Source organism: Semicossyphus pulcher, unplaced genomic scaffold (assembly GCF_022749685.1).
Source record: "Semicossyphus pulcher isolate SPU_LCO1_2020_fin unplaced genomic scaffold, fSemPul1.0.p SCAF_14, whole genome shotgun sequence".
Lineage (NCBI taxonomy): Eukaryota > Metazoa > Chordata > Actinopteri > Labriformes > Labridae > Semicossyphus > Semicossyphus pulcher.
The window spans coordinates 20,228,040-20,288,987 of record NW_027211648.1 but is presented as its reverse complement, the minus strand read 5'-3'; the positions used below and the strand labels follow the sequence as shown (position 1 = coordinate 20,288,987).

The 60,948-nt window shown below is 40.6% G+C and overlaps 1 protein-coding gene across 2 annotated transcripts; it reads left to right on the top strand.

Moving 5' to 3' along the window:
- Positions 1-19,691: 19,691 nt before the first annotated feature.
- On the top strand, positions 19,692-43,901 carry kiz (kizuna centrosomal protein). Of its 2 annotated transcripts, none has more exons than XM_069662077.1 (15): positions 19,692-19,802; positions 20,301-20,363; positions 20,913-21,075; positions 22,374-22,448; positions 23,748-24,357; positions 24,500-24,758; positions 27,648-27,767; positions 28,479-28,643; positions 29,690-29,840; positions 31,773-31,929; positions 32,412-32,474; positions 33,812-33,904; positions 34,348-34,417; positions 40,975-41,021; positions 42,323-43,901. In XM_069662077.1, exons 1-15 carry the CDS (start codon positions 19,729-19,731, stop codon positions 42,424-42,426), a joined length of 2,214 nt encoding a protein of 737 aa, XP_069518178.1. In that variant the 5' UTR covers positions 19,692-19,728; the 3' UTR covers positions 42,427-43,901. The 2 variants fall into 2 exon arrangements, with proteins under 2 accessions (XP_069518178.1, XP_069518177.1); XM_069662076.1 differs by having other exon boundaries at positions 29,642-29,840.
- Positions 43,902-60,948: the final 17,047 nt, after the last annotated feature.

Here is a 60,948-nt window from a genome sequence, read left to right as displayed (position 1 = left end):
GTCTCCCATGCAGGCGCAGCTGTTCCTTGGAATCAGTAGGATTTCACACTTCATGCCTGCTTTGGAGTCATTAGATTTCTGTGTTCCCAGCTTTCCTCCTGTGGTTTAAGACTGGATCTTCAGAGAGGATTTTTTTCAGGTCAGGGCTTTTGTTGTATTTACTGGATTAGTTCAGCTCTGAGCTCTCTAACACAGCGTAGTGTACACTTGTCCATTTGATTGACAGCCTGCGGGGACCGAGTGAGCGAGTTATTTACTGCTCGTTTGTTTGCTCCCTCAGAGATATACGGAGATACTAGATTGTGAGGTAAAGTCGATGGTGAGTTACACGGGCCTTTGTCAATCACAAATAGTTGTGGCGAAGGCACAATCATTGGAGCATGTCGTCTCCTGAGTCGAGCAGTGCTTGCTGTGAGTGCATATTGTTTGCAGCACTTGATGCCAGAACTGGAAGCCTCACGTTGTAGTGTCAAGCTCGCTGGCCCTCAGAAGCGAGACGTTGTCTTGTGTGCAGAGAGACGATCCTGTCGACTAGGATGCTACTCAACATAATTGCCACCAGTGTATAGCAATTTGTTTTATTTCTTCTGTGACATTGTGGCAAGAGTTTCACTACAGCTAGTGTTTTTTCCTGCTGTGTGGAGTGGTGCTTTAATGCTTCGTATTCGCACAATCTGAAAAGGAACATTGTGGTAGAAGTCAATGGTTGTCTTTTAAATAGTTTAACCCCCGTGGCACTGTAAAAGCTGTGTGCAGTTTGAACTTTCAGCTCTTCTGGATGAATGCTTTCATGGATCAATTTAGCAAATGGAACGTTCTATTAATTTACTGCAGTATATGGTATTGTCTGCAGTCAATCAAACTATCAATGCAGTTATACAGTTGTCGGAGATTTCAATGTCTTGTTCAGAGCATGAATGCAATAGAGTAGATACACTATTTTAATCACACATCCTCAGCAGCCATAATGAAATGGACAAATTACTAAGTGTGCAATTTTCCATTTGTTCGTACAGAATTGCACTAATAGAGGCTTTAAAGCTGGATATAATTATTTGCTTGTCATTTTGCATGGTTACATTATCCCTCTCTATTTTGAGCCTCTCTCAGAGTTGAATGGTAGCCAAGCCACGGTAGGCTTTTCTAATTCTACCAATTCAATATTCAATAAAAAACAGTGTCTCGCTTAATAAGTAGGTATTTCTTTTCTGATGCTCGGCATAGTTACACCGTGGTCACTATGTTTAATCTCAAAGTTACTGTCTTTTAATTTAAGCTACGGTTTGCACTGTGTTTATTGTATAGAGAATATATGATGGGGGCACATGCAAACAGAATTTTTTTTTAAATAGTTCTGTATATTTTAATTTCTGAATATATTTTTCTTTCATTCAAAGGTCCCCCATAATTAAGTTGAAAGTGTTTCACCTGCTATGCTCATGTAAAATCATTTGCAATAACCATGCAAGTAAAACAAACCCATTCAACTCCCAGTAAAAACACATGATCTAAGCTGAGCAAAATGTTGTTTTAAATGTTTTAAAGATATTCAATAATCAATAAGAAATATATTAATTTCTTGATGAAATCGGGAACTCATGGGGACAAGAACTGAAGGTTGAAATAACCGATTTAAATAGATTTTTAAGAAAGCTCACGACCATATTTGTTTGCCTTATTAAAGTTTTTTTTAAAGAGACTACTGATGTGAAGAGAAGAGGTAGTAGTACACTACCACAATGAGAATATTCTAGATCATTATTAGAGCCCGATCAATATATCAGTCAGCCAATATTTGCATGTCGCAGATATGTCAATATCGGCGAATATATCTTTCGATATGCTCCAATGTTAATATATGAATTTTTGCAGAATATAAAACACAAAAAAGATGCCTTGACAAGTGTAAGGCAGTGTCATTATATCTATTAACAAGCAGAGAGCACTATAACTATTTTTCAACACATGGGCCAGACAAATGGCCTGTCTTCACAACAAAAAAACAAAAAAATACAGCTAGAGTCAAGAAATGTAACAGCCTCCTCACTCGTGGTTACAACTATAAACCAGCACAAACTTGACAGTTATCAACATATTCCATATGCAGATAATGTGTTCTCAACAGACGCATTACAAACACTAACAAAAATTATTTGCTTTTTGGAAAACAAAACAGCAAACTTAACTTAACAAACCACTCAGTCAGCACTAGGCAGCAGGCATGATGGGAAATGAGGGCCGTCCCTATCGCTGGCAGAGTGCGCATCACAGCTGAGCTGAGCAGCAGACGCAGGTGCGAAGGACAGCATTCTTCATGGTGTATAAAATCGGCCAATATATCGATATCGGAATTTTTTTTACTCCCTAACAACGGAATCGGCACCACCCCCAAAAATCCACTATTGGTCAGGCTCCAATTATTATTGGGTTATAGAAAAAAAAAACGTGCTAAATAAAACTTGAAACAAAAGATATTGCAGATAATATGATTGACTTTATATACTAGCAACCAGTGTACAAGCTGGAAGCAGCTGTAGTATGTTGCTGCCTCTGTCAGCAGCCTGTCTGTCAGTCTGCCATGCTGTGATTGAGACATCAACCTAATCCATGTTTACACTGTCCTGCACGTGTCACGCCTAGCCGTTAACCACACAGAATTAGGCCGTGTTTGACACCTCCTGCATCCCGCCACTTGAACCCATCATTGACTTCAGGCTCAAAGAGCAGTTCCAGTGCTCCGTAAGCAGTAACTGCATTGTCGAGGGCCGAGAAGGCAAAAATAAAGCAGGAGGCTATAAGGGGATCGGGGGGGTGGGGGGGTGGAGGTGGTGGAAGGAGAAACGATGGATGGCTGTGGGTAAGTGCCACTCCTTGAATATCCTCTCCGGCTCCCTTCCCACTCTGCCTCTCTCCCTCTGTCCTTCATTCTCCTCATGTCTCTCCTCCTCCCATCTCTCTCCCTCATTCTCTCTATCTTCCTCTGCTTCCCTCTCTCTGTTGCTTACTCAGAGAAGCTGCCAGTGTTTGCTTCTCCTTATCCAGGTTTCTAATCCGCCGCCAGTGAAAGAGGGGGAGAGGGACCGGCAGAGCCATTAGAGGAGAGTTTATCAGAGTCGCTCAATCTGTTATCTCTCCTGTCCCTCTGTCCCTCCTGCTAGCCACCACCTCCCGCCGTTGTCACAGAGCTACTGATTGTAGCCCCTACCGGTCCACACACAAATGCACACACACACACACACACACACACACACACACACACACACACACACACACACACAGAGCCCACCTTTGCGTATTTGCGCATGTCTGTTCGACAGCTTTGTTGCTGCGCCTCGCCATAAGTGAGCGCATATGTTACTGTGTACTCCTGCCCATCAGTTTCTGCACACCTGAAAACGGCAGCATCCGAGAATAAATAAGCCCCCCACTTTTCATCAAGTGTGTACTCTAAGTTAACTTCCTGTACCTGATCACAAAGGGCCCAAGAAATAACATCAAATGTGGAGTATTTCACTAGAAACCGTAGAGGAGACTCTGAGTATCCCTGAGGGCACTTTAAGGTATAAAGCAGGTGCTCTAAAATATGCCTGCGCCGTTTTGTTGGCACGGGTGCCACTGGGACCGAGAGGGGAGGGCTAGAGTTTACCTAAAGGATAAATGTCAGAGGATCAGCTAAATTAGATCCTGCCTGTATTAAGACATCAACTGCGGCGGAATTGTGTATGGTGTGTGTGCTCCGTGTGTGTGTGTGTGTGTGTGTGTGTGTGTGTGTCCGCTCCGGAGTGCGAACCCCTGCTCTCAGCTAAACTGCAGTCTTGGCTAATACAGAGCTCAAAATGGAAGTGGCAGAATAAGCTGTTTCCTAGAGTTCCTTCTAGTGCTGAACAAACCAGTGAAGAGGGCTGGTCTGTCTCTTTTAAGTCACACTGTGCTGCACATTGTCTATGGCCAAATTAACTACACTGACAGTACGCTGTATTAAATAAGGGACAGTGTTGAATTAAATGTTCTCTAAAATTTTCACACCTTCAGGAAAGTAACACACATGGTAAGAAGCTGATGGGAGGGAAATATTTAATCCGTGACTTTGTGTAAGAAAGACTCTTCAGGCCACTGATATTAAGTGCATCAGAGCTCCTTGACCACCATAGCTGCAGGCTTCCTGAGCCTATCTTTGATTACCATAAGGGTTACACAGGTGGACACAGTGTAAGTAGTGCTGTGGCCCTAAAGTGTGAGACAGGGAATAGAATAATATTTATTTTTCTAGCAAAGGTAAAGTGTAGTATGTTGTCTATAGTCACTGAGAGCACTGCTGCAGGGCTTAGGCAGCCATCACACTTACGACCACATTTGTTCTTACCCGGGCATACTGATGCTACCCAGAGCACAGCCTGAGAAACATGCTGCCTATCAATTTTATGTGAAAATACAGACGGGAAATGACTGCATTTGGATACTTTGTGCGGGTAATTTGCTGTGAAAACATTACTGCAGGCTTTATTAGAATTTGTGTTTTTCAAATTTTGATGTCTCCATCTTGGTTTATAGGGGAAGCACAGCACAGCACTGCGCAGTGCAAGGCAACAACAGGAAAATGGCTGTTGCAAAGTGACATTTTCTGCCACTTCGTCCATGTTCCGTCATTTAGAAGTAATGGCCGTGACCACTGCCTTCATGTTTACATAGCAGTGGGCTCCCAGCACCCAGCCTGTGACAAATTATAAAAGCCGGGCCTCTGTAGCCGGGCTGCATTTCATTAAACTTTAACTTCCCTTATCTGCAGCGACAGAGGACAGAATAATAAAGGCTGACAGGTATCTAAAGATGTATGTTTGGACTAGGGGACAGGAACAGCATGAGAGCCTTACACAGCTTTGTCACCAAAGAAGGGACATATGTTGTGAGCCATAAAAACTGAAGGCAGATGTTGCTGTTTTACTGAAGCTGGGAGAGGTTGTAGCCGCTGATGGTGCTTCACACATATGTCCAGCATGAATAGCTGTCTGTTTCACTAACAACACTTCCTGCTGCACATGACCAAAAAATATAAATAAGAAAAAAATACTGATATTATTTGTTATCTTATCAAATGTGATGAAAACATCATTTTCACAAACAGATTTGTCTTTTTCTCAGCCCATCACAGGATACATGTTTGTCCTATCAAACACATGTAACAGTGGTATCACTATGTATGTCAGTTCTTAGTAAATGGTCAGTGTTATATTTTGTTTGACTTCCTGTCAAATCACAAATATTTAATAATGGATTAAAAGCAGGAATTTTGTATATTATCCACACGCTCATACTGCACAGATATTGATTGTGTTCACACTTGTGAACTGAAGTTGCCTGATTCAAAATGTTTCTTTGACTGTGGTGAATGAAATGAGTCACAAAAAATACTTGAGGTATGCTGTCATTCATTATTAGTGTGAACAATATGCCTCAGCCTTGCTTGTCTCTCTCTGGTTGTGTTTTTTCCCCACACTGAGGCCTCTCTGAAATCCACTCTACACAAAAAGACCCCTCAGAAAAGAAACTTGGATCTCAGGCGTAAGTTGGATGAGGTTTATATCTCAAAAGGACAATGTGGCAAGGCCAACATTAAACCATGTTAAGATCTTCTAAGAGAAGCAGTTGATTGATTCCATAGACCTTGTTCATCAAGGCCACCAGGTTTGAACCAAAGATATTTGAAATGTGAGGAAGAAAGAGGTAGTTACTGCAACAAAAAGCTGCTGAAGCGGCCTTTGTAAGAATTTGAAAGGACCTATCTACAGCTAGCTAGGCTCTCCCGTTGAGCAGACGAAAGACTACCATGTAAATAAAAGCCAAGGGTGAGCTCACAACTTTGCCTGCATGAATAAAAATGCCCACAATAACATTACAGATGCGTACACAAATAAAGCCACCCATTCATTTCCTTCCAGTACTCAGCAGGCACATTCTCTTTCTTCACTGCTGCAAAAATATATTAATTTCTTATGCTGTTTAATTCCAAGTATAAATTAATAAATGAATGTCCAATTTTGTTCAGCATGTTCAGTGTAAGCACTGACCAATGATTGTCCAATACAATTTTCTCACTGGGTAATATCCGTTTTAAGACGGGCAGAGCTGTGTACACATTTAAGTGCTGCCAATTTTGTGATTTTCCTACTCTGTCCAAGAAAGGTTGTTTTCTGTGGCTCTGCCGGTGTGTGTTGCTAGACATCTGCGCCCATGCTGAGATAAGGTCAGATATGGCCTTCCCCGTGGGTGGTGGTGGTGGTGGAGGGTATCGGCCAGCCTGAGGAGTGGACGAGGTGGCTGAGATAGCCTCCTCCTGCAGGCGAGCAGGTCTGGAGTGCTGCTGCTGCTCTCTCCCCCCAGCAGCCATGTCCTGTTGGAGTGAGCCCCTTCACCAAAGCTTTGTCTGAGAAGAGAGTAGCCGAAAGGGCCCTCTGACACACTGGACAAGACCCTTCAATATACAAGCGCCACCTCCACAGCCTCGTAACCAACATCAACTACACACACACACACACACACGTGTGCACACATTCTGCATGCACGCATGTGTGGCACCAGATGAGTGCCGATGTTGTTTTATCTGTTTTTTGTGTGATTTTTAGAGCTAAGCTCAAACACAAACATTGGGAGCTGGAGGCGAGAGCAGAGCGCCATCTGCCCCGTTCACGGCCATCAGGATTTCACTGTCCATTTCCAACTAGAGAACCTCTGCATTCATTGCAAACCAGGGGAAAGAAAGGAAACAAGATATAGCTATACACTGCCTGAATAAGTTTTTAAATAGTTCTTTATCTACCCTGTTTTTGACTGTGTCTCTGGAGGGAGAAACAGAGATGTAATCAATAATGAACAACCTTGAAAATAGCTGTAAACAGATGGCCCACTGAAAAGATGCTTTCACCTTCTTTGTTTGTCCCCCATATTTGTGTTTTCTAATTTACAATCAAAAAAGAACTTTCTCCTTTGCCGAGCGTCTAGCTGCATCTGCTAGTGAAAAAAGATTGCTAATCTCCCAGTCAATACTAGCACACAATTGTGTTTCATGTTATCATAAATAAAAACCCACCTTTGCTTGTCTCTTAGCAGACATTTCCCAAGTCTTCACAGATAACTCACACCATGTGTCACAAGGCGTGACAAAGCCCCCAGTGTGACATATCTAGACCACCAGGAGAACTCTGAGACGGCGAGGGAAGAAAGAAGAATGGAGAAGAGAGCGGTGGTGGAAGCAGTGTTAAAGAGGAATGCAGTATAATGTATAGTGTTTTTGTCCAGGTAACTGTTGGCTCTAATGCGGCTGTGACACATTTGAAATTGGCCCTGGCTGGCCCACAAAGACAGACAGAGGCGCTGCAAGCACTAGCCAATCCATACTCTCCAGACGCCCGCTCGGCTTGGAGAATCCTCAGATATTGACCTTCAATTCAGTCGGCATTCAGAGTTGATGAAAGGAGATAAGCACTCTAATCTGTCCGTCGTCTTCGCGCTTCCATTTATTGACTAACTGACACAGACTTATTTTAGCTCTGGCTGCTGCTGTCGCCACACGCCAATATGATACATAAACCTAATAGATGTTTATTTGAAAGAGGCTAATATGAAAATTGCCGCTAAAGACACATGAATCAATTTTCAAAAGCAAACATAATTGGATATTCCGGGACACTTATTAAATGTGAATTGGCCCGGGTCTTCTTGTCTGTCAGAGGAGTCTGCTTCTCTCCCCCTCTTTGCTATGTTTCCTTGTGTGACATGTTATTATGCTCCATTTCCCTCTGTCAGTCGTAGCCATTTTACAGATTGCTTGCCATGGAGAAACTACTTTAAAATCTCAATGGAGTGTGTGTGTAAACTGAATGTGTGTATCTAACCACATGCTTTTATGCGCGTGTGTCTGCATGTATGGATGCTTTCACACATTATACACGGGTAGGTCTTTTTTCTTACTCCTCCTGCCATGGTCCTACTTTTTCACATGACGGTTGTAGGCTGAATGTTAGAGGCACTTGACAATGAGTAGGGGAGTAGGAGGAAGTGCTTACTGTGAGCCTCTGTGGAGGAGAGTGTTGCCCACATACTGTCTGTGTCGCAAACCTGCCGTGAGGGTGACCATGTGGACAGATACACACACAACAAATCAAGCATGCACCAACATGCAGATTACTGAAAAGATTCACACACAACCAACCACACAAAGTCATGCAACCCGTATCAGAGAGCCATCCGGTCATTTTCATATTCATATTTACATGTATATGAGAGCCAGCGCATCCCTGGAATACAGATCTATTTAAATTCAGACAGAATCCGTAAATACCCACCTCCGGAGATCCAGGAGAGGGGGAGAGACCGAGAAAGAGGCCAGTATATTTATTTGAGTGACATTGTCTAAATTGAAGTTTGACACTCTTCACCACTCTAACCTTTATGCAAATGTGAAAACATCTATATGTGATGGACAGAATTCAATTAACTGAGATGACAGAAAATAATCTAGTGAACTGAATACATCATGCAGTTGAAAGTAACATAATCATCCTGGTAGGAAAGGGTTGGGGGGGGGGGGTCAGTGGGAGAGAGACAGAGAGAGAAAGAGAAGGAGAGAGAGAAGAGGGGGGTGGAGGAATGGGGGGGAGGGCACAAAGGAAGTAGAAGATAGAGCCCATTTCTCCGCCGCCTTATCGAATGGCACAAGCTCTATTTCTCCAAAGCGGAGTCTTCAGTCCACTAAACTCTTGATCTCAAATGAGAGACCCTGGAACACTGTTGCTAAGCAATTAGGGGGGCTTATTGAGCAGCTGATTCCCGCCGCTCAGTGTCCATCATTACAATTTTTCCTCACCTCATAGACTTCCGTGCTGATGAACAGCAGCCAGCGCCCAGTGACCACGCACACGAAAATGGGCTCCTCCGGCTATGCTGCAAATTACACCGCCGCACACCTCCATCCTTTTTTCGCCCAATACAGTAAGACTCCCCAAAACAACTGTTGCTGCACGGACCCTGAGGGTGCCAGAGAGAGAGAGAGAAATGGAGAGAAGGATAAAAATAAATCCTCAAAATTCTGGTGCAAAAAAAAAAAATCTTCCACAACTCCTGAGTAGTTCCTGTTCTCTTAAATTCCACACAATGGACACTTACTAGCACACGTCTGAAATAATTATAATCAACCTTATTCTAATGCTAAATAAGTGTAGGTAGTTTACACACAATCCATATTATCTAACAATTAGCCCTTATAATAGGAATCAGTGGAGAGAACGAACAGTAGGGAGGAGGAGGAACCAAAGAAGCTACTGAGCTGCCTCACACACTCTGAGAACACACTAGTGAGCTGTTGGCCAGATGGGGGCACCCTTAACCAAGATATGAGAAACCATGCTGGAGCAGCTTGCCACAATGAAACAAGGAGGTGTGTACGATTGGTAGTTCATGTTGTTGTGCTGAAAACTAATCAAAAGTTGAAATAGTACACTAAAACGTAAAGAGCAACAACATTATATGCAAATACATTTGGTTAAATTCACTGCATTATTTCCTGCTTGTTGTTAAAGATGCTGTTACATCAACCTAAAATGGATATTTTTTTAAAGCTGTCACACAACTTTGCTCATATGTACACTTTATATGTGTTTTAGAGACAACAGGGTACCTTAGGTTACAAGAGGAGTCCACTGTGTGATAGTGCCAACACTAGGTGGCTCTGTGCTCTTGATTTAACATAATTTATTTTCTGAAAATAAATTATGTTAAATCATTATCATAGATCCTGATCACATAATGTACTATAGACAGTACACAATGGTACAATGTAGCAAAAAAAAAAAAAGTCATCAATGAAATCTAGCTCACTAGTTTGCAAAACTCTCACTTCACACATCTCATACCTGCAGCTAAATTGTATTAGAATGCTGATTTAATCCCCGTCATTTACATGTGGCTGGGAAACGGTGCTGCAGAACTGAAACCGCAGCCGTAATGGATGGTTAAGTGACTCCTCACCAGATCTCTTACATATAATATAAGTTCCATTAGCCTCGAAATGGCTACTGTATGGCATTTAATTAAATATAGCCTTTCAAAGAAACCCACGGCAAGCAATTTAGAGTGTGGTTACATTTGAAGCCTGTGTGAGGTTACTAGTGCTTTTAACTACAGCACCCACTGCGTAGCGTGTTAATTAACATATTTAGAATGAAGTAGATTTGCCATGCACTAATCATCCTCTAATTCACTAAGAACTGCAGCCTTTCAAACACTGGACAGTAATCAACATGCCAGGCCTTAACATTACATAATCTGTAATTATGTTTCACTGAAGGAAAGCAAGAAATATATAAATAAATAGAAGTAAATTAACAAAGCCTATTGATGTGATTGGTTCATGGATGCCTTTACGTGTTGTGAAGGCTTGCTCTATTTGCCACCCATACACTGCAATACACTTTGTGACCTACAACAGACACGCTCACAAGAATGTTAGAGTGTAAATGCGTATTCTCAAGTGCGCTTATAAGTTTAAATATTGAAAACTAATTTCAAACATAGTGCTTCCTGCTCTCTGGAATTATTTCTCAACAGCACGCACGTTTGTTCTCATATGTATGTACGTACTAGAAATATCTCCTTCTGCCCTATCGCTGATATGGAAGTGAGTCCACCCCGCCCTGTATGGGGCATGGGGTGGGCCTGTCCCAGAGGCCCCAGTGCACCATGGGTATTGTTTTGACTCCTCAGGTATAATGAGGGAGCTGTGGCTCGGCTGCTGAGAGGGAGAGTGGCAGCACTCCAGCCCTGACCCCCTCATAATCCTGGGAAACCCATCCTGGGCCGACTCCAGCCTCACTCACAGCTTTGGGTGGAGGAGAGAAACAGACTGCAGTCGCTCAGTCTCAGAGAGGACCAGGAGACTCAGTACCTGTGCCCATCAACAGGTTAAACATTTACTCTTGACAACTCTCTTTCTGCTGTCATTCTCTTAACAGCTCTTACAGGATCACCTCTATCAACATTAGATATGACTGACTTCTGAGATATAAGTACCGGGGAATAAGTGAAATCTTTGGTAAAAATTGCATAGTACATGCCTGTTTCATTACTTATATGAAATGTTCGTCTTCGTTTATAGATGCACATAATAAACCGCTGCACCAAAATGCAACAGTGATAAAGTTAATCCCATTCCAATTTTCTAGGCTGATTTTTTCACCGAAATCAAGAGAAATGAAACATGCATGTGGACTGTTAAATCAGAAAATGTGTACATGAGCGTGAAACCTCATGGCAGGGAGGTAATCACTGGATGTCTTGCTCATGACATGGCCAAACAGGAGCTAAAGCAAAGATCAAAGCTGCTGTGATTCAACAGTTTTGTATTATTAATTACTTGTGCAAAAGTAGTCACTTTTTATCTTTAGTTTGGTTGCACCCTACTTAGGTACTGTGGGGATCAAGCACACAAATATTCTGATTGAAAGAGGACCAACTTGGTGGGAGATCAGATATGTATTTTTTTTCCACATCCCATTACTTCCATCCCAGAGGCCTACGGTTCAGTCGCACAGACATTAGGAGAAGATCACACAGCAGGCAGGCAGGCCTCTGCTGTACGGGCTGTTGTCAGGTGACCCTCTCTACGGCTTCAACGGCGTCAGTTCTCAGCAGGGGACGTTGCTGATTGCTGACCACGCACACAACAATGACGCCTGTGAACCCCCCGCTTTATGGCTGCCCTGGCTTTGATGCAACATCTAATTGGCCGAGATGAACTGTTGCTGTGGCAGCTTGGGGCCCGGCTCCACTGTACGCCAGTCCACACAGTCACTGTCTGCATTTAATTAGGTCCCCTCTGCCTCTTGTGTGTGTACACTGTATTTGTGTGTCCACAAGCAGAATATCGATATGTTTATCCAACGACTTTTGTTTATCTGGTCACATTTTTCTATAAGATCAATATTAAAAAACACAATTTGTTTTTATGAAGAATAATCAGAAAAGTAAAACAATGATGTCACATGTAGAAAGGAAGGCAGGGAGGTAAACTTTATAGGTTATCTGTGACATGATGAGGTGCACGGTAGAATTAAGATGGAGAGGTTTGTGGCTTTGTTGCCTGGGGGTTTGTTTTCTCAGTTCTTAACGTAGCTCGAGGTACTACTGATTGGCTTGGACGGTGACGGGGTGCGGTCGAGTAGAAGAAAGAGTGAAGGGTGTCATAGTGGTTTGTTTTCGCAGGCCCTTCACTTCGCAGCGTTTGGCGATGGGTCTGGAGCCTGTTGTCGCCACGGAGGGGCTGTGTGTGAGTGGCGCTTTGTTTAACTTCCTCTCAGTGCAGGAGAAACCAGCAGGGCCTGGTAATGAGTCTGCAAACAGGACTCACGAGGAAGACAACCGCGTTCCTCATCACTAATTGCAGTGAGTGATGGCAATGTGTTGCTTGGTATTTAGCAGGAGGTTTGGTTTAAAAGGATAAAGTGATATACACAATCAGTTGTTTGTTCAAAAACAACTTCATGACAAAAGCTTAACAAACAACTCATTGAAAGAGAACAGCAAAGCGTAGCTTATAAATCACTGCTATCGCACAGCTACATGAAAGTTATGTTGCCATCAGACATTTTCATGTCAGAAATGAAGGGCAATTTCAGAAGCAGCGCTGCTTTGTTTATTTGCATAAAATTGAAGAAATACCACAATGTATCATATGTCTCAGCTTGTGCTGAACTCACCAGTGCACAATGACTGATTATGGCAAATTACTATCCCTGTACGAGCTGCCGAGAATCCGCTCACTGGCTGTATGCAGCCCTGAAGCAGGGGAAGAGAAATTGTTCCGCCCAAGTACCATAAAAACAGATTGGAAGCTCTGCACTGTGAATTAGCTGCACAGGAAGCCCCCTAAACCCCCTGTTTTATTCATGAGCATGAAGGCTATCGCAGTCTAAGAAACCCCTGTGGTCTCGCCCGCTACATCAAGGTTGCATGCCGCGTCCATGGAAGGTTGCGGTTTTTTTTACATGCTACATTGATGCCACATTAAAAAGCATCAGAGATTAACTGCTGCTGCCATTCAAAAGTGTATAAACAAATGTGTTACCCAGAGAGATCCTAGCAAACATGTTGGAAGACTGTAATGAGCAAATGATCAGTCAACTCATGGAATCCTGCTTAAATGTCTATAGTTTATATTTTGGGGTTGAGGGCTTTGTTTGGGCATCATGAGTGTGTGAAGAAGGGGAGTGGAGGAACTTTACACAACTGCTGAGGAAATGCATTGTTGTTGGTAATCCTTTGGAAATTGAAATAGGGAGACATTGTAGCTCCTAAAGGAGAGTGATGCAGCGGACACACACATTGCAGCGCTACACAGGACCATTGCAGAGCCTGAGAAGTTTGTGGTAGCCACAGGGGGTACAGTGGATTGAGGCCAAGTAAGAGGAAGGCGAAGAGGCCAGATCTGCCAAAATTACAGAGGATTTTATAAGAAAAAAAAATCAGCTTTCAAGTGTCACCAATGTCTCATCAAGTCTGTTTTTTTTACACTGCTCACTGCTGTTCCTCCAGCCCAGCATGACAATACTACACACATATCATGGAAAATGCTCGGCTCTTAAAAATGAATGGAGGGAGAGAAACAGTAATGGCACACTGAATTTCCCACGCAGTATTCATTATACAGAAGTGAAACCCAGATTTTTTTCTTGGTTGTATTAAATCTAAATCTGAATACAAACTGCATGATGATCCCCTTTAATAAGCATTGAATCCACCATAGAGAAATTACTCTACCCGTGCAAGGAGAATTATTCTATTTCCAAATATGCTAATAAACAAGCAATTAGAAAGAAGCAAGCATCCAGCAGGATCCTATGCTATTTTTTTTCCCTTTTAAACCTATCTTGAAAGCTATTAGATGTATCTCACGATGTAAAGCCACAGTATATGTAGGATTCAGAGCCACGTGTCCTTGTTTATTCGGTTTGTCTGGGCGCCAGCATTTCCTAATTGTCCTCTCTGAATTTAGCAACTTGGTCTCTCGTCATTACGGTGGCACTGAAGTCCTAATGAGTGGAATTGTTATCTGAAAGATGGCCCCCTTTTTTCCCTGCTGCGAAAGCACATTAGATCCAGACAGCTCATTTCCATTCCCCCTGTCATCTCTCTAGAAATGACGTGCAGTGCTTGAAACTGTTTATTTCCAAATTCAGACCTCCTCCGCGGCAGCCATCGGCTTCAATTACCAGTTTTTCCTGAGCGGAGCCATCAGGCAGCCTGACACTGAGGTCCAACCTAATTCCCACCTTCTCCAAAGTCAAGAGCATAATGTGCAGATAAAAAAGGTGGAAAATAGCCTGCCACTCATTAGCATGCAGCGCCTGCCTGTTCATTTGCTTGCTGCGAATGAAAGTTCTTACACTCAGCGCCTTGTGCAATATGAGAATAGTCCTCTTCAGACTGCCTCGTGTCCTTACTGCCATGGAAAGGTCATCGGCAGAGGTGTGCGATCACCAACCTGGCTCGCTGCTCTTCACTGGCCCACCTGGGAGAGGGGTTAGCCGGGGGTATTGATTCAGGGAGAACCTCATTACCTGCTGAATCAACATATTATTGCCATGTTTCACCCAGCCGAATTGTTTACAAGTGTCTTTAGCGCGGGCAAAAGCCTGCTCTGGTGGGCCACGACCGCATTCATTAGTCCCTGACCCCAGTGATTATGTGTTATCTGATACGCTGCTATCTGGCTTGGCCACATGACCAGGGCCACCGGCCTGCATCGGCCTGGGCCCATTACAACCCCTCTCTTTTTCTCTCTCTCCCCCCCCTCGATCCCTCTTTCTCTCTGTCTGTGCTCCCTATGAATGTATCCATTAGCCTGCCGATGTGTAAATTGTTTTCACCTGCACTGCGGGCAGATGGGGAGCAGTGTCTCTGTCGTGATTTCCTATGCATGAGCTTTCTAATCAGTCAGAGAGTAACACGATTCCCTTGCTCCTTGCTAGAAAAAGGTGAGCCTGCGCGAGCATGCACACATACATTACATGAATGCATGCACACGCACACATGTTCTCGCACTCACAATCTGCAATCAATATGCACGCTGTGTTGTGGGGATATTGGTGCAGTGGTAGCGGTGACAGGGTTCATTATGTGAGCTTGCCTTACAACACTGTGATGGCTTAATACAGCGGAGAGGGCCGGGGCCTGAACTGATCCCTGCCTCTGCCATTCCCAATTCCAGTTCAAATCGAAGGATAATTTGACCAGGAAGACTAAACCCACATAAGCGCAGTGACATCCTGTAGCAGTGTCAACTGACTGTGACCCACGGACGACCAGAGATGATGCCCCTCATGCAAGCAAATAATGCATTCCCTAATACCTTAATGTTGATGTAACATGTGCCCTTTGGGCCTCTTCTAGAGAAGGAGGTCAAATGGACCATCCAGGACTGGATTGGCTCTTTGGATGTCGGAAGAGGTGCTCATATAATGAGCTGTCTATTCCTGGCTGCTGACCTATTCTAGCTCTGACAAACAGTTACGATATAGGTATTATACTTGTAAAAAAACACACATACTTTTAAAAATAGAAATAATATCATATCACTATTACTGCAATTTGTATGTATACACAATATTTTTGCAGCTATACTGTAAGGTACTGTTACAACAGATCCAACACTTTAAAATGATATAGGGGAAACATTGCTGTAATGTATTAAAACCTCTGTATGTTAGTTCAACACACAGGATACTGATACTCACTGAGACAAGTCTGAAATAAACACAAGCTACCCTATAGTTCTGCACCAGTAATAGGTTCACTTAAGTGCAAGTCACCCGCTGCACAACACTCAGTTGACTTCCATAGAGCCTGAGCTGGTAAACTTGGATGTGAATGGGAACTGTTTTAACAAGGCCAGGGATCAGCGCAACCGACCAGGTCCAACACAGGAGCAAAAATCAAGCCCTGGCTGTCAGCTGCCTGACCCAAACAGCCCAGCCCCACACATTGCCTTTTTTTGCTGCTGTGTACCACGCCGACCCTGCTAGCTGTCTGTCAAACTCCAGGCCCACAGAACCTTGTCAAACTGATCCTTTCCATTCTGTCTCTCTCGCCCACTGACAGGATCTGCCTGTGGATGGGACAAGCAGTGAATGCCAAAGGAAAGAATAAACAAATGAAAGAAAATAGAGAATGAATCCACTCTGAAAACTACGACATCACAAGGCGTGCATGCTCTAACAACGGGCCACTGTCATTAGACCTGGGGGTCTTTGTTCAAAACCACACTGAAGCATTGTGCTCTCAGACAGCACTCGAGACTGCCCTGATGTTTATTCAAATAACCAACAAGTGCAGCATCATGGTGAATCTGATCTCCACACTCACCCTTTGTGAAAGAGGAGACAACATCTACAGAAGAAATTTTAAGTGTAAAGACACAAACAAAAGAAAATCCTTAAAATGTCTTAACACAGCTGATTGAAGCATTTCTGCTTAAGTTGCAAATGAAAAAGAAACATCGGAAACTAGTTCCCGTCCTTCCCATTCTGTTTTGTCAGCTTTCTTTTCCATGAAATTATGAAGGGGATTTGTTGCAGCTTTTCATCCACTTGATAGCACTTAACTAATTGCTGCTCTCCCATCAACAAAATCGTACTCACAAAACATAGACACACAAATACACCAAATGCAGGCAGACGTGTTCGCACACACAAACACATAAAGATTAGGCTGTGATATTTTGAATCCTTTTTAAAATTTCATCAGACCTGGTGTTGAACAGATACTACTAATATCATCATCTGGACACATTTAATCTTTTTAATATAACTTTGTGAAAATCAAACTATACCTGTGCCAACTACAAGTGCCTACTTTTTGAAACGATTATAAAAGCCCGGTCAAATCTCTTTCGCTAGAGGTATCAGCCAATTATAGAAACAAGTGACCATTGAATTAACACATGGAACTTGAAAGCTTTTGCACTCTGATGTAGAATGCTCTCCCGGAAAATATGTCAGACCTTAATTTGCAATTTCACAGGGAGTCACCTGAGTTCCGGGCAAACAATGGGCTTTAACTCAATAGAAACACAATGGCATTGTAAATGTAAAAATGTGTTGTTAAATGTCACAGTTCTCCACTCTGAACGAATAACAAATGTTCAGACCAAGTTCATTTTAAACTTGCCACAATAGGCAACTCCTATGCCTTTTTTCTTCATAGATGAGGATTGAGGATTTGCATTAACCCCAAACACTGCTTCAGTATCTAAGTGATAGTGAAAAGAGTGAAGGGAGGGCCATGAAAACCAATGCTGTGGAAGAACAGCCACAAAAGACAGATAAACCCAACACCACAGAGAGGTGAGCCAACTGTTCCAAGTCTCTCACAAGGGGAGGAAGAAAAAGGGAGGGGGCGGAGAAGATAATTTAGCATTTGTGTAAGCTGTTTATCAAATTATTAACTGCACAGATGTTTCTGACTAGCTAGGGGCTGAACATGGGCTCTGCCAGGCAGGGGAACAAAGGTCTGACGGATTCTACGGCGATGTGCACTGAATATCAATTTAATTTACTAGCTGTTAATTCTCATGCAAATTGTGACCTCTGTTAGGGCATATCAATGGCCATACACATTGTATGTCTTCAGAGGAGCAGCAGGCAGAAACAGTGCAGAAACACTGTATGAAACTTGCAAAAGGGAAAATAATATTTTCAGTGCTGCCATTCATGTGTAAGATTTGAAAAATGTATGCATGGCACTTTTTTGTTTTTACTGATAAACACTTGGAAAGACTATACCTACTCTATCATCAAACCGGTTTTTATTATGCACCGTTTGGGCTATATACATTTTTTAACAAGGAAGAAAATACCCTTTAAAGTGAAATGCTGTTTAAAAGATAGTGAGATAAAAAAAAACAGTGTGAAGAAGCAAATAGTTTATGGAGCCAGTAGTTTTTAGGCATTTGTCTATGCAAACTTAAAACATACTCACCAATACACCAGGTATGAAGACCCAAGTTGAGCCCAGGCTTTTCAGATATATTTGTGCAGCTTTACTTTGGATGAAATCTCACTCATAGTTCCAGTACATCCTGATGAGTTTTCTCCCTGATAAACAAAGCAGGGCAGAGCAACACAAGCATATCAAACAGCGGTTATGAATTCTCTCTATATTGTGAATCATAATCTGCTGAAAGTAATCATGAGTGCGTTGCATGACGTGGGGCAAAGGTTGATCACTGGCATCAACCCCTGCTGAGCTCAGCTGGAACAGCAATATTACAAGTCCCAATTTTCTTCATCACCTCCAAAGTACCGCCTTTCAGCTCTCTGCAGCACAAACAAAAAGCCTGGCAACAATATCAATTATACATGCAGGAGGCAAACAAGGGGATTTATTTCACAACAAATAGCCTCATAAAGAGATGCTGAATAGGGCAGATTAGCATTAGAAAAGGACAACAAAACTCCCCAGTTCAGCCGCAAAAGAGCAAAATGATGGTACTGGAATTGGGAAAATTGTTTGATTAGGACATGAATTTGATGGGACTGTCAATTTCAGAGGATCCCAGCAAGGATATGTAGTGTTGTCACTTTGACAAAATGGCATGCTGCTGCAGTCAAAACATGACATTATGAGAACTGTCAGTGGTGAACTTTGATAATGCAAGACAAGATCGAGGAATGATACAGCAGCTATCTGAGTAAATTAGACATCAATCTATGTCTGATGGAGCGGTGGAAGCTTATCATATAAAGACAAAGAAAGACAATTGTGATGCTTGGTATTTTGCCAAGTCAGGTGAAAGATATGTTTTGTCAGCAAATGGTAGTATTTTTCAAAGGAGGTCCTATTTTATGCTGTGAGTAATATATTTGAAGCTGTATTATGTGCAAAAGTTAACCTATTGGCACCACAAAATACGACCGTTAAAATGTATTGTTGCTTAGGCCTGTACAAATTTGGGCTATGTTTTTCAGTAGTGGGAAAATATTACAGTTTCTCTTTCCCAACAGTCTATATGCCTTTAGTTACAACAAGACCACTATTTAGTGAAACGCAGCATAATTTACCACGCAGTTTAAAAAAAAAACCTTATTAACAACCTTACAAATACAAACATATGAGGAACATTATTTTCTTGTACATCATTAGAGAAAGCTTATTCCTCAGGTTGAGCATACATGCTAAATGAAAAACAATGAACAAAAATAACTTATATAAATAAAATACATACATAACTATAAGGAAGGGCTTTCTCTTAATAACTTACAATTTTCAAGTACAGGAAACAATTTCCTGGCTGGTCTTTAACCACTTTAAGTGACTACTACTACTACTACTATACTCAAGAGCATTAATTAATTCTTCCAATGGTTCAAACAAGGTTTAGTTTTGGATTATCTACATTTATGTATGAAACATTTCCCTAGTAACAACAAAGTATTTAAAACAAAATCCAAGTCCCTGTTTTCAACACAAATACTTAACTGTCTTTACTGTCAAAGGTGTCAATACAACGCACAGTCAAAAACGAGGAAGAAGAGCTCGCGCTCGTACAGGCACCACGTGCTCTCTCTGTTTATGAGCAGGGATTTCTGGGAAGCGGTACTCATGGTAACCAACGTAAACACCAGTCACCCTCCTCTCCTTCTGCCTCGTCTCGGCTTAACAGTACAGCCAAAGCTTTCTAAAATGGAAAGCATGGCTCGCAGCGAGGACCAGTATTATGAAAAGATAACATCGATTCAACAGAGCATGCATAAAAGGTAAGTTTTCCCTCTTTTTTGTTAACGGGAACACGGCCCGATGAACCGCGGACTCGAGTTATGATGTCTGCCCACTGGTGGGCGCTTCCTGCGGCTAACCACAGGGATATAACCGGCTAGCCTGTCTGTGATACACGGATATGCCTTAAAACTAGCTAGCTCATTAGCCTATGACGCTAACAGTGATGTCGATGTTAAATGAAGGGCTAACCTGGCAAACCTATGAAACGTTAGCGTCCGCATATAAGACAAAGTTCCCAAGAATGCTATTGCATGTGGTTTCTGTATTGTTAACACTGAGTGATTAACTTGGAAATGGAGCTAACATTTATGAAGCTAATTCGCATATCGACACTAGCACACGCGTTACAGCTTGTTAAAGAGGAAATAGTGCATAGTACATAATAGTATATAATATAAGTACCAGAACCAGTCGCAAACTACAGAGAAGCTGCAATGATCTGTGTGGTTGACAGCTCCTCTGACTTGTGTGTGCAGGGAGAAACGGAGGCTTGAGCTGGAGAGGGAACTGTTTGCTTACTCAAGATCTGATAGAAGAATGTAAGTGCTACAGATTACCGTATAGAAAAAAAGATTTTACCTCATCTTGTTCTTATCCCTTTCCTTTTTACATTATAACTTTATGAGATAATAAAGAATAGAGTAGCCACCAAAGTCAGCATTTATATTACAGGGGTTTATGCAAATGTTCTTTTTTTTTTTTTATCAGTACACATACTGTAGATTACTGTATTAGACATAATACAAATTTATTAAGATAAATAATAAATAAGAAAACGCTCTGGCATTAGTGTTAATCTTAATTTTTATATTTCAACAAAAGTATCACTCCAGTACTCAAGTGTTTTGTAAGCATTATGCACATTTGCATGTGAGCAGAGCAGTTTTCATTTTAAAATTGATTCTCATAAATATTAACGTACAAGGTCAAAACAGGAACACTGAGGTTGATAGGAGGGTTGAGAATACGATGTAAATTTTAAATGTATTGTGCTTAACCTTTTCTTGTGTAAAGTCTAGCTCTTATGTTTTTTTGACAATGGTCCTAGATAATATTTCTTTGTAATAATACTTTTTCACTGCCTTCAGCTCACAGATAAAGTGTTCCAAACTGCGTAGTTATCTCAAGGAAATCTGTGACAGGGAAGCACGAGCGAAAATGAGAAACCTTGAGCTTCTGAGAGATGTGGAGTGCATAGAAATTAGCATGAAGGAATATAGTCCTGACCATGGCCCTCTGCAACAACAAAAGGTATAACACATACAAACACATACACACACACACACACACACACAGACAAACACACACACAATTTAATTTTTTTAACTGGAGTTGTTTTTCTCATTATGGAGTTTTATTAAATTAATCTGAACCAGCACACCACCCACTGAGGTTGATCAAGGTTTAGACAATTGTACATTTTTCTAAAATATTTGATGAAATTTAATAATCATTAATTAATTTTTTCTAACCCTTTGTGGTTAGAAAAAAACACTTGTTCTAACAGGGTAACCAATTGTACTGTGAATAATTTGAGGGAATGTATATTTTTGATTGAAGCATTGTTCCAATCATTTGCCTTGATGTTGAATGTAATTGTAACACAGAGGAGAAATACTTGCTTGCAACTGCTTGATGTGACAATAGTAAACACTCAAACTGTGCAATTTATCACTACAAGCAAATGAACGAGCGAGGGAACAATGAGCCAGTCAGATTATCACTTAAAACTCAACGACAGTGCTTGACAGCTTAATATCAAATTAACAAAATTGGCTAATTATGATTCGCTGAGTTAATTGCCCAATATAGAGACTCTGAAGTGCTCCAGAGGTTTAGCATTCTCCACCCTCAAGCAGTTGGTTTATTTCCTCTTTATGCTTTTTGAGTCCTGCTTGTTTGTTGTTATTTTAGTCGTCCTGTTGCTCTTTGTTTCCATTGTGTGATGTCAACCTGATTTTTCTGGTTTAACTCTGACATTTTAGGTACAATTCTCAAATTGACAGTAGATAAAGTACAGTTACACAAATACGTACTGGTGCATACATTTATAGCAATTTTTCTGTGCATTCTTTGCTAGTAGAATAGCAACATGCTAATATTAAAGAGTGGATTACTGAGAAATTATGAAAGCTGTCTTTTTAAATGGTTGGCCTCTGTAAACTGCATTGTTTTGATGAATCGATGTGGCAAGTTTGAGCTAATCCAAGTGCCCTTAAAGAGGCCATTAGGTCTTTTTAATTGGAGTTAGGATTAAGGCAGTTTAGTCTGGTCGGTCAGATAAATGTGAAAAGGCGTCAGCAGCTACACAGAGGACAGTCACTTGGGAAAACCCTTCGTGATTGACTGTGACTGACTGATGCTTGACATTGTCACTCTGTCATAGCTTCCACTTTTGCACCTCATGCAGATAGTATTCACATATCACAGCCAATTATTCTATTCTATCTATCTATCTATCTATCTATCTATCCATCTATCTATCTATCTATCTATCTATCTATCGACTTTTATCTTAATATATAATTTTGTTTTTGCACTTCTTACAGGCTGACTTTTTCAACAAGGTCTCCAGAATTGTGGAAGCAAGAAAGAAAACAGAACAACAGCCTGACGCAGAAAAGGTAATGCTTATATGTGCAACATAAAATGCATGCTCCTAAAATAGTAATAAGAATAGCATTTGTATTTGGAAATAATATTATTTGTATGTATCTAAGATGTACAATGTGACTTCTGTCATGTGTGCTTGTTTGTGAGTTTCCTCATATTTGAAAAAAAAAATGACACTTGTTCTTTTTTATGCTTGATCCATCTTTTTTGAAATGTTTACAAGGTTTATGCAAATCTCTGTTCTATCAAGCTGTGTTTTCAGGTTTAGAGTAACAAAGGAAAGTAGACATTATGCCTGGTAAATCTGTAGAGGAGTCTGCATTTAAACTGTGTATCTGTAATAGCACAGGTGTCTAATCCTAGCTGGTGCATCTGTACAAGCAGTGTAGTTCAAGCCCATAGCTGCTTTCTCCCTTCACTTAAAGCAGTTAAAGCTCTTTTAGATGAAATGTCTAAGACATCTCATAATAACTTGGAGCATGCTGTCTAGAGCAGTCACTTGTAACTGTGTGCAAAACCCCCGTCAGCCTGTCGATATTGTAATGAGCAAAATGGTACCGTCACTCCATTATGCATACAAGCCATTGGCTGGCAGTGTGCATGTCCCTCAGGCTGCAGCATTCATTAAGGGAAGCTTACCGGGCTGAAAGCTGGAGACAGATGATAACGGGATATGATTTTCATATTTAATACATTCCTTGGAAGAGCACACGCGTGCCGCAGATTGATAGAAGAATCAATTGCTACTTTAGTGAAACACTTTCTACTTTGCCCTGCAGCTACCGATGGAATCACTCAGCCAAGAAATTAACTTTTCCTCTTTTTTTACCTACTTTGTGGATCTGCTGGGCAGGCTGCATGGTTTACAGTGAATGTTATTAAGCAGCTAACTGTTTGGTATTTAAGACGCTTATCAGAAAAGAAACAGAAGCCATGCTTTTTGTTATTATGTTTGGAGGGAGGCTTTTTTGCTTCACTCTCTCCCCCCTCTGTGACATTGCAGACATGAATCAAAACTTGTCTAAAGGATTTCTAATAAGATGAAAAGTTAAACATTGATCCTGAGTTACTCTTCTGAAAGATGTTGAGAAAAGAATTCTGACCTTGGCCCAAATAAACCACATTTTTCAGAATTGTCAAGTGGACAGACAAAACATTTGAGTTAAAATATTTTCATATTTAACCTAAACAAGGAACATTTATGTTTAAGATTTTAATTAATGCCCCAGAACATTTCATTTTATAAGGTCTTTGAAAGTTTTTTTTATCAGAAATAAATATTTTAAATTGATTTTATTCTATAATTGCAGAATGAAGCTTTGCCTGGACATCACCAAGACAGCTCCCCTTTTCTCCCAGCTCAGGATTTTACACAACCACCAGCAGTAATTTCTATGGGCCGCCAGACCTCCAGAGGGTCTGACGCTGAAGCTGGCACCACAAGTGTACACTCACACCAAGCATTGCATCGTTCACCCAATCGCAGCATGCACTCCCGCGAACGTCTACCAAGTGGCCTTTTGAAGGACTTCAGAGTTGGAGGAGAGGAAGCCGCCAGCAACCGAGCACATTTATCAGATGACATTTCAGGCTCAAACGATTCCCCTGACGGCTGTAATTTGAGTGACAAACATGAAAGAACGATGCTGTTGCTCCCATCTGTTCGTGCCTTAACAGGCGCAGCTGGCAATGTGCCTTTTGGAAGTGATGATGAACAAGAACCGTCACCTCTGATGACCTTGACGAGGCCTGAGAAGAATCCGTCTCCTGGCTGCAGTAGCCCCATGAAGAATTCCCCTGCAGAACACACTGGGTCCCGAGAGGTGGCTCATCAGCCGGCCATAATGGAAGAGGGAGAGAGAGGTCGCACCCATTTGATGCCTCATACCACTTTTGGAAAAGACGCTCAAGATACGGCAGGTTTGCAATGCTATTCCTTACGTAATGCTATCTAATACATTTCTGTTGTCTCTTTCTGAAGTTGTTAGGTGAGAGCATATTATTTCATACCATACAAGATAAAAATAAGCCGTGTGATCCTTTGACCTGTGTTTACATTCAGGTAGAAGTGAAAGCATCAGCACACCGAGCTCTGATGTGCAGTTGTCAGAGAGTAGTGCTAGTGACCTGTCCGTTTCTCTGACACAATCTGAGCTGGAAGAGGATCCACCAGAGGGTGTGGCACTTGACAGGAGCGCCACTTCTGGGGGAGATGATGATCACAATCAGCACAGTCCGGAATCCTCCCTGCACTCTGACGGGTCCAAGAACACACCACAGTTAAACTGTGAATCCTCAGCTCCGGTGTTGACCTTGAAAAGGTACAATATGTATGACTTTTACACTTCGTTTGTTGCCTTGAAGGTGTGTGCATGGAGAATAACAATGGCATTTTGATTACTTTATGGTAAAAACTCTTAAAACATGCATAATGCAGTCAAAATTCGAGCTGAGCAAGTTGAGAAAGGAGAATGTTCTGCACTGCTGTGCTGAACCCCAGCGGGCTGTTAATGATAGGAGCGGGTGAAGACACCGCACAGTCTTCGCCACCATCACATCAGACAGCTGACTTAGAGGATTGTGGGAGTCACGGTCCATGCCACCGTGCTCCCTGTAGCTCAGTGGCAGCTGCGGTGGTGGCAGTGATGCATCTTATAGGGAGAGCTCAGGACCTGTCACCAACAATATTGCCTTAATCCAAGATAATGCTGTAACAGAGCAATTTTCTGCTTGAGAGACCTCAGGAAGTCCCCAATGGAGGAGGAAATTTGTGGCACCATAGAGTGTTCTGGAGGGTGGGCATGTGGACAGCACTTACAGCCACAAATCCTTAGCGTGATGATGGCCTCTGAGTTGAAGGATCATTTTGGATGGGGTTAGAGCCACAGAAAATCCCATGAGAATGTTTGCTTCCAGAGCCTCTGCATTTTCCCTTCAGTATAGTGTTCTAAGGACAGGACCTCTTATGCTCTTGAAAAAGAAACCTTTATTTTTTGTGTTATTTATTTTTTCTTTACCTTTTTCTTAGGGACAGTCCCAGTGGTTTATTGTTGTGTTGTGTCTGCCATTGGGATACAAACATCATGCTTTTTTACATTCATAAATATTATTTATTAGATGAACAGTAGCTACAAATATACCTTTCTGAGCATTACCTAGTGTAGTTACTTTATTTTAAAAATCTTCTTGTATCTTTATGTATCATAAGTAGGATGACAGATATGATTTTCTGTCTTTGATTGTAGCATGTTTTGTTTGTGCATGACCATGTTGCTGTGTGGTCTATACTGTTTATTGCGTGACCTCAAGAGGAATTGCAGTTAGCCTGTGCTGGGAGACGATGGTGGGGGCTGCAGCTTTCATTGTTAACACGGAGGGCTTCTGTGTATGAGGAGAAAACCAGAGGCTTTGATGTACAGCACAGAGAGCATCCAGTCTCTATCCTCTCCCTCTCTTTCTCTCTCTCCCTTAAGGTTAGAGTTTATATCGCTCCCTTCCATTCAGCTCACAGTCAGGAAAAACAAGCCCGGGCAATTCATTATATTATCCCATTATATTTCTCCTCCAGCATGGCTGAGGCCAATGAGAGTATACGCCTGAAATATCCTCCTGGTTTTTTCTTCCAGACTCAACATAATGGCCTCGCTGTGTCCTGCTCTTAAATATGTCGTCCCTGAACTGCATGATGGCTGTGCCCAATTGGTGATGGCATGTCGTACAATTAAAGTTCTTTAAATTTAAATACACGTGTAAAGGTAGAATGTGAAATGTTTCAGTTGAAAATAATACAAATGTTGTGCAATGTCAGAAGGGCCGTACTTTGTAATCTGTGTGGTGACGATGTAAGGCGTGACATGTTTAGTCAGATTGTGCCTGCACTTAATGTGTTGTGGTATTACTTGTGGTATATTTTTCCATTCTTTTGTGTGTTATTTTTGCCGCCTGTGCCAGCACAGGGAGATTCTTCTGACACCAATCACTCAACACTCAGGCCATTCCATGTGGTAAATCACCCCAGAGTCAGTACTGTACACTGTAGAGCAATATCGCTGTAGAGAGGCTGACCTCTTCCTCCTAGCTAACAATGCTCCTGATGATGTCGACATGCGGACAACAGCAGCATCTAAAGTGAGGTTGGAGACCTTGACATGAAAGCCGGCAACAATACAATGAGAGAGAGAGAGGTTTGCAGAAAAACACAACTAATTCGCTCTCTAAAGGTCTCCTTTTGAAGAGCATTGACAAATAAAGTGGAAAGAGAAAGATGACTATTTCAAGGCCCACGCTGACGATAAGGGAAGAGAAAAAAAAAAAAGATAGAGCTTTTGCCTATGCTACTTCAGCCACACTGAAGAGGACTTAGCACAGACGGATTGCACACTACAGAATGTCATGGATATAATTCAAGCTGCCAGCTTAATCAGGATGTTACCAGGAAACAACCTGCAAAAAAGAGGGAGCAATTGTTTGCTGACCCCTAACCCAGGAGCCCATTACAGATTGTCATAAATTCTTTTTGGCCCCTTTTATGTAGGGGGCTCAGGATCTCTCGGCTTGGGGTTTCTGGGAAAATTCAATGAGGGCCACCCAGAGCTTAATGCTCCAGAAAGAGATGGATTCCCAATATCCACATGCATTAGGCATCCATTTCTCATTTTGCAGCCTCACACAGAACCAGATTAAAGTGTAAATCTCTCACCAAAAGAAATCATCTTGAGGCCCTTTTTAGGAACCTTTTTTACTCTTACACTTTTAGATGTTAGATGGAAGTATTGGTAATGTAACAGAGATGTATACATTTTAATTTGTATATATTTTAATTGTCATATTTACAAGGATGTTTATTTTGCTGTATAACTTCACAGTCTAAAGCTGGTTTAAAGTTTTATTTCAACAGTAGGCAGTCAGTTTTACAAGCTCTAGTTTGGAACGACAAGTTTCACAAGCTTTCATACAACCTGTCATTACATGTGGCACCATCAACAGACACACTTCCAGTTGTTGAAGTCTCGCACTGTATTTTGGGCGCATTGTAATGATCGGATTCCTCCAGCAGTCCTTGAGTACCCCAAGGGAATTGCCAAGAAAAATGTGTCATAGATTTTTTGATCAAACAGCATCTTCTCTTTACAAAAAGCGGGCCTATCGATCACTTGGCCTCCTCCATTTTTATTTCCTTTCAACACATTCACGAGTAATGTTTCTTTTAGTCTCTCCCAGGAAGGACTCTTTAATCTACTAGACAACATTGAAGGACGGCTCCATGGTGAACGGACCAGTGTGTATAAGGATTCTTCAGTTGATGCAAGACAACTCAATAGAATTATCAGGTATGCCCTTCTTGTCTTTCTTCGAACTTTACAATGTCATCTCTCCGTTACCAAACCAAACGCTTGTATATTTATTTAACGGCCATGGAGCAGTTTGTGCAGATGAGGAAAACATATTATCCTTCTGCCAAGGGCTCTCACTTTAGATGAAGTGTCATCAACGACATGCACACGTCTTTATTTCTGAGGGGCTTTCAAACACATGGGATTGTTATAGTAACCACCCTGTTGAATTGTTATTGGGAGTCAGGGAGATGGAGGATGGAGAATGTGTTTCATTAGTCTGGGCTTATTTTTCATAAGCCTTTTATATTTCATAGCATGATTAATTTACCATAATTGGAGTTCTTGTTGTAAAGTACGGATAAATGTCTGACAAAGGAAAGCGTTCTCAGTCTTTTAAACACTGTATACTCGTCTCCCCATCTGTGCAAACATGAGTGCTGTAAATGATGTCAACAACATCTTCAACAGTAAAGAGAGTGGCCGTCTTGTGTCATGACCCTCAATATAGTGTTGCTGTGATATTTTGTGAGCAGGTGTGTGTGTGTGTGTGTGTGTGCATCGATGTGTATGATTATACTGTATTGTGCGCATGTATGTATGTGTGTGTGTAGTGTTAGCAGTTGGATTTACTCAATGTGCTCCTGACCCGCGGGCTAAGCACGGGGCTCCATGGCAATAGCTGACAGCTCTCTATATATTGGACAGCCTTTGTAACGCTGGAGCGGGCTTGAATGACGAGGACCTTGAAGCATGTGGAGCAGTCATCCTTCATGAGCTTCAGAGGTTGTCATGGAGCACAGCGAAGGGCTGTCTGCTTCCACAGGATCTAGTGAGTGCTCACCAGTCCTGCACTGAGCCTAATGAAATAAGGTAAGGCTCCTTGTATTCTCTGTAAATACAGCAACTAAGACCGATGTTGTTATTTTATTTTATGTATATGTATTTGTTTGTCTTTATTTTCCAAGCTGAAACTATAAAAAGAACCAGAAACTTGTGCAACTTCTAAGCTGCAAAAAAAATATTGTTTGTGATATTGTTTTTATATATATATAATTAAATAGATTGTATGTTTTGTGTAGACAATGACATGTTTAACACCTTTGGTAAATAGTGCTGAAATTGAGTCATTCCAAGCCCAAATAGCAATGCTCTGATAGCTACAAAGTTCAACAGACCCTTCTTTTCTTTTCATGGAGCCTGTGAGCAGACTTGCAATAAAGGTGAATTCCACTTTCCAGACAAAGAGTGGATAGCTGCCTGTGCATTTTTTTTTTGACCGGGCAGTGGGGGGCAGGGGCACGAACTTCCAGCAGTAGCCGAAATACTGCACCGCTACCTTTCGATACAGTCTCACTTGTCCACGAATGTAAAGGTCATCTTTGGTGGCACCTCTTGCAATAACACTGCACGGGTGAATGTCATGAGTAAATTAAAATGCCCTATCTGTGACTTCCAGTCCTTTGGATAATGAGTAGTTATCCTCTGAGCCAAATCCATGCTCTGCTTCACTACTCTATTGATTTCACTGAGGCCCTCGTTGCTATATACTCAGTCCAAAGACACACATCTAGGAGTGATCTTCTCTTTCCTGGGGAGATGCCTCTGACCTTTTATTCAGTTTTTAGTCAGGAGCAATATGGCTATATGTGTCTGTGCAGTATCAAATGGAATTCATTATGATCTTCATCCTCTAAACTGTTTTAAGATGGACTAGAAAGCAGCTGTTTGATAAAAATGTGTGACAAATGCATTACATCTAACTTCTTTAACGTGTAAGCCTCATACATTTTCTTAATAGTCCAAGAATCTTTCAATGTAAAGAGGACTAACTGACTTATTTACAGATTTCCTGCCTTTTATTCACCAAGACAGCCTCTCTTTCCCGTCCAACAATCCCATCCCCACCCTCACCACAGCAACAGCCTCCCTCCTGATGCTGCTCGGCTGTGGGATCGCTGGTTCAAGCACGCCCTCCTGCTCAAGGAGCGCCGTGTCCTCAGCACTGAGCGCTTAGTCCAGCTGTTCACGCCGCTGCTGCTGGAGCGCCATGCCACCTACAGCCACCAGGTAGCGTTGGAGGCACATACACTGCCACTGCATGCACAAATAGGAGGTCACACACGGTATCACTGACATCCTGTCCCAAAAGCATTAATACACATAAATACACGCACAGAACCTACAGGAGTAAAATTGTCTCCTTTTTTCTTTTGCATGTTTTTTAGAAGAGATCAGCAGTTTGTGCTCAGCTCTCTCTTTGTGTCTGATGTTTCAAACCAAACCCCAGCTGCCTACTCATCAGATTTCTCCACACATTGACCTAAACAGAAGGCACCCTGACCCGTGTGCTAATCACAAATTACAGGCTTCTTTCATCTCATGTGGTGTATTCTTCCCCAAAACACTTGCTGTTAATTTGGTATTAGCCAAAAGTATAACCATCAGAAGGGTCCAATTGAATAGACGATTCATTTGGAGCGTCTCCACTATGGACAGCATTATTTTAAATTCCCAACTCGTTGACCTTGTACAGATCATTCTCAAATATAGAAATGACAACTAATATTTACATTTTCAGCCCTAAAATAATTTAAAGAAATGTTTCAGTGATCCTGCTTTTTTATCTCTGTGAATTTAACTTCATACTTGCAGTTTTTTTGTGATTAATTTTGTGGACTTAACTTGTGGGATTCTTGTGGCTCTGAGATCTTGCTTCCAGTGTCCCCGACGCAATGAGAGAGGCAAAGAGCGAGACTGTAGAGCCTCTTGAAGATATGAACTGACAAAAGGAAGCTAGGCACTGCCATCTACATCATTGTGTCCAAGTGTATCAGGAGAAGCCCGACTGAAAATCTTTCCCTCCCTTTATCTCTCTCACTCCATCTATTTCTTTCTCCTTTCCTCTATTTCTCCTTCTCTCCCTCTATTTCTCCCTCTCTCTCTCCTCTCGGTCCCCTCATACAACAGCTCACTCTTCACACACAAGAGCAAACAGAAATTTCCATTCACGTAATGCCACACAGCCTGGCTACCCCGACAAATGGGAGCATGCAGCTCGCATGCACACACTCAAAGAGGCCCTTTGAATATTCAAGTGCTAACAGTTGCATTCATTGATATTTAAAATGCAGTGGGTCTGCGAGAGCCCTCAACCCAGGGTACATTTGACTAAATCTAAAAAAAGAACAAAGAAGGATATCGGGGACAAGGATCAAGACAGTTTTTATTGTGCAGCGCCATCAAATACCAAGTGGCAAGCTCAGATTGGCATGTGTTTGCCTCTCGTCCCCTCTCAGAAAATGAAAGCATGCACATTGTCAATGTTCACTGCGACCTACTGATAACAACTTACAATGTACTTAAAGTTTGTCACTGTCAAAATCCTCCTGATCATCCCCTCCATATTAGTGCTCATTAAAAGTAGCAAATGGCCATCTGAGGCTGAGAGGCAGCCTTTGATCACAAAAGAGAGATGATGATGGCAGGATTTGATATGGGGGAGGGAAAAAAGGAGAGAAAGGAAATCGGTGTGTGGCATCTCCCTGCTCCTCATCTCCCGGAACAGCTCCTCTTAATTGTGTATCCTCATCTCTCTAGAGATAAAAAATGAGCTGGAGAGGGAGGAAGAGAGCAGTTTGTCTCAATTCTCTCAGCCAAGAGGGGCGATATCTGGAATGTGTTGCACATTAACGCCAGGGTGATTGCATTCTTTAGGCGCTTCTCTAATCTCATGGATGAGAAGAGAGGGAGAGGAAGAAAAATAAAAGTGTGATTGAGAGCAGGAGCGAAAGTGTGCGAAATAATCTTTTTTTAGTTAAACGAGTGAGAGAATTTGAAGTTATTTTCTCTTGGCGTTTGAACACACACTACAGCTGCACCTCTGTGCGAGCAGCCGTGGCCAAAGTAAATGACTTGCCTAATCGGCGAGAGTTCAATTTAACACTTCCTTCACAAAATGGGAACAATTAAGAGTGTGGTTTTAATTTGTGCTGCTCGCAGGCCAAAGTGCTGCTGAGGACACTTGTGTCCCGGTCCAGTGAGGAGTGCCCCTCAGCACAGGACGAGAGCGACTTGTCTTCTTCGTACGGTCCTCCTTCTCTCCTGGCTGACGGATACGTGAAGCCCGCCAGGCCGGCACAGCAGCAACACATCCAAGGTTACCGGAGATTATTATTATTTTTTTAGGATAGAAATAGGCCTGAAAAAGTGATTAGACTACCATATTTGAATAAGACTGCATATTCAAACGTTTGGTTTTGATTATTAGTAATGGTGAATGGCTGCATTTAAATTCTGCCTTCAGCAAGTGTTTTGGTTTTGTTACAGTTGCCAGTAAATTCCAGCTAATGTTCAAAACATTCCACATTGAGATAACACAGTAAAATGTAACAAGACCATTAATAGGAACAAATGTAGACTACTGCTTTTTTTTTATAAACCACCTCTGCAGAGGACTAAAACTTCCCTTTTATGAAAGAAATCAATTTCACCATAGAGCTTTTTTATAAATCCCTCACAGCCCAGTTTTCATACAGCCTTCTATTCAGAGCTAAAGAAAGACCCCCCATTCCCATTTCTATCCCTAAACTCCCTTCCTCCCTGCCTCAGCTTCTCACTATGCGCTTCCCTTTCTTACAGAACTACAAAGTACTGAAGAGGACAGCCAGGACGAAAGCCCTGTGGAAAGTGTTCCTATTAGAGGTAAAAAGGCATCGCTGGTGCCCCAGCATTCACACTGTCCTTATGTTGTGGTTTGTTTTCCTCCCTCTGCAGTGAATAATGGGCTCTTTTACGCAATGGCTGAGGCAGGATGATCAAGGTGAATCCAGGGTCAAAGTCCCACCTGAAGAGCTGTGCTAGTTCTCTCTAATTATCTCCGAGAAAACACTAGCTATGTTTTCAGCCTGGTCTGAGGCATTGTAGCAAAATTGATAATTCGCTGGCCCCGGCATAATGCGGCTGCTTTAATTGTCAGGACGCCAGGGTGGGAAGCGCAAGAGATCTGTCATCGCTTCTCATTATCTTCTAAACAATGCTCCGGCAAGGCTGGACTTGAAAAAAATACTGGATATGAAGGCATCCTGGAAGCAGTTGGTGTGCCCGGCCCTAAGCTGCACCTCTGAAATGTAAAGCAATGCTATATTACCCTTGGCTATCAGATTTCCTACAGGGCCTTTCATGTGTCTGCATCCCTAACGTGCACAGCCAGCAAAATGAGTCCAGTTTGCAATCGCTACACTTAATCAAAAGAGCCATGACCAGTTAGAAAAAAAATGACTAAAGACTTTTCTAGAAAAAGGTTTTGCTGTGGTGAGCGACATCAATGTCACAATCAAATACCATGACCTTGGTACTGAGAGTAATTGCCAAGACATGCGGGTCTGTATATCTAATGTGGTTTTTTAGACTACATCTACAGACAATGGTGGCTTAAAATGCAGGGATTGAATAACACTGGAGATTGTGATGCACTGTAAATGTCATGATTTTTAGACAATGATCAATAGCGGTTCCTTTATAATAAAACCAAGTAAAAAAACCTGAGGACCGACAGAAGATCACACTTTTTTGTTTAGTACTTTGATTTGCAGTGTTTTCAGCATCATCACTGATACAGCAGCACTTGTATTATGTACGTCTCCTGTGTTTATTTTGCCAGGACAGTCTCTGCCTCTCTTCAAACATGATACCTACTTTAGAGTGCTGCAAAGTAATTAAGAGTGTTTTTAAAACACAAAGCCACTCTTTGCCTTTCCGGTAGGGGATGCTGAGGTAATGCAAGATGCTGATTCTTGCTTCATGGAAACTGTTGCTACATAATGTGGGCTAGAATCAACAGCTTAGCTGATTGAGCACAGTGTTTTCACCCACTCTGTTCAGCGGTGACACCAAAAGACGCAGCTACTGGAGCGTGTTGTCTCGTCAAACACGGAAACCTCTGAAAGTTGGAAACCTGGGTTATAAGCAAATATTTGACTGTGAATTTGTGTGTGTGTGTGTGCGTGCTTCTGTGTGTACTTGTGTGCTTCCCCTTACAGAGACAAAAGCATATCAGTTGCTTAAACAATCCGCTATGCAGGAAAGGCTGCAGAGTTCTGAAGAGGAGGAAGAGGACGACGATGGCCTCTCAGGTAAGAAATGTGGTCCACTTTACCAAGTAGCGATCAACTGAAGCCAAGCCATTGGTCAAGATTGGCCATATGTTCTCCTGACACAAAAGGACAGCCTCTCTAAAAAGGGAATATATGTTGTGTACATAGATCATAGCAAGTCAACGTTTTCTCAACCATTTTTTGGCTTAATTATTGTTCCCAAAAATTCTTTATCATGCTTGTGATATTATGCATGGCAAATTCATGATGGAGCTCAAATTGGATTGTAAAAAAACAATGTATAAACTAAAATATCACGCCTCTAAACATGATCACATGTGCACATTAATTGACCCAAACTTTAAGAAATCTTCTTCTTAAAAGCCTTATCATAAGTTTCTGCATTAATATGCATTGTTGATGAGCTTCTGATGAGTTGTCCAAATCAAATGGTTTTATTAGGCCCTGTTTGCTCTTTTAAGGAATAAATCATGGCTATGAAGAGGACCTGGGGAGGGCCAAACGCTCCTCACATCAAGACCCTTACCCTCGGTAAGAACATTGTTATTATTCAACGGGCCACAGGAAATGGGCCACCAGACACCAAAGTGGTTGATGTACATTTGCATGGCCGCTCTCATAATTCCCTGTTCATTTCCATAAGATCAAGGGGGCGCCACCCATTAACTCGCTTACAAAGACAAAAGGCCCCTAAAGCCCCTCACACTCACCGTTTGCTAGGTTCAACCAGGTTTTCAAAATCAAAAGCAAAACAGCGTCCACAAAACTAAATTGGAGTCATAATCTCTCTGTCTTCAGGCTTGTTGTCAGAATGCAAACAGATCATGTCAAGAAGAGAATCAGGGACAACTTTTATCGAAGAAGGGGATTCAAGTGTTGACAAGGACAAATGTCCTTTCATTTTTCACCCTTGAAACACATTTAGGCTGCTCAAATCAGAGCCCTAAGTGGACTGGAAAAGAAGATCTAATGATAAATAGCTTGGTGGAAGATAACACCATCATGGTTACATTTGAATATCAACACGACTTCATCAAATCTGCAATTGCATGTCGGGTCCTCAGAGCACCTCTTCACTGCGAACCCATTTGGGCTGTTGTAATGGCTGGGTAAACGTTATGAGGAATAATCTTCTCTGATTTCATGTGATTACTGGGCACCACGCTGACACGAGGGCTGAAGTCTGTATCTCTGTGGCCTGGCAAACAGGCGCTCCCAGTCTGCCTATTAGCCCAGGGAAGGGCCTAATGGGCTGGCTCTATTGTGGTCCTCATAGCTGCTGATGTCTGCCACTGCCAGCCCCAGTGACCACGCTCTTTAATAAACATGAGCCAATTTCAGGGCCGGACCCTTTCAGGTGGTGCCTGTCTCCCTGTCATTAATGTGCATGGGAAGTCCGCAGTTCATGTGATTAAACAAAATTTGCAAAACTTAAAATTAGACAAAAACAATAAAAATGGTGATGACACAAATACATCAAATTGGACAAACAGGTAGTTTTCCATGCCTGACACTCTTATCTCACCCAGGCTAGGAAGGAAGCAGCAGCAAGAGCTTTAAGTCACCATGGCCATCCTTCTTTCTTTGGTCATACAACCATTCCCCCTCTTTTCTTTGCTTCTCCTGGACGCTTAGATTTAAGCATTCCACTTACCACAGTCACTTCTTGCGCTTTATTGCTTCCACAAGTGGTCTAGAAGCCCTGCACTCAAGCAGAAGCATAACACTGCAGCCTGCTCTCACCCTGCTTCCCTCCTTTCTCTCTGTGTCTCAATCTCTCTCTTTCCCTTGCCCTTTCTCCATCTCTTTGCCCCTCTTTCTCACCGTCTTCCTGTACACCCACCTCCTCTTCGTCCTACTTGTTAATTATTTGCTTTATTTTGTCAGCGAGCTGATGAGTGACATCAAAAGGAGGATGGAGCTGGACTCAAAATACAAAAATGGCTTCCTCTCTGTTGTCTTAGACAATAATTATGATTTGCCAGTTAAGCCTGGACTACAGCAGAGGGATTGTAGTTTAAAGCAGAGGCTTTGGTGCAAAAAATGCATTTATAGCCCTTTGTGAGGCTCCTCATTATGTGTGGGCCCGATTCATTAAGTAATTGGTTTGCAGTTGTTTACATGAGTATTAAGGCCTTCTATTCAGGGCCTTTGAGAGATACATTGTGCAAATGTTGCATGTTATGAATGCAGAATGAGAGGCGGGGGGCCAGTCCTATTGGCCAAACACTGCACTCGGCTGAAAAGCGAGAGAAAAGCACTGGGTGCTGCTTTGCATAGCAATGACTAGAGCCTTAATAAGCTTTACAGATTAAATACATGCAGTCTATACAAGATGCAAAGAGATACTCTTAACACATTTATATGTGCTCATTTCACTATTATGGCGTTGGAGAGAATTGGGGTCTTTCATATTCTTTTTTTCACTCTCTCTCTCTTCCTTGCTCTCTCCCACACAGTGTGTTTCAGTCAGATACTTTTATAGAATGTTCTGTTTATTGTATTATAACTGGTGGGGAAGCGACTGATTTGTCCATTAGAAATCTTTTGCTGTCTTTGTGAGTGGCAAAGTAAAATCACTTTGTGGTTGAGTGGGGATGAAAGGAATAATGCACGAAGGAGTGAGTCTTAATAAGCAGCTGCACTTCATGTAAAGACCACTTGTTCCCCTTTGTATGCGAGTGCATGCCACTGCTTCCTCTCGTGCAAAGAATCATTGTGCTCCTTTCTACTGTAGGCATTTCAGATGCCACTCCTTTCTTATTTTTATTTTGGGTTTTTTAATACCTTTTTATTCCTCCCTGTTTTTGATCCCAATAAATGCTTGAAAACATGCGTGCACACACAAAGCGCACACATACACGCACATACACAAAATCCTCCAGCCATCAGCTGGTGTGATGATTGTTGTGCCTAGTGCCTGCTTGACAAAAACCTTGACTCAACAATTAGTGGTTTACAGCTTTGCCTTGGACAACAGGATGTGCTCAAGCATTCGACCTCAAATCACTCAGAGTGTCAAAATCAGAAGCTCTCTCTCTCTCTCTCTCTCTCTCTCATGGGGAGGCGATGTGTGCAGATCTCTGACAGCTCACTGGGAGGAGGGATGGAGATGTGAGAGGGCCATGAGCTGAGAGAAAGGAGTGGAGCAGAGGGAGGGAGCGTAGAAAGCGAGAGCGGGAGATAGAGGGAGACAGAGAGACGGTAACGGACAAAGAGGTTGTGAAAGATGGAGGATAGCTGTTGTAAAAGCCAGCAGTGAGCGAGGGAAAACATGTAAACAGTTTAACAGGGAACAGAATCATGACCAATGTCTTATGGCAGTATTTGTACAATCAGGCCCCTGGCAGCATTGACTTTGTCTTGTGAAAAAAAACAAAACAAGAAATAAACTTCGTCCTGACTATTTTTAATCTGAAAATATATTAGTTGATCTCCTCCTTTAGTGTAGACTGAAAAACGACTACAACCGGGATAAAGAAGACTACAGAGGAAAGCAGCATTTAGAGGCTCTAACCAGAGGAGGTCACTGTGCTACATAAGCTGACCCATACCAGTAAAGAATGCCTACAAGATGACCTGTGATAAATAAATAAAAATGTCTTACTTTATTTATTTACTCAATTGAGTTTGGTTTATTTACAGGTTAATACAAAGCTGATGCAGCAAAACCATTGAAACATTACCTTCCTAAAATAACCTGTAATGTTCCCTTTTGATTCATTAGACATTCCTGATGGCATTCGTTGGATTGATTTACATTACAACTCGGTCATACTATTTGCTCCACATTCTTTAGACACTCTGATTTACGAGCACAGAACAGGGCAGCAAATGTAGGTCATGACACCCTAAAAACTGTAACCAGAGATGAATGATTGCCCTTCAGCCATCCCTTTCACCAGCCGTCTCCACTAGACTGTCACCAGTCAGGAGGAGAGCGCTGTGTCGAAATCATTAGCCCAATACCTCTTCCTTTTGAGTTGCAGTACTTACTTGTTACCAGCAGAGAGCACTCACACGTTAGAGAGTGCCCACTCACAGTGCACTCGGCGTTGCCTCTCACTGTTTGCCCCCACTGAGGGCTATATCCTGCTACCATTCAGGCCTGTTAGAGTACATCTAAACGGAGCCTAAACAATGTTTCTGTGGGGTCATAGCTGGGATAGGTGTAGGAGTTGATGGGAATGATGAGGTGATGGGTCTCCCTTTACCTTTAGACAAGCACCGCTGCACAAAAGTGCTATTGTGCTATTAGCATTTGTGTGTGGGTGGCAGCAGCTTAAAAAAAGCCAGGGTAAATAAAAGCAGGTTTCTACCTATCAGTGTGTGCAAAGCATTATTAAATGCTGGGTAAGCATTATTTTCTCTGACAGTCCTCACATTCTCTAATGTGACTGTGAAATAAGTCAAACCTGTCTTTAAGAAACAGGTTGTAGCTCTAAATGGTAAATTTGTTAAACTAAAGTGTTAGAGGACGTATGTTCTGTTGATATTTGTGTTTATATGAGTATAACTGCGACGCTGGATACATTTGTTATAAAATGTACGCAAACCGAGTTCAGGCGTGTAATCAGCCATTTTATTACATTTCTTTGCTGTTTTCTACATAAAAATGTTTTAAACAGCATTTTGTTCCATCTAAACAATTCTTTCTTTAGGCAATTTAATATAGTTATCTCAACTGAGCATACTTGTATTTGTACAAAGTTTGCATTAGCAGTTTTTGTTTAGTTGTTCTAAAGAAGAGATGGCGAAAGAGAGCGATGCTAAAGCTGCATCAGGATGCTGGAACTTGACCTTAGATAATACTACTTTGGATTTCAGTAAGCTGTGTAATCATTGACTTATTTTAACAGAACAATGGTACCAGGTTTTCATCCTTTTTTGGACACAGTGAGCCTGAGATTCTACTAGATAATGATAGCATGATTGTCATTAATGTAACTGCTGTTCGCACATGATATCACTGCATTACTAGTCTGCAGAACTTCATTTTATTTTCTTCCCAGCTCAAAGTGTGTAATGTGTATATACCCAGTCATACAATTCTGAAGGTCGCTGTGGACTCAGATGTGCAGAGCAGAAACAGAAACTGTTAAAACACGAGATAAACAACAATATGAAACAATTGCAAAGGTGACAGAACAAGAATGAGTGGGGCATTGGGAAAAAAAGAGGACATTACAATAGCTGTAATTTGCATCATTTTACACATTACATTCACCTCTGTCTACCAGAGCCTGTAAAACACTGGCCAGCCCAGTCTTACATATTCAGATCATTGCCTCAATTAAGGGAAACTCAGCCGAAGATGAACTGGCATAAATGTTTATGGAAACGGAATATTAGATTGGTGGGGTCAGATCCAGACTGGGCTCTCTATGGTAATAGCCCTGTCTTGAAATCAGTCCTGTCCCTCGCTGAAGTGGAACAGCTGATAGACCATTCCAATCCCGGGGGGAAGTTCAAGAAAAGAAAAGCCTAATTTACTCTCCGTTACAGCTATTACTGCAGCAAAAGGAGAGGAAGTAATCGTATAGATTATTGCTGTGTTTTTGCTGCTGCGAGGTCTGCTCGAGATGTGTTTCCCAACAGTTGTAAATTCATGCAGTAGTCCTTGCAGTTTCTACTTTATCTCCATGCAGTTAAAAAACACTGAGTGTAGACAGCAGCTTGATGCATTTTTTAATGTTAATATGTATATTCCTCGCCTTAGTGTCCAACTTTTATGAATCTGCAAACATGATTATTTTATTACTTAAAAAAATACCCGTAATTATCACTTTTGAACATTTTAAATTGTATACTTACAATCCACAAGCTTAAGTTTAGGTCTTGACATCAAAATAGTTATGTAGAGTATACTGAAGCAGGATTACCAAAAATTAAAGCCCGCAGAAATTGAAATAATTTTGAACATGGACATCTGGCGGTCTTGTATGGCCATTTTCGGACTCAAAAAAGCATACACAGAACAAAAGTACCATCTGTACTACTTCATTTACCAAAAAAATGAGAGACTTGATTTAACATGTATGAAATATGCGTATATTGGCAAACAAAATGCTACATTTCAACACAACCTCATATGCAGTGCACGTTCAGCTCGCAAGCTGATTATCTGTCATTGTGTCCTTAGTTTCCTTTGTTTTTGGCACTACTTTTCTTACTCAGACTCTGCTTTGCGAGCATCTGAGCAGATGCAAGAATCATTCAAATGTCTTGTAGGAAGACAGATCCGCATATGAATATTAAGGTTATATTCTAATGATTACACTTGCTTCGTGGTATAGTGTATTTACCACAAAGCAATCTGTTCACAGTTAGGAATGGGAGTTGCATCTCTTTTCTCTCATTCTGCCTTGAGTGGTGCAAAGCAGCAATATATAGTTTGGAAGATAGCAATTGGAACGCAGCCAGAGTAATTTGGTCCTTATACTCAATGTACAGTCACATGTGCCAAGATTTAGCTGAGCGAGAGATGAGGAGATGAGGGTGATTGAGAGGATGACAATCAAAGAGGTCATGGGTCTGAATTGATGCAGACGGAGGAACACGCCACACAACAGTTTTTTGCGAGAGCTCATCTGCTTAAAACTGCATCTTTTTTTCCTCCTGTTTCTAAGAGAACATCAACACAGCTCGGATATAGAAGGTCCAAACAAATAAGCCATATGGATATGTATGCTAACCTGGGAGATGATGAGGCTATATTGTGGGGTTTTGAATAGGCTCTGTGATGATGTAAATTAAAGAGGAGGCCTTTAAAAGTGGAACGGGGGGGCCTTATTGCATATGCATTGGGGTAGATCAAAGCCTTTTCGGAGGTCACACATTTACATAGCGATATCACCAGAGCTATGGGAACCTGGCAACCCTGTCTCTGGACTATTTTTGTATAAAGAGGGCCTTGTGGAAGCCCTTTGGCACAATTAGAACAGGAGTCAAGGAAGTCCCTCTGCCACACCGTCTGCCTGCCTTTTTTCCTTTTTAGCTATTTTTGGTGAGAAATAAGTGAATCTTTTGCAGAGAAAAAAACGAAGGCATTAACTTTGCAAGGCTAATAACTGTCTTTGTGTCTCCAGGAAAGAGAAGACTAACTCAAAGGCTCTTTCTGCTCTAAAGTCAAAAGGTGAGCATAGACAAAGTCATTTCAATTGCGTGTAAAGACACAGTGTCAAAGAAAGGTTAATTACACCAAACAGATCACCAGAAAGAGGTTCATGCTTTAACATGTATGAAATTATTTTAGATTTTGAGCTTCACAAGAACACCAACTGTTTGATTAAATTTCTCGGTAAATACAGCTATGCCTTTTGAGGATGTGTAAATGAATAGTTGACCTTGAGGCTACATCCAGGTTACTGAAAGCTTAGATTGGTATTGCCAGCAAGCACTGCTTAATCCTCTAATAAATACAGTCCTTTTTTAGGGAGCTATGTTTATTTAACGTTGGTAATCAAACCCTAAAAAGAAGCCCAAGGAAATGTTGGGCAATTATATGAACTGCTTTCAGGAAAGAGCTTTAAGACTTGAATTGACTTTGTTGTGACATTTATGATAATTTTTTAACACCTAATGTATTCAAATAGTGACCAGTTGCAGCAGAGCTACATTGCAGTCGAGGTGACCACTGGTGTCGCATTGTATGTCAAGCACCTTTCACGTCACTGCTCTGTAGACAAGTAAAAAACAGACTTCACAATGTTTCTTTAGACCGGAGGTGCTAAGTAAATAAATAAACAAACAACACAGACCTCACCGGTATAAATGGACTGTACTTATATAGCGCTTTTCTAGTCATTGCGACCACTCAAACCTGCTTTTACAGTTCATATCACATTCACCCACACATTCATAGACTGATGGCAGAGGCTGCTACGTAAAGTGCCCAACTGTCAATCAGTTATCACATTCATTCATTACATTCATTACCGGGAGCAATTTGGGGTTCAGTGTCTTGCCCATGGACACTTCGACATGTAGTCTGAGGGAGCTGGGGAGTGAACCTCCGACCTTCCGATTGAAGGACGACCAACTCTACCACTGAGCCACAGCCGCCCTGTGGCTCGGATGTTGCTTGAGTAGTTGCACAATCTTTGTACATTAGGGTGCTAGCACCACATCTGTATTTCGATTTTTACAGCTGTGATCAGGTCACCAGAGCTACTTTTATGGGCATGAACACAAAGATTTAACACGTTAGACTGAATACAAGGTAGAATGTTAACATTTTCATGGAAAAATCCAACTCAAGGTGAGTTTAGCTACAGTGCATTTTATTCTGGAATGCTTATAAAGAGAGAGATGAATTGACTGGGTAAAGAAATTGTGTAGACGATGTAAAAGGTTACACTTCAATGAACCATGGGAGGGTAAACACTCTGCTATAATAATGCAATCTTGTATTTTTTTCTTTCCTTCTTTGAATAGCTTTCTGGGGGGAATCAGATGACAGCAACTCAGAGATTGAAGCAGCCTTATGTCCTCAGCCTTTCAACGCGAACAACGATGACATTGACGACTTCAGTGACTGAGATTTCCCTGCAGATATTTTTTAAATGCACTACATTATATCACTGCGAAATTCAAGGCAGTTTGGCTCACAGTAATTCACCCCCTGACCGTTATTTTAGTGGTCTGCATTGTAAATCATATGCACAGTGTATCGTAAAAACAAATAATAAAGTTGACAGCTCTCACGCTAGGTAAAGTACATGAAGAGTTGTCCAACACTCTGATGTTAACCCTGCTTCAGTCTCTTTATCTGAACAACTCTCCCAGCTCATAATAACAGCTCGAAATAGATTAAACTGATCTTTTAAAGCGATTTGTTTGCACTAGGCTGAAAATCATGCATTTTGAATGCCGCAAGCATCTCAGAGTGCTCTACCTCCAGCATGCTCGAGTGTAATGATGTGAGTCACCTGTGAAATGACAAAGCACAATGGCCACTCTGCACGCTGCTGCGCGACCTGTGAACCTGCTGAAGAGGCCCATCTCCCAGGGCACAAAGTGTTGTAGCGCTAACAAACTCAGAATATTTAGAACCTCCAACGAACGCCCCGTACATATTTTCACAGCTGCTTCTTTAATAACCGTGCTCATGCTACAGAAACACAAAGACGTGTGTCTGAGCTCTCCCCATATTGTGCAAATGAGTCACGAGTAGCAGAATTGTTGCTGAAAGCACACAATAGTCTTCTGCAATTTATCATTTTGCAGCACATTGAATGGTCTGTTTCTATTAATAACTCAGAGCTACTGTGTGGGAGGCTGCATTCCCAAGTTTACATTTATAGTTCATTATGTCTGTAGTGTAAATTTCCAAACCTGCCATTCCTGGATGTGGTAAAAGCCCCTGGCATTCAGTGTCAGCAGGATTCCATTAGTCAGCTGTAGGTGACTTTACATGCCTGAACCTTTTAAAGTAGGACTCCACATTCATTACCAATAATGGCTTCAGACAGCCCTGACCCAGCACAGAAAAAGGACTGTAGCAGAATAATTTGGAGTTTGCTAAAAGGCTCCCTAACATAATATCCATGTTAAGGAGCATGTCAACAGATACTTGTGTGCGACAGATGGCTCATGGTGGAAGTGGAGTTATATTGTACTAATGTGTACTAACACAATAACATTTTTAAAAAAGAACTTCTCTGATTCCATGTCAGAGAGACGATGAGGATGCTATTCAGCTCATTCTTTTTAGAGCGCGTGGAGTCACGCTGTCATTGGAGGACGTGTGGGGTTTTATCTTGCAGCTCAGGGGTGTTATCCATATAGTGAGTGACTCAATCAGAGTATCAATTGCCACATTACTTGATCTGTCATGCTCAGGGTGACATTAGACAGAGCTCTGTAATTCTTCCAGCAGTGGAACCGAATAGATGTCTTCAGATATATATACTGTCTCAAGAATAAGTGAGAATGCAGAAATACTGTATATATTTTTATGACGGTCCTACAAAACTACTTGAAATTTCAATAAAGAAAAACATTTTCTCTTTCAGTAATTCTCCTGAACACTTTGTGACATGTATTTTTCCTAATGATATTTACTAAGTATTTTTTGTCTTAAAGGGGACATATTTTAGCTATGCAATCAATTTTCTATTATTCTAATGTGTTTTTGAATCACATTGTTCAAGTTTGTTTCATTTTAAAAAAACATTTCTGAGCCTCTCCCTCCTGAAACGAACAATCTGTTTTGCCATTCAAAGGTCCTTCAAAGGGACCTTAGCCACGATAGGCTGACAGTATTTTGAGTGACCGCATAGCCCCTCCCCCAATGTTTGCGATCCAATGTGGGAGAACGGCCGCACTGCACTCCAAAGTTGTAGAAAACATGGCTGCTGGGTTATTATGCCTTATATGTACGAGCCAGAATCCCCAGGAGGTATCGGAATGGTAAGTTGAAATCTTGACGACTTTACTACAAGCTGGTGCAAGAAGGCAGCCTGAGCTGAATAACGGCGAATGACGATTGGTTGATTTCAGCCAAAGCAAGGTTTTATGTAGAAACCTGATTGGCCCATTTCACAGGCCACCTTTTTAAATTTTTTATTCTGGAAAAACACATGGAATTATGTGGTTTTCACTTTTTCACTGTGAACAATAAACACCCAAAAATGTGAAACCCATGCAAAATATGAGAATATCCATTTAAAAGATACGGCCCCTTTAAAGAACATGGAAATCTTAAGGAAGTCACCTTTAAAACATGCCTTACATTTGCCTTTGGATGATTCAGTAAATACATTAAACCAAGAGGACCACCACAACCTCTGAGTTGTAATGTTACCTGTTAACTGGTCACACTGGTGCACAAGGGTCCTGAAAATCTGCAGGAGAAAACTGAGAAATTATTGAACAAAGTTATTGGAAGGTAGACTGAATATTATGTGAATATTGAATTGATTCGATTTCTTTATAGGACACTGATTGAGGTCCAGGTCTTGTCGTTACTGTTTGATTGTTGCAGAGAATAACGCTTTGGAACATTTGAATGGATTATGAAATATATGTGAAGATTGGTTCAGAATCTCAACAGTTTCTTGCTGGTTGGTAAAGATGATTATCTCTTTCTCAGATGTGTCACAAATTTCAAGTCGACTACTCTTGATCACAATAAAAACACATCAGCTAAAGGGTAACATTCAAATGATTCCCACTTCTTCAGTGTCAAAGAAAAGAGCAGAGACTGCTTGACTGAAAGCACATGTCCTTTTCAGATGAAAATAAATGCGATTGTTACAGCTACATATACAGAACATCTGAAGCATTGTGTTTCAATTCACATGCTCCGTCCCTCAGAAACTTTTTTTACTGAAAGATTTCTTTGAAAGTGACGGCATATTAGGAGACGGGCTTGAAGAGAAAATAGTTCCTTCTTCTTCCTAAATATTGAATCTGTGGATTAGTGACGGCTTGTTGCTGAAGCGATGCATCTCACTGGTTTAACATAATGTTCTGTAACTCATATAGCCTTAAATAGCATATGAGAAATGCATTTAACAAAATGAATAAGCATACCAACAAACATACACAACAACCACGTCTATTAGGAACATGTGTGAATGCATACCATGTTTCCACTATGTGTTATTATGTACGCGCCCATAGAGCTCCATATCCAGCATGTAACGAAGGTCAAGGTCTTGCAGTTTGACGTTTCATTAAATGTACAATTAAAATCGGTGTAAAAGTAACCTCTTGGCTGTTGGACACTGTTGTCACTCCTCATGTAACAGAAAAAAGCATTGCATCCAGTGTTTGTTATTAACCTTTTAAACAAGCCTGTTTAAACAACTTTTTTTTATGAACAACCTTTTTTTTCAATTATATCTTTTGGTTCCTTCATTTTGAGGAAATTTTTAATATTTTTACCTTCGAGCTCCATATTTGATTGGTGAACAATGACGCAAAAAGTCTTAAAGAACCTCTTTCTCTTCGATTCTGATGCACTTCAGACTGAGGAATTTATTGATTAGTCCCAAAAGAAAATTGACCTGCATCATTTGAATCATTTTTAAGTAGAAATCACAAAAATGTACATGTTTCGGCTTCTCGAATGAAATGTTTTTTCTGGTATTTTATGATGAAACCGAACCTTCCTTTCATGGTTTGGACTCCTGTAAGGACAAAACAAGACACTTTAAGATGCCACTGTGAGCTCTGGGAAACTGTAAGGGGACACTTTGCAGACAGTCGCTTTATTGAGAAATAATTGGTACATCATTTGTTGCATTCACAATCTTACATTTTTAGAATATCTTGTAAGACTGAAACATTTCAGTAAAACTCTTTGTGGCTGTGCAGGACATGACGGGTATTCAGAAATGTAGCATGAAAAGTGGAGTAATCTAAAAAATCTTCAAAAAAAAAAAAAAATCTTCTAAACAGTCAAAGTAAAATACAACACAATATAACCTAAATATCCTTTCACATGTGAGCATGAAACAGTGGCTGTTTTCTGCATATGGAACCTGTTCTTCTCGGTATGGCAAGATATCAAGTAGTGAGCTAAAAGCCATTCATGTTCAGTCCACAACAATTTGCCCTTTTTACTCACCAATAGCTCCCACGAGTGTCTAATAGGTTGAAGGAGGGTCTCGCTCCCTCACAAGCCAGAGTGACCTGCTTTTTGTCCGGACAACTTCCAATAAGAAAGGGTCACTGTTATTTCTTTGCTGTCCTGCATAAAAGTCTTTTGCATGCGTCTGCATTGTTCCTCCAAGTTAATTGAGTCACTAGTAAAAGAAAAATGACAGATTAATCCCCTATAAAAGTAGATTTCATGTGTATAATGTATACATCAGCATAAATATCTCACAGTTGGCTGTTGATTCTCTTTCCATATATATTTTTTTAAAATAGCAATTATTGATTTTGTACAAACCTGAATATAATGTTTGCTGTAAGTGGGGAGGAGATCATGCAGCACATGAAAGCGAGTGGTAAAGTTTAACACATTCATCCACAATGCTATTGGTTTGCTCTCAGATGTTTGTGTAATATATTCCTGCTTGCTGGACAAACCGAGGCCCTCGAGTGTGCGCTTTCAATTCTTTACTAGCCTACTTTTATTTTTATCAGTGAATAATCATTTAGAACAAGGTCATTTTGATCTTCTGCCTCAATAGGCCTCAATTAAATATTCATTCATTAGGATGTGGCCTCCTCAGCAGCTTCTTTGGTATGTGTGTTAAAGAGACAAAAGACTGTGCTTTTGATTACACAAGCTTGGGCTTTTTCAAAGAGATCAGGCGCCATTATATGGAGTTAAACAATCTTTTCCACTAATCAACAGAGATGTTGGTAAAGTGTTTACTTTGGCTACCATTAGTGATTTTGTCCTTGAATGTTAAAACAAAAAACATTCAGTTATTCAGTTTGCAAAGCCTAATCCAGCAGTGTCTCAAAGGCTTGTGTTCCATGTGCCGTGCTCAACCTCCACAACATGAATTTCAGCAATTTATCCGCAATTACGCCCCTTTGGTTCCCTATGGACGGGGAATGTAGAATATATTTACTAAACTTAAATTTGTAACAACATTACATATTAATGCGTACAAAGTATCAAACTCTGGATAACAGTGTTTGCAGTATTTAAAAATACCGGTGAAGTGTTCATTGTTGTCCAATTCTTCAGGTAATGACTGAATACCTTCAATACTATTACCATCAGCTACAGCCTCAGCCTGATAAGGAGCTTCTGAATTTCACTTGAATTGTTGCTGTATAGAAACTACATCTTCTAAATTTAAGGAACGGAATGTCTTTTACACAGACCCAATTTTACATGTTTGCCCCACACAAAGAATAAGCATTTTACACAGCACAAAATCACCAGCTTCACGTATTACAGGCTACTTGGGCCGCGTCCAAACTACTTTACTTTCTTTTAATACTTTACTGTAAATTGGTAATTGTACAATTTTCGAAGCTAATTCTGAGTGCTGTAAATCTCACCCTAACAAATACTAACAACAGCCAGAACAGTAGTTACCCGGACATGTTCACTACTTTCTGCAAACAATCTCACAATGCAAAGTGTCATACTTTATAGGTTTAACAATTACAGTCACACAACCCCTCCGTCACACTAAATGACGTGTATGAAATCTCAATTTACTACTAGAGTAAACTATGGTGTCAGCATAAGAAGCAGAGAATGAGTTTACAGGGGACACAACTGCACGAGGAAGCAGCGAAATAGAACTCTCACAATTGTTCACAGTGCCATGTGAACAATTGAATAGACAGCTTATTGTCTTCTTTAGGGCAACAAAGGGTAATGACTTTGCTCCCCTCTAATGGAGAATAACAGTTTACTTTCACAAGTGTGAAATATTATGTTTGGTACATTTGGGCCCCATGTCATTATGTAATAAGCATTAAAACCCCATTACTTTTAGAGCACCTTTTTTTACCAATAAAATCAACAATGATTTTTTTCTGTGTATCTAACAGGCTGCAGTCGCTTTTCCACATGTTCCAAGAACACAGAAATATTATATTGAGGTTAATGTATATATCAAAAATATTATTGTTAAAATACTTAATACTTAAAACACCAATTTTTCTTGAATATTTTTTTTTTTTAGTTTCCACACCGCTATTTACTTTTTTATGCTTTCAAATGTAGTAGTTAAAATACAGTAGCATGGTGTGTTTTGCTCACAGTGTGGATATTAAAGCATCTGTCTTCTATTATGATCAAATTAAATCACCTTTAAACTGTATAAATGCTGTATAGGTACTGCACTCTTAGGGGACAGGATTTTTACCTAAAACTCAGGGCATCATAAATCTTCAAAATGTTCAACTAGCCGTTATGACAGCACATTACTTCAAACCATTTTACTGTGTCTCTTCCAACCCTGTCAGCAACAAAGTAACAGTGGCAGGAGAGAGGGACTGTATTCACTTCAGACTTAACATGTTGAAGAATGTGCTCCATTTCAAATAAACCAAAAAGAAAGAAACATTAGTATTCCCAAAGGTTTATTTGGCTATTTTTCCAGCTAGTTGTTGGAAGTTAGTTTTGTGCTCTGATTAATTTTCGTTTTCCCTATATGGAACATATCTGCAGCCCTGCCATTACATTTATCACTTGATTCAGCAAGTATCTGAAGCGCAGCGGCTGAACAATAGGTCCAAGGATGATTTGCACATGAATGACGTCTCTGAATGAGAGTGGGTTACAGAGGAAGGCTGTCTCTCCATAGCCGGGCCAGGAAGGTTGGCTCCCCTCTGCCCCCACTCCAAAGACCAGGTGAGATTCTCCGACACAAAGGGCCAAGTGAAAATCTGTTCAGCATGGACGCCTCAAACCCTTATTATGGTGATGCTTTATGGAGGGTTTCAGTGGACGTATATGAAAGCACTGGGCTGCTCCTCTCTGCAGCTGGATGCTACGTCTTTATGGATTGCTTATATATGTCGAAAAAGCTTTGATCTTTTATACAATAGTATATTTGACATTATAGAATTTTACTAAATGTGTCACAGTTTCTATTTATATGAGGAAGCAAGCAAAATCATTCAAGATTAACATGTGCATGTAGAAAGAAAAAAATGGTTATTCTTAAAGCTCCTGTCAGGAGTTTTTCGCTGGTTATGAAACAGACTGAAATTAATTCTGATGACTTTATATGACCTACAAAAACAAACCAGACCATCAACGAAAAGATTGATTATTTCTATATATACACGCTGCCTTTGTTTACATTTTCCAGGGCAATAATTTAAAGTGAGTGATACATATGACTGTTAAAAAAAGCAGGATATGATTTTTTGTTAAAAACCTCCACTTAAGCATGTACAGGACAAAATCAGCAAAGCGATAAGAGGTATGGCTTTGTCCACAGGGGGTGCCAAAATCAACACAAACCAAAAGTTCCTCACAGGAGCTTTAAAGAAAAATTAATCCCCTAAAATTCACAATCTCTTTAATAATTAAGTTGTTATTTAATATGGCTGTGCTACCATCAATATTTGTGCTTTTTTTTGGTAAATAAAGGTGATTGATACCACTCAACTTAACACTATTTATGCTGTCATTTTAGTAAATGATTGGCCAAATCCCCACACACATGCTCTAAAAAAGTGAATGGCTTGCAGCAGCTATAGAGACACCGGCAGAAGATATGGTGACAGAGGGAGCTGACATATAGCATGATAGCTGAAGATAGCACCTGGAACATCATCAGAAAAAAAGATCTTGTGTAAATAGAACAATAATAAGCACTATTTTATTTCCCTCAACATTAATAATATTGGAAACATATTTTAGAAAATTGGTGCCCAAATTATTGCAGAACAAAACTCAAAGTCAAAGGTCAACAATGGTGCTATATTAATCTATGTTAAAAACAGTAGCTTTTATAGCTTAAATACTTGATAGGTGAATTGGTTGCCTGGTTGCGTTGATCAGATGAAAAAAGTAAACAAAACTCTTGCACTCACAAAAAAGTAGTCCTCTTATTTATTACAAACAAACCCTTTCAGCATTAACGGCCTTCAGTGTAATTTACATGACTTTATTCCTTATTCAGTGTTTCACCCTCTGGCTCTTCAATTAAAGTATGAAGACTCAGCACTGAATGAACTGTACAATTTGCTAGTCACATTGTAAGAAATTTTGAGCAGGTGCATGATCTCACACGCCACTTTGAAAACACCATCACACTATTACATCATTCTGTCATCATTTGTGTTGTGCTTTAGGCTTTTTTTGCACGTGTTTAACACAAACGTATTCTTATCTGTTAAGCTGAGTATGTCCCCTCAGTGGAATACTTACAATAACAGTGACATTTATTAACTAATTCACAAGGAAATATGGTTATTTGAAGGACATGATTGACTAATAAGCCCAGGTATTAGTGCATTTGCTCACCTTATTTCCTCATTTTTCTCATTTGATTAAAATGAACTGAATGAGATAAAGTTCAGGAGTCAGAATAACCTCCAAACATGCCTGCAGTGAACATGACCAATGTGCCCAAGTGTTAGCCCAGCCTCTAGTCCGCTCCTGTGATTCAAAGTCTGAGGGGACAAGAAGGGCCGGCTTTGCTGAGCCGTAATGAAGAGACCTAAACTGGAGCTGTGGTCAGAGAGCTCCAAATCTAGATTGGCAGATTCCTGCTCGAGATGCTTCAAATCACATTATAATTAACCGCATTTAGGATGGAGAGCAGAGAGTCCCTGCTTAGAGCTATTCCCATGATTCTCTCTCTCTCTCTCTCTACCTCACACACTCTCCCTCTGTCACTCTCTTCCTCCGTCCCCATCTCTTGCTGTCCCCATTTTCAGTTGGGGTAATTAATATGGAAAGATGGAAAGGCATCATATTCTGCAAATTCCTATGAGATTGGCTTGCAAAAGCTGTTAAAGCCAAGTAGGCAAATTAGTATTCATGCAGGTTTTCCTGTTGCAAGTCATCTTTCCCTGTGGGACCAAGTAGTAGATTGGGTAGACAGGCAGCGCTCATCCTTGATTATGTGAGCAGAATGCCACCACAGAGCCGGAGCCCAGCAGGAAAAAAAAACATTCCTTAGGCAGTAAATCAATTTCTGTGACCTGCTAAATGTAATTGACTACACTCTAATTCTTTAACCCTGTGTATGAGGGTGAAAACACATCCTGAGGTAGAATGATTACCAGCTATTATAAAATCCATGGTTTCTGTATCAGTTAATAACCATTTACGGCAAAATTATACATAGTGACAGTAAACAATTGCTTTAATGCACTAGTCATGTCTTTGTTTAGTCAATCAGCTGGATCTCAGAAATCCACCTATTATTCAAAATAGGAAAATGGTTCGGTAAAGAGTTTTTGCTTTTAGATACATGGAAATTTGTATGTAAATTGAGATGTTAATATTTCAGCTTGTGCTGAATACGGGATCTGGCCTTTAATGTTATGGTTCATACACATAGGATTCACTGGGAACATTTGAAGCTGTTAGGCTGCATGAAATGCTTTGGTGATTATGGATCCACATTATTGTAGCTTTGGAGATTTTGCACAGCATAACGTAGGCAATAAATATTTGATTATGTGTATATATTGTCAAATACGACAGATAATGCACCATTTTGTTGTTGTTTTGTTGTTTATTCTCTTCTGCTTTCAGATTTCGCTCAGAATTCAATTCAAATAAACACACATAATTGTGTTTCGCACAAAGACTTTTAAACCTGCAAACAAATTCTGTTATTTGTAACTTTCAAGACTCTTTTTTTTATCTACCCAGTTTTTGAATCCAAGGCTCATTTGACAGTACATGTGTCCCTCGCCTCAACTTGACCAGTTGTCAGCGGGCCCAGGACATGAGCTCTGACTTTGGCCGGATTAATTAGCAGTCCATCCTCAACAGTCCGCTCCCGCATTCCTATTAGACCGAGCTCAGCAATCTGCTGGAAGGTAATTTGGTGCTCCATGCACACAGGGCGCAGCATTGACACCTTATGCTTCGTGATTGAAGGCAATCTCCTGGGGACAGCGCTAAATTTATTCATGGTGCGCTCTCCCACAGCCACTAGAGACGTGTCTGTGCCTGTCTGCCACACATCCACAGATTTGCTGCTCTGCATCTTTCCCCGAATGCACAAATAATACTAAATGATCTAAGGGAGTTGTTGCAGTGTCTTACAGTCCTATCCTTGCAGGGACCTGTGGTGATCTCTCAGTGAGTTACTTCCCCGTGCTCCATACATGAGTCTCTGAAATGATGACTGGTGAATGTTATCGCATTTACAAATCTTCACCCTCACAACCTCTTCCATTGTCCCTTGGGAACACACATGTTAACAAAGTTACGTGCACACATGTCTGTTCTCTGGGCCGCTGGGTCACAGGAAGTGGCATTAATGTAATTCCTTGTTGGTGGCTGAAATCTGTTGCTAATAGAGATGTTAGCAAAGGTGATCAAAGCAGATTAGCCCAAGACACATCAGCGGGATTGGTCGGACTCCCTGTCCTTAACACCGGCTGTTATCTGGGAGTTAGCACGCCTGCTGGTCCTCACTTGGAGAATACAGGGTCAGCCATTAGCATGGAGTAGAAATGCTAATGCTCAACTTGAATCAACAGAGCCCTGACTGCCTGCTGACGTTTATTTACTGCTAAGGTCTCAAAGCTGGTATTAGCCAGTGACACAAACAGGGGAACTGTGGCTCTGCTAAGCTTTTTGGCTAGATGGTTAAGGGCACACAAAGTCACTACAACTAAACGAAGGAATGGCACATTTTCTATAAATAGGTGTGAGGCTGGAGCATAATATCCTGTCCCTGTTTGTATTCCATGTGATGCAGTTCAGCCCAGAGCATCACAAATATTACAATCTGCCATTGTGAGGCAAAGGTGAAAACGCACTATTAGATGACAGTAGTATCTCTGAGAGCATCATACACCCCCTCGACTCTCACAGTGATAAAAGGAAGTACGAGCATCACTCCTGAGGATGCAAACTTGTTTGGAGTTATTGAATCATCAGAGCAGAAGAGGCAAACAAGAGCCCTCAAGTCTTGCAGCGCTTGAGCTGGAAGAGGTATTTTGACAATTAGCCCTATGAATTTGGTTCCCTCGGCATCAAAACATGAGTGCTATCAATATTTGTCACACAATACACGCACATGCTGTTCCACAGACTGAGGTTAGTCTATTTCCTTTGGTAAATAACAATATTGTACTGTAGAGCAGACATGTAACGGATCTTTTATGAGAACAGGCACGAGATATGAGTGTGGCGTCATTCAGCTCTAAGTGTTAGTACTGATTTTCTGAGTAATTATTACATTGTCTGTGGAACAAATGTAAGTACCTTAATAATCAGAATACAGTAGCCCTATTTAATTAATTTTTTGTTGATGTAACTATCAATGGTAGAATCAGCCTGAAAGAGAACATGTATAACACTTCATTTGCATAACAATAAGAGACAGAATGTATAATGTAATAGGCTGTAAAATATAAATCAGTATGAAACAAATGCATTGCATAAGGTTAGGCTGAGTCTGTGTAAAATCAGTCAGTACAATAAAGATTTCAAGTCAAACTCTGGTCTTGGCCACAACACAACAGTTAAACTTTTATCCCATGAATAATAGGAACTACAATAAATGAGCTTTTGTACACATATTTGATCCATAATAACAGATAAAAATCGAGAGAATTTGAGAGCAGCTAAACAGCAGAAAAAGGAGGCCTTGAACAAGTGTTAAAATATTTTATAAGAAATAGTTTTATAAAGTCATTTCATGAATAAAACAATGACAAATGGATGGATGGATGGATGGATGCATGAATAGGTGGGTTGGTAGGTGGGTAGGTGGGTGGGTGGATGGATAGGTAGGTTCGTAGGTGGATGGATGGATGGTAGGTGGGTGGGTGGATGGATTGATGAATAGGTAGGTCGGTGCGTGGTTGGATTGATGAATAGGTACACTGTAAATAATTTTTATGTAAAATAACAGTAATGTGCTGGCAGCACAGACTCCAGCACATTACTCCTATTTTATAGTATTCATACTGTGAAATGACTTAACAGCACTTTACTGTAAAAATAAAATGCAGTATTTTTCTGTGTATTATTTGAATTTACAGTAACATTCTGGTTAGAGGTTTACTAGTAGATTACTTTAAATTCTCACTGTTTACTGTAGACAGGCATAATTAATAATACAATAACTCAATGTAGCAGTTTAGAATATCTAAAAAATAATCTCAGTGCAATACACATTACAACTTTATTGTTCTGTGGGTTACAGGCGTCAAAATAAACAATTGTGCAAAATAAGGAATAAACGACTTAGAAAGGATATAAATCAAACAAACTTTTATTTAAAAGGGCATTGTCAACATAAATACTGCTACTTTAAAAAACAAAAGGCAAAATAACTGTTGGATGAACCAGAGAAACAGGCCAAAGACATTTTAAGTGGCAAGATAAAAGCTGCATGTTAGAGACTGCCCCATACTAAATGTGAAAACACCTTAGATACAAGTTGTAACTCCTTCTGAATTTTTAGTATTATTATAAATGACTTCTAACCAAACTTGAACTTGACCTCAGGTCAAACAATGGGGCTGAATACCAAGGCTAACTAACTAATACCAGAAATACGTGTTTAAGCCATAACAAACCCTGTGAGGTATGCTGAGGTTCTCTCAAAAATCAGTTGAATATGTCTATTATTTCTACATTTACAGCAATTTTCTCAGCTGTGAAAATATACATCAGTAAGAACATTTAGAAAAACTTTAGGTAGGCTCATGTTTTACCTCCTAAAGAGTTCTGTTTGGTAGGTGCATGCTTAACTTCAGGGACTTCTGGGTGGCTGTGACAGTCCTAATTCAAAGAGGAATCTTCTGTGTCAGGTAGAGATGATCATCACCTTGCTGGCTGTTGTTCCTCTCCCTAAATTTGTTCCAATGTTGCCACTGTAAAACAGCAACAAACAAAATAATTAATAAAACAACTCAAGAATAGGGAATGTACAATACTTATACAGCTGATAATAGTAAAGTCTAATAGTAAAGGGTAGTTTGGGTTTTCTAGCATAAGGTGATAGGAGTTACTAACCGGTACTGAAGCCCAGATACTTTAGAAATAATGGCTACTTTTCTGTACCACCTGTGTCAATGTTCGCGCTGAAATTTCGAATCTTAAAATAAGTCGTTAAACTTGGTTGGCTATCAAATCAAAATCAAATCAAATTTTATTTGTATAGCGCCAAATCATAACAAGAGTTATTTCGAGACACTTTACAAAAAGAGCAGGTCTAGACCGACTCTTTGTTATGAAATAAACAGTGAAAGAAATCAATGTTTTAACTGTATGTAAACACTAACACTATCAGCTCGCTCTCCTCTCAACGATAACCCTCCTTTCTACTGTAAATTATCCCATCCCCGTTCCAACCGTCAAGTTTGTTTAGTTTTGTTTCGTGGCAGATGCAGCTATTAACAAGATATAAAAGGCTATCTGCTAGCTAGCTAACAACGCTAACATTACCAATCACAGATGATCCAAAACACTTAGCATCTGATAAAACATGGTGACTCTAAAATGCACGTAAATACAATTGATTGAGCTATTCAAATATCAGCCTCACTGATAAGTGACATTTTAAAATCACACACTCATTAACTTAATGTTAGCTAGACAGCTTGCTGAACATCAGTTTCATTACAAACATTAGTTTTGGTAATGCAACCTTTTAAATAAGAATCTAATGAGTAAAATAAAATTGTTTTTAATTACCGTCTAATTTGTAGATGCACAACCCGATCGATGCAGCTGAAGCAGAACTTCTTCTTGATGTGTAGCACGTCCAAACTGCTTTCCAAATGACGTTTCTGAAAATGTCACCTCAAGCTCCGATATCCTCTGTTCAACACCCGATTTCCAAAAAATACTGTACTATACTTTAATTTAAAACATTAGCATACTGTTTAGGGCCTCTGTGCTGTTGCTTCAAATTGACCAGCCCACAATGCATTGCTAACTACAGTACGAAACCGTATTACATAATACAGTAGATTAATGTTGAAAACTGGCTGTAAATTAACAGCAATTGCTTACAGTGTAGGTTGGTAGGTGGATGGATGGATGGATGGATGTTTTTCAGGAGCCTGATTGTATTGGCGAGGTTGAGCATGGTGAGAAAGCAGGTGGCACAGTAGGATCACAGTATAACTTTGGTATAGAGGAATAAAGAGATTTTGCTTTAAAAGCCATATCAACATTTTCTATTCACACTGTGTTGTCTCCATGTTGAGGGACTAATTTGAAACCTCTTTTGTGTCAACTTCTACATGCAGACTAAGGCAAATTTTGTTTGGCCTGCCACGCAATCAGCCAGGCACAGGAAAATAATTGCAGCTCTTTGTATGCAAACACTGACATGTGCGCAGCAATGTATGCCATTCAGTTAGTTCTCTTTTCAAAAGCTCCATACTTTGCTGAGGAAGGCCAAGCAGTAGGCCTATCCCCCTGCTTTGATTTGTGTTTACTCAATACTGTATGGGGATAAGACCCTTATAAAAATTGCCCAAGGGCAAACATGTGTTTCACTATTTAGTTCATCATTCAGTAGGAATAAAAGTATACCAAACCTGGTTATAGATGAACTATTGGCAGCTCTTTGAGTGACATGCAGCATTAGTGGTAGATCATATTTAAACATTATTAAAGTATTGATTTGAGAGATCTTTATGAGAAGACATTCATAACGACTTCATTCATCATAATAAGTTTGCAGTTATGCAGCTTTGTTCTGCAGATGTACTGCAGAAGGTCATCTGAGTAGACATTTCAATGGTGTAGTTGAAATTATTCCCTCTCTGTTAGCTTTGGATTTTCTCATGAAATTCCTGGAAGCACTGAGTGTTGAATATGGCTTCATTTCCACCAGTCAGCTGTGATAACATGCAGCAGCTTGGTAGACATCTATACCAAGGCCCCCTACATCAGACGACCTCTAGTGATGTGACAAAAAAATAGAGTATTCTTCCCTCAATCCTTCACTGAATTCCCTCATTAGTCTACAGTGGTCACATGCATCATGTTAAGAAGGACGTTGTGGATTTTCCGTCTTTAGAAAATAAGGTGCTGCAGTCGTCTTCATTTCCATGGAATAAGCCTGAACAGACGTCGGTATTAGACGGCAGCTTGTGGATCGGCTGGATTTAACTGATTCAATTCATAAGGTTCTGCAGCTGTGATAGACACATCCTTTTAACACATGAATAATACTAACAGTATTCATACTCTAATCACTAGTGAATTACTGATTACAGAATATTTAACCTTACTAGTGAAGTTATGAATAACAGTACTCTTTACACTACTTTTGTTCCTCATGTCACATCCTTTATTTAACATGCAGAGATACATTACAATACTTCATGTTAAATAAGCAGCCAGCCTGCTATTTGGATGTTTTCACTGACCCTTCAGGAGCTACCTTAAGACATGAAGCTCTCCAGAAGTCCTGTTCTCTCAGTAAAGCTTTGCATGTACAGTATGTAAGACAACTTTGAAGTTTCAAGGTACTCTGTTGTACTCTCCATCTGCCCCTGTTCAAAGCTTACATGTGATAGACTTGTGTGCCTGCCCTCCATCTAACATCTAAAAAACATTACTTACATCTTTTCATAATACATCAAACATAACAAATTGCTGAAAACTGCTAATTACTGCATTCCAAATCTGATGAACTACGATTATGTTGACCTTGAATTCAACACTAAAACAATGTCAGACGAAAGGAGGTTTATCATCTTTTGTACCAACAGCCCGGAATCTTGAATGTCTGTACAAAAGGTTGTGCCGGTCTAGTAATGTTGACACATCCTCTGCACTATGGATATGTTGAGCAAGGAATTACATCTGTTTTTGAAACATGTTAGTCTGCACCAGATCACTGGACCTACTGACCAGTTGACCTACCAGCTGCCATCCCTAGAATAACTTAGCAGGAAAAAGTCTGTTAAATGTAGGACTTTCACCCTAACTTAAAAAAACGTCTGTCCTTTTGTACCACTGCTGCACTGGCTTCAGGCACTATGACCATGTAATTTGTTTTTGTAAAAAAATTTGCAAGATTAAAATAAAAAGGTATTTTGACTATTCAGAATATGAATGATTCTATCTCTGAATTAATTTCAAATAAAAGGGTAACTTAATGTTTCTTTCCCTTATTAGTTTCTTCAAATAAGGTTGTAAAAGCCTTGTTAACCTTGTCAGCTGTGTCCTGTGAGCAATGCTACAAATGTTGCCACTATTATAAAGGTATCTGAGGGCCACCTTTAGTAACATTGAGCAATAACTTTGACTTTCTACCAGCTGTATCATAGCAGGTGTCACATTTTTCGAGATGTGGATGTCTGATATGTGACAATTTTAATTTCCACAGAAATAGTTTCACAACATTAATTCTTTACTTCATCTGGACATTAACAACAAGGTCGACAAGCTTCTTTGTCAGCAAAGGCGTATAATAACTTCTTGAATAGAGTGACAAAAAAAATATAAATCCAAATGTTTTATTAGTTTGACCTGCAAAATGCAATTACTTGGATTTTAAAGACTTTAACCTAAAAGTCAAATATTATTGATGGGGTCACTTGTAAATGGACTACACTTATCAAGTGTTTTTTTAGTATTCCTTTCACAAGCGCTTTACATGAGTCAAATCCAACCTTCCACACACACATTCATACATTCATACACTAATGACAGGGCGGCTGTGGCTCAGTGTTAGAGTTGGTCGACTCTCTATTGAAAGGTTGGGGGTTCAATCCCTGACTGCTACAGTCACATGTCAAAGACACTGAACCCCAAATTGCTCCCGAAGGCATAGTCATCAGGTATGAATGTGCATAGATACTGATGGGAGATTGGCACTTTGGCCTTTGCCATCAGTGTGTGAATGTGTGAGTGAGGATGAATGGAAAATGTGAATGGGAGAATGGGAAATGACTAGAAATGTGCTACAATAAGTGCAGTCCATTTAATGATGGCACCATGGCAGGATCATCATCATTTAATACATTCACTCACACCGAAGGTTCAGGAGCAGCAAGGGTTTAGGCAAGGCAAAGCAAGGCAAGGCAAGTTTATTTATATAGCACATTTCAGCAACAAGACAATTCAAAGTGCTTTACACAGAGCAACAAAAGCAAAGAAACACATCATAAAACAAGACATTAAAAAGCAAAGTGAAGATAAAATAAAAACAGCTAAAACAGAAGCCAAAATATAAAAAGATAAGAGTTAAAGCTACAGTGCAGATATAAATAATTAGAACAGTTTTTAAAATAAATGTATGAAAATAGTTTAATAAAAAGCAGCTGTGAACAGGTGAGTCTTCGGGCTTGATTTAAAAGAAGTAAGTGTTTCAGCAGACCTGCATGTTTCTGGGAGTTTGTTTCAGATATACGGAGTATAAAAACTGAATGCTGCTTCTCCATGTTTGGTTCTGACTCTGGGGACAGAAAGCAGACCTGTCCCTGATGACCTGAGTGGTCTGGATGGTTCCTACTGTGTCAGTAGATCACAAGTGTATTTTGACCCTTGACCATTCAGCTCTTTGTAAACCAGCATTAGTATTTTGAAGTCTATTCTCTGACAGACAGGGAGCCAGTGTAAAGACCTCAGAACTGGAGTGATGTGATCTACTTTCTTGGTCTTTACCTTAGTGAGGACTCTAGCAGCAGTGTTCTAAATCAGCTGCAGTTGTCTGATTGATTTTTTAGGGAGACCTGTAAAGACACTGTTACAGTAATCGAGTCAACTGAAGATAAATGCATGGAGCAGTTTTTCTAGATCCTGCTGAGACATAAGTCCTTTAATCCTGGATATATTCTTGAGGTGATAGTAGGCCGACTTTGTAATTGTTTTAATGTGGCTTTGAAAATTCAGGTCTGAGTCCATGACTACACCCAGATTTCTGGCTTGGTCAGCGGTTTTCATCCCTAATGGCTGAAGCTGTGCGCTGACTTTTAATCGCTCCTCCTTAGCTCCAAAAATAACTACCTCAGTTTTGTCTTTGTTCAACTGAAGAAAATTATGGCACATCCACTCATTGATTTGTTCAATGCATTTAACTAGTGCTTGTATGGGGCCATGGTCCCCTGGTGACATTGTGATGTAGATCTGTGTGTCATCTGCATAGTGATGGTAACTAATTTTGTTGTTTTCCATAATCTGAGCCAGTGGAAGCATGTAGATGTTAAACAGAAGAGTCCCAAGAATGGCGCTTTGGGGAACTCCACATGTAATCTTTCTTTGCTCAGATGTAAAGTTACCTATAAACACAAAGTAGTCCCTGTCCTTTAAATAAGAACCAAACCAGTTTAGTACTGTGCCAGAAAGTCCAACCCAGTTTTCCAGACCGTCGAGTAATATCTTATGGTCAACTGTGTCGAATGCAGCACTAAGATCGAGTAGAACTAAGACTGAAACTCTGCCACACTCTGTGTTTAAGCGGATGTCATTAATCACCTTGATGAGAGCCGTCTCAGTGCTGTGGTTTGGT

Coding starts and splice junctions, on each gene's coding strand:
- kiz (XM_069662076.1), top strand. CDS start 19,729: ATGGAAAGCATGGCTCGCAGCGAGGACCAGTATTATGAAAAGATAACA. Junction 22,449..23,747: donor AACAGCCTGACGCAGAAAAG/GTAATGCTTATA, acceptor CTATAATTGCAG/AATGAAGCTTTGCCTGGACA. Junction 27,768..28,478: donor CAACTCAATAGAATTATCAG/GTATGCCCTTCT, acceptor TATATTGGACAG/CCTTTGTAACGCTGGAGCGG.